The sequence below is a fragment of the Rhinatrema bivittatum genome, chromosome 4 (genome assembly GCF_901001135.1).
Source record: "Rhinatrema bivittatum chromosome 4, aRhiBiv1.1, whole genome shotgun sequence".
NCBI classification, from domain to species: domain Eukaryota; kingdom Metazoa; phylum Chordata; class Amphibia; order Gymnophiona; family Rhinatrematidae; genus Rhinatrema; species Rhinatrema bivittatum.
In genome coordinates, this window is record NC_042618.1 from 47,395,303 (window position 1) to 47,467,391 (window position 72,089).

Genomic DNA, 72,089 nt, shown 5'->3' on the forward strand with positions numbered 1-72,089 from the left:
TCGTCAATCATAGGGAGATACAATACAAGACGTTCAAATGCTTTCAAAAGGGGATCACCAGGACATGGAGGTACCCACCATGATTTCCTATGGATGATTGAAATGTCTGAAGAAGCAGCTTATGTATAAAAACACAGTTTTAAATGTAAAAGGTGAAAGAATTTTTGGAATTGAATTCGTAAAGCGAAAGCATTATATCTGGTGGCTGGAACAAAGGATAACCCCTTTTGAAGCACCTGAATGTCAAAAGGTGAAAGATCCCTAGAGGAAAGGTTGAAAACTATTAGTTAATGGACAGAGGGCAGTGTGTTACTGCCATAGGTTGGGAGCATAAGAACATGCTATACTGGGTCAGACCAAGCCCAGCATCCTGTTTCCAACAGTGGCCAATCCAGGCCATAAGAACCTGGCAAGTACCCAAAAACTAAGTCTATTCTATGTAACCATTGCTAATGGCAGTGGCTATTCTCTAAGTGAACTTAATAGCAGGTAATGGACTTCTCCTCCAAGAACTTATCCAATCCTTTTTTAAACACAGCTATACTAACTGCACTAACCACATCCTCTGGCAACAAATTCCAGAGTTTAATTGTGCGTTGAGTAAAAAAGAACTTTCTCCGATTAGTTTTAAATGTGCCCCATGCTAACTTCATGACATGCCCCCTAGTCTTTCTACTATCCGAAAGAGTAAATAACTGATTCACATCTACCCATTCTAGACCTCTCATGATTTTAAACATCTCTCATATCCCCCCCTCCACCGTCTCTTCTCCAAGCTGAAAAGTCCTAACCTCTTTAGTCTTTCCTCATAGGGGAGCTGTTCCATTCCCTTTATCATTTTGGTCGCCCTTCTCTGTACCTTCTCCATCACAATTATAACTGAGATGTGGTGACCAGAATTGTTATCAGGTGATCCTCTTACCCATTAACCACCTAATTGTGTACATTCCTAATAATCAAATCACCAAATATGACAGCAGACTTAACCCTTCCCTCCTTGGCAGAAGCCCTGGGGGAGATATCCTTAGTGTGAGAGGATGATGCTCCAACTGGAAAGCAGGTCCTTGCTACAGGATCATTTCCTGCTGCACCAGGTTGATGCTCTCCGATCATGAGATCTTCCTCCAAGGAAACACCAGGGATGCCAGACTGGAGTTGGGACTTAGCTACTATGTCTCTGAAGGTCTCATCTATATACCTCTCGGTCTGCCTCAGTTGCTCCAGGTCTGCCACTCTAGCCTCCAGCGATCAGACTGGTTCTCTGAGAGAGAGGAGCTCTTTGCAGCAATTGCACACACACAACTTCTCACCGGTGGGTAAAAAAAATCATACATGTGACACTCAATGCAAATGTCTGGGAGGCCCCCCTCTTGCTGCTGGACTGCTGCCTTCATCTTAAAATTTGTTCAGTTCCTAGTTAAGTTTTAGGTAGCTATGGGTGTAAGACTGCATATGATTAGGGTCTTTTAAATGTATTAGTGACCTACAAGGGAATGATAACTCAGAAATTTCCCACACCTTAAAAAAAAAAAATCGGCCTTTTAACTTAAGTGTGAAAGTGACACCTGCCTATAAATTAAAGGATGAGCTAGGGGTGGGTTGGGAAATAGACACATTAACTTCTGTTTATTGCCTGACTACCTATTTAAAACAAAACACAAGAACACACTAAATAATATACCCCAATACTTTTAAGTTTTAAAACTTTCTCCAAGCAGTACTTATTCTTTCCAGCCACCAGCAAGGTGATCCTCTCCTCTCAGTGCTCCCACTTAGCACCGAGACCAAAAAACCTTCTGCCACAGGCATTCAGTATCCCTCAACTGCTTCATGATTTTTCATCCAGGACTATTCAAATAGCTCAACTACCGTGACTGCATAGCATATAAGTGATCTCTCTAACTTAATGTGGATCTTAACACAATTTTTGAACAGGAGCTAATTTGGGTTTGCTACGAAAAGGTATGAAAACAGAACACAAATGTTTTGCTTGTATAATGTTACTCTAACTTATTTCAAAAATAAAATTATGTCTATAATTCTTTCATGATGAAAATGTAGAATGTGTTATGTAGATTAATAAAACTCCTACTTTTAATGCATTTTGATTTATACTGAGATGGCAGAATGTGAAAAATGTACAAGTGTGTGAAGACTTTTACAAGGCACCATATATGCCTAGGAGGTGAGGGGTGGCATATATTCTATCAAAAATTTGCCAGTGTTCACAATTTAATAATGCATATATACAGTCTGACTGAACTAAATATGCCAATGCCAAAACCTAACCCAAAATCAAATACCAATAAAACACCTCTAGCAAAAATGATCTATGCCAACCGAATCATGATGGCACAAGATATGGTCAATAAATAAAATGCATATTAAAAATTCTATAGTAGTATGAGATGGAGTTGTCTGAAAAAGCTGCTGCGTTGTCTAGTTTCTAAAACATTAAAACCTAAGCAGTGAGTCAAGTACCACACCTTGGTTATACACAGCCCTCCAATCAGGAAGTTTAAGTAGCCCTGAATAATAAAATTAAGATAATTTTTAAATTGTAAGATTAGTAGGATTATATCAGAGTGTGGCTGACAATTAAGCATGATGCTCTTATTTGGAGATAAAACATGAGATTATTTTATATGAATTTATCACTCAACAGATACTCAACTGTAGTCACTCCAACAATACTTTCAGCATATGTGTAAAATACTAAGATTTCAGCTAAAACTGAACAATTATGTTATGTGAAAGATTTTACTATCATGCATGTACTGAACATTAGAGCTTCTAAAGAAAAATTATGATCACTGAAAAAATTTAGGACAATATAAAAGTAAACAGGTATAATTTTATTTTTATGTAACAGAACGGTTACATAGAGCTTGCATAGGAAGAAAAGTGAAGATGAATACAAAGAAAATAGAAGAACATACATACCAGGGTTTTCCAACCATGTCTTAGTGACCCCAAAACCAGTTGGGTTCTTCAGAATATTTATAATGAATATGCATGAGAAATTTGAATATATTGCAGACCCAATATATCCAAATCTGTCAGCAAATCTCTCATGCATATTCATTATGGATATTCTGACAAACCTAATTGGCTATGAGGTCACCAGGACAGGTTTGGGAAGTCCTGATGTACATAGGTGCCACAAAAGAAAAACTAAAATGTAAACTTATGCCATGCATCTGCAGCTATAAAATACTGAAGTTTCTTTTAATGTAAGAAGTGCAACATGTATTTGTAATACAACATACTGACAGACCAATGTGGCAGTTTAAATGTTTATTTTTACAGATGCATAAATTATCACCTGCTAATTTATTGCACTAAAACAACCTGTATAAAAAAAGCAGGCAGATCTTGAGTACTAAATACACCATATTGCCACATTAGCCAATGGCAATGAATGCAATACTTTCTCTTCATGTTTCCCAACAAATAACTTAATAAAAACATTTGTGCTTATTAAAACAAAACATTCAATGGTTAGCATGGCTCTACACATTTTAAAAGCACAAACAACCTCTATTTTCCTCCTCTGGTATAGAGTAATGAGACCTAGCAAGAAATTACTAAAAAGCACTTTAGACCTTTAAAAAAAAACAAAAAAAAAAAACAGAGTTGAGGTTATACTGACATCTTAGTACGATTCAAATCAAACAGTACCATTTCCAACACAAAAAAAAGCAAAGGAAAAAGCCTTAAGTGTTAACAAGGAAGCTGTTCTTAAGGGAAAAAGTAAATGAGTGCAGACCATTTCTATGGTCAAGCTGAGAATATGACAATGCTTTATTAAAAAAACAAAAAAAAAACCAAACAAAAAACGCAAAAACCAAACAATACTAGATTAATGCTTATGCAATAAAGCAGGGACAATGCTTTGTCAATTTTAGACACCATTTTCAAAAGAATTTTGCCCTAAGGTACAGATTGGGAAAAAGTCTTTGAAACTAGGGCCTTTTTTCAGAAATTGGATAAATCATTTAGAGGTATCCAAAATCAAAGTGCAATAGTAATAGTAGGATGTACTGAAGGCTCTATTCAGGTTGAAGTGTCAGATCCCCTCTGACTTCAGATGACTACATTTGCGTTAATGAAATATAAATTGTGAGGCTTGTTTTACCACAAGCTGGCTTGGTTTTCAGGATATCCATGATGAATATTCATTCATTAGATATATGTGCATGTAATGGAGGTGGTACAGGTAAATACATCTTATGAATATTCAGTATGAATAGCTTGAAACTCCAACCAGCACATGGCACTTGAGGATCAGAGTTGTCTACCCTTGATGTAGCTGTTTGAATGTCTGCACAATGGATTAACCTGATGCTCATCTCTTTCACAATGCATGGGTGCTTCTATTTTGTGTTTAAGACTGCAGGCAATTTCTGCTGAATAGGCCATCAAGAGATATGATTATCCAGCATTAACTTACTAGATTTCAGAAAAGATATAATATTTACAAGTGTTAAACTGACTACATGTATGGTAAAAGTCAACATTTCATCTAGGTGATAAATGTTCTTTAGTGCAGATGAACTTTTATCCATGACTTGCTCCCCCATTTTTCTCTCCATCAAAAATATAAAATTTGGACTAATGTTCATATTTAGCAAAATTTTTGCTTTTGAAATTCTCTGCATAAGTGTTCAAGAAAATACTCATGCTATGAAAACAATGAACCATACATTTTTTTTCCCTAAATCTTTATTACAAATCTGAATGTTAAGAAATATAATGTGCTAGTAAAGGCAGACTGATTCTCTGAAATTTTTCCTCTGGTACTTTGGAATTTAAACCATCATTCTGTTTTGAATGTATACTGCTGTCCTCATCCTATCTGAAAGCACCTCTGAGCAATGTGTAATCTCACAACATATAACTACCTGCCCTACCTACATAGTGAGATTATGGTGGAATGATTGCAGTACGTCTCATATCCATCATTTTGGAAAGGTTTAATCTGGAAACATTTTAATGTTGACATTGCCTGTCTAAGAGGGCTGTTCAATCTGCAGTATGGATAAAGCAGAATTTGCCTTCTCTGCTATCTAGTTGTACAGCTAAGCATTACTATTACAATGCAGTATAGTCCCCATAAAATCAATAGTGCATGCATCTCAGGCTACAACAGCTCTTTCTATTGTAATATGTATCAGTTTTACCATGATTGTGACATCCTTTTATCCTGTTTTATCAAACAAGCAAATAAAGCTTCTTGTACTCTGTATATTAAAAGTGAATGTGGAAAAGAAATTAATCTGCTTATAAAAAGTAACCTGGTGTTTTAATACAGAACCATTTTATTGCATACAATTTTGTTGTGCAAAAATCTTTTGTAACTACAGTATCTCTCAGTAAGGAACAGTAAAATTCATCTACTGCCACTGTTTTACATTTTATTTTTAATACTAAAAGGCATCTTATCTGGGCACCCAAGAATATTTTAACGGACTGTTCGATCAGAACATTTCTGAATACCGTTAAGATTTACAGCTGATCTGCAGCCATGCAAATATTAGCTTCATAGTTTAAGAGATTGTGTAGTTTTAAGCAGTGTTCTGAATACAAAAAACAGAAGAATTTAAAATAAAATACATAAGTTGGGAAAGTGCATAAAAATTAGGCATGTTTTTCTTTCCCAGGTCCCCTCACCAGACTGAGCCTGTCCATGCACACAACTGATACAGGTGTAAGGACAGATAAGGTAAAGTCGAGGCATGTTCTCATTTCTGAAACAGCCAAAAGTTACCCTTGTCCTCCCCCCACCCCCACATAAGAGTAAACCAAAGTATTGTATGCAAAACTTTACACACTGTGAAAAACGGTGATAGTTACCCAATGGGAGAATAGCCAAAGTAATACTGTGCCAAGCTTGAGGTTTTATTTAAATTCTATGTTTACAAAATGGATCTCATTAAGTAGCGAACTGCAAGATTTTACATTTTAATCTTGCCAGTGGCTGAAAGGTCAGCTACAATTCTGTAATTCAGCAATACAACCCATGCATATGCCCATATTAAGGCCTCCCATTCAGTAGAACTGAATTAAACTGGTATTTTGCCAAGAGAAAACTACAATGAATCACATCACCAATGAAGCCCTCAAGTAGAATGGATGTGCCTAATTCTTTGTAAGGGTAGATTTTAGGTGGAAAACAAATCTAAATTGTTTGATCTCTTGCTATAAGGCTGAAATTTCAGTATTCTACAAAATGACCAAAATTTTTCATACATACAGAAATATTTCATAGAACAAACTACAAACTGTGGTCTAGCACAGTGGTTCCCAGCCCAGTCAGTCCTTGAGATATACCTAGCTAATCTGGTTTTCAGAATATCCACAATGAATATGCAAGAGATAGATTTGCGTACAATGAAGAAAGTGTATGCAAGTATCTCATGCATATTCACCGTGGATATTTTGAAAACCTGACTAGCTAGGTGTGCCCTAAGGACTGGGTTGAAAACCTCCAGTCTAGCACAATGATGCTGAAACCAGTTCTCATTCTCCCAAAAACCAGTCTGGTTTTCAGGATATCCATAGTGAATAATATAAGTTATACTTGGATACATCCCGTTTAAGCATTGGACTGATATGTGCAAATATAAAATGCATAGTCATTTGGAATAGCCTGAAAAGCAGACAGGTCATGAAGGATTCCAAGACCTGCTAGAATATCACTGATGTATCAGAAAAATATTAGTCCTTCAGACAATACTTATCTGCACAGAACATCCTGCTTCCCACTTTGGACAAAAGTATGCTCTTTTTCTAATGCTAGATTCAGTTTCAGCCAATTATTTGGATCTACGTTTTTACATCACTATCCCCATAATACTTAAAGTCACCAATAGCAGCAATATAGCGAGTGCATGGAGTACAATCCTCTGTACATCAGTGATCTTTAATCAGATGAAATACCCTCACTTTGTCTTACTAACCTGTAAATAAATAGCTGTTTGAGTCTGTTTTCTTAAGAGTATAATTCTATCCCAAAGTGTATTGATGTGAACAATTTGATCTGTAAGAAATGAGAAAATGGAAGTACTATATTTTAAAATGTGCAAGTTCAGTTTTGGCAACAATATTTACTTGGGTTTTCTTATAATCCACAACTTCCACAGTGTGTTTGCTGCAGAGGAAATACTCAGGAGTTACTCTGTTCTGCACTTTTAATGTATGTAGTACCTTTCATCCAAATAAGATCCCAATATCCTTTATTTACTGCTGAATTATCAGAAACACAAGCAGTTATCTGTAGGTTGGATGGTCTGGAAGCAAATTTCTGATTACTAAGAACTGAAAAGATGTCCTAAATCAATACAGGGAGCAATGGCCAACATAGCTGTTACCTCCCAATTATTTTTGGCTATACTGAGGTACAGACAAAGTGGCTTGCCCAAGACAGAAAGTGGCAGTGAAAGAATTTAAAAACTTAGGTCTCAAGAGCTCTCCTGACTAGTAGGAACTTGATGTTCAATGTTCCAATTACTAGGTCAAATCTCCTTCCCTTATATTAAACTCATTGAAAGTTTTATACATATATGCATACACATACCTGAAACAGATGAAAGCAACATGTTAATGAAAACTGTTTTAAACATTACAAGTAGTCAATTTATCAATTACTATGAATTGCTAAAAATAAACTAAGTCAAATTGTTGATAAACTTGTATCTCATCATTTCTTATATGATAAAGTATTTCTATTTAAGCAATTTTAGTTTTAAAGGGGGACTACGCACACATTTAAAAAATGTAAATACATTCCTCAAAGAACAAAGACAACATATAATGGAGCATTCTCAAATTAAGATTTAGGAATAAATTAAACTAAGCTTAAAGATGTGCAAATAATTCAAAGTTAAAATGAAACCAGTACAATTTCAGCCTGGTTCAAATTTGACAGGAAAGGCAGATTTTCCCCCAAGTCTACTGGGAAAACTGGAATTTTCCCAGCAATTCTGCAGAAAATCTAAAGTGAATTAAAAAAAAAATCTATGATTAATTTCACTGGGATTAATCAAATTAATGGATGTTCACTTTGGATTTTTGTTTTTGAAGATCACAAAACAGGTTTTCAGTTCAGCCTTGCATTTTATAAATTTTTCTTTAACAATGGTTTGCCCGAACTCAATGAGATATGCTACTTCAAGTAGTTTTCGAAGAACTCAAAGTCTGATTTCTCTAGCCAAGATGTTTCTAAATCTAAGGGTCCCATGTACCAAAAGCTCTCTTGATTTTTGTGCCACAGGCAAAGATTTTTAGCAAGCAGGGCCTCAGATTTTATGGGGGGTTTTTTTGGTTTTTTTTTTTAAAGTTAAATAATTTAAAAGTCTTAGAATTTAATACTGATATCAATATAAATCTAAATAAAAGATATATCTGTAAATAAACTTATACACTGAACAATCTAATACCTTTAAGGTTCACAGATCAGCTATCCTTCCATCACAAATAATCTGCATAATGAAAAACAAACCATATTTAGTATAAAGATCACTCAAGAACAAAGAAAACCTGAAGCATCAAACATACAGCACTGGAAAGAGTTAAAGCATTTCAGCTTGACGAGGTAGTGTCAACCACATCCAACATGAAATATGCCAGACTTAAAGAGACTGCAGATTTTGGTCTACACCAGTGTCAAATAGAAAAATATCAGACATTCTTGAAATTATATTTAGAAAAATAAGTGAACATGAACTGCATGACCACATGATCACCACTGCTGAGGAGCACAAGGAGAGGATGTATCTTTTGCATTTGACATCACACATTTACTCTCTAGGTCTCCATCACCTGAGTCAGCAGAGGAAGTGACATGCTGTTTGATGCTGACTAGCTTGTTTCTTTTCCACTACTCTTATGGGACATAACCGATTTACAATACCATATAGTATGTGTAGACAAAAAAAAAATGCTGCTTTGGATTTATCATGAGTAAATAAAAAACAGTGTACAAATAAAACTGTTGAATTGGAGGTTAAAAAAAAAACACACCTGAAATGGTTAAATCTAAAACCAAACCAAACGCCATATCATGTCCAAGCTATGACAAGTTGATGCATCACAATAAAATGTAGAAATACTATAAAATTTATAAAAATAGTCTGATACTGTAGAAAATGTAAGATAACTTGACAAGTATTAATTTTGCTCCCCCTACCCCAACTGCCAAATATACTACATGTATATTTGGAGATATATTTGCATGTTAGGGTGGCTAAGCCACAATGTTCAGCTCTGATGTAGCTCAGACTCCCCTGTATTACTTCATATTCCATATTGTCAAAAATGTATATGGAGAGTTTATAACTAAGACATTTCTTATGTGCAGGTTCTTCTGTAGCATTTAGAATTGCACAAAGTGGAGACTGTTTACCAGTATGCGGGCATATCAATACAGCTACACAAACAATATCATAGCCATCCTCTACAGTTTGAAAGAGAAGTTGATGCATTCATACAATAAATATTTGACCATTATGCTAGATTTATAATTTTAGACACAGATCTGGTTAATTCATATACTGTACAACTGTACATATTTTTTAAATCTATGTTTAAAAACATTCATTTAAAACAGGTAATTAAGTATGTTTGAAGAGTTATTACCAGCTTGGTGTTATACTCAAGCATCTGAACTTGACCAGTTGTAACTGTACTATAATAGCAGCCCACATATAATTTAAAAAAAAAAAAAAAAAGTTACTGACAATCTTTCAGTGGTTTCAGTCATAAGTCCACAGCGGATAAAGTTAAAAAAAAAAAAAAAAAAAAAAAATGTATCATGACCCGACAAGAATTTCCATGATATGGTCCAAATCACTCAAATCTGTTCTACAGATACTGTTTGCTGATGAAGAATTGCATGAGGGGAAGGCTTTCAACGTATCTTCAGAAGTGGCAGATGGCCTAGGTGGCATAAGAGGTGGGAAACATAAATCTGAATCATACATGGATGTGTCAATATCTTCAAAGATGTCATCAATAGCCAAATCTTTCAAGTAACTAGTTGAATTTGTAATTTCAAAGGAACCAAACATACATTCTGCCCCTTTTGGTTCAGGTTTGTCATCTTCTAGTTTTAACCCTGTGCTTTCCAGAGGCTTTGGTTGATCGTCCCCAGCAGGGACCAAACATGGAGATGGGCTAATGTCCTCCATGAAGTCCAAATCTTTAAGAATAGATGAAATGGCAGATGACATGTCATCATCTGAAACCACCAATAGACTATTTTCAATTGGGCTTTCTGCAGGCCAAGAACCATAACCATGGGACTCTGAGTGGTTATTTAACCCTGAAGACAAATGTAAAGTAATTCCAGTTAAATCGATTCCTGTGTGATTGAGGGTACTGGAGGTAACGTTATTGCACACGTTCACTGGCTGCTGACTGGTCTCTTGCCTCATTTCCTCCTGAATTTGTCTAACTGTATTGGCTATGAGAACAGAGTGGTGCAGATTAGGTTCTACCAGCATTTTATAGCTCTGTAACTTATTGAGGCACATATTCAGCACCAATTGCCTCTGAAGTACATATGGCAGATTACGACTTGGATCCAAGGCACTAAAGAGATCAGCCATGCTCTCCTCACAATCACTCAGCTTGCGTTTGAGCCCTCTACCCACCATGAACCTGGAGAAAAAGAAAAAAAAAATTCTTTAGGCATTTGCTAAAATTAATTCTTTACAGGAATATTGGAAAATACAAGTTATATGTTTTATGCTGGTTTTTAAACATATTAATTGCTACAAAAATATAAATCTTAAACTAGAACAAAAAGTTCTTTACTAATATTTTCTGGGTCAGATACAAGGAAGAGTAAACTGATATACAATATGAAGTTTCAGCTCAAGTAAACTTACTCCAGAAAATACATGGCATCCAGAATCCCCCACCCCTTTTGGCTGCACTCAGTCTTTTCTCTAGAATATTGATGAAACTGGAATTTCAATCTATATGTTTCAATATAAATCAGAAAACCTAGAGTCCCAATTATCCGTTCACATGATTGGAAAATTTGTCATACTAAGAAAACCTAATAAAAAAAAATTGGAATTATACAAAATAAAAAACTTGTAGTTAATGCTACCAATTTTACTGTCAACATTATGCCAATAGGTTTATGCATAATCAATGCTTGCTGTACTATTCTTTCACAATAGAGATCAAGGTCCCAGGTCATTCAGATTTTAGAGAAGGCTTTTCTGCTATTCTACTGCATTTTTCAAGAAGCTTACATGAGTTTAATTTAAGATATCTAAATTTACAATTTCTATCTGAGGTGTATGGAGTTACCATTAAGTGTGAAAAGCAATAACATATGTGCATACCACCCACGACAACTAATTATTGAAGTATTTATTATAAGAATTGTGTTACTATTCTGGCAGCAGCTTTTTTATAAACATGTTCCAACTTTATACAGTCACCAAGTTCACACTACAGATTTAATCACATCTTCTTAGAGACTGCCCTCAATATTTCTGCCGCTATTCTAGTTGTCACTATTTACCACTATTAAAAAAAAAAAAAAAAATCAAATTCAGAATCTATTCAGCTCAGTTCAATATTTTGCCTATTTGAGATCAAAGAAAAAATAAAAATCACAACATGAATTTGCTATGCAGCTGTCTCCTTGTTCAACTAGTGAGTCCAAGCAACTGCACCAGGCCTCTGACGGAACTGAGAGCAGCAACTCTGCTTCCATTCAGTGAAGGGTGTAAAGAGGTGGAGCTTTAAGGAGAAATGTATCTCAAACATACTTCCAAGAGCTTGCCTTGCACACAAGAATTCTTGAAAATGTTGACATTATGTTTCTTGTAAATATACAATTGGACATAGAATAAAACTGAAACTTATGCATGTTTTCAAGCTATTAACGAAAACTGATGCACCCATTTTTTAAGCCTAAGGGAAACCACAAAATGTCTATACTGTGCATTAAGGAAAAGTACTAGGAAAAAAATAGAATTTAGATAATTGATTTGGTAGCTAGAATTAGCAAAGATATGAATATCCTTTGTTTTATTTACAGTATTATCTAAGCTTTGGCAGAGCCTCCTGCTTCATGCCACCCCTATAAGTCTAACTAAAGTACTATTGTGCTGATACTAGAATCTTTTGCCTGCATCACATGGAAATGAGCAAGAGATACAGTACAAATAGGTGAGCTACAAATTCAGAGAGGGAAGGAGGCAAGGTTATTAAAAAAAAAATCCTCTCATTCAAATAAAATCTAAAATAAGACTTTTATTAGGAAAAACAGGAAGGAAAGCTAAAAACTGAAAGGAACAAGAGACAAGAAAACAATTTGATATTTTAAAATTTAAATCAGTACTGATTTACACACACAGTGTGGCTATTACTAAACTATCCAACCTCAAATTATGGACAACCTTTTCAGAAAAAAATCCGAGACAAGGAATAATAGAAAAACAGTCTTTGCAAGTTTTATCCACTGTTATAATCACTGGTCTTCAAATAAATGTCATTTTTTAAAATATGTTTTAAATACAATAAAAACATCTGCCAATCCGTACTTATTTTGTCCTTAAGAGTGAATACTGTAGAAAACAACCCAAAAAGAGATCTGCTTCAGGGGTTTGTTTCATACACTGCTGGCATTGAATACTCCATTAGCAGCTAAGCCAAGCAGACATAAGAAATACCATTTTGGGGCACAAGTACATGGAATGGATCTTTGTGTTAGAAAATGTTGGGTATTTCCAAGTGACCCAGATTGCCCATGGTGGGCTCAATGCATCATGGTTCAGATCAAGGCTGTAGTAAACACTTCAACATACCCAGCCAGCCTTGTTGAATACTCCTTTAAATAGCAATACCACTATATTTTAATGGCAAAAAACCTATGAAAAGCAAGGTACCTCTGTTTTCAGATGAGGCGCATACCAGGAACTGCAGATGTTCTCGCCTTATGGCTGTCTTAACTCCTCCTGGGCCCTATTAGAGATCTATCTGCTATATGACTTGCTCCCAGCAAGTGTCAGATGCTAAACAGAATCAATGACTCAGAAGTTGGTTTCTTTCCAAATGATGTAAAGTTCTATATAGTAGTATTACATATACCAGTTTAACCTAGATATATCCAGTGTCTTTCATAAAAGAAAATTTTGCTTAAGAGGGCTCTGGGCACCCAGACAGACAATGAGGCTACTTGATTGAAAGGATTTTGATAATGCTCACTATACTATAGAAAACAAAATTTTTAACTTCACCTGTTAAAAATGATCTAACATGCATAAGCAAGTTTGCTTATCATAAAACGGTGTTTTCTGTTGACAGCAGGATGAATTAGCCATGCGGTTTGGGTGATGTCATTGACTGTGCTCTCACTGACTTTCCTCGAAGCAGAGCTTCGAAAGCTGCTGCATCTGCGCGGTTCTTCCCACGTTCAGCGTCAGTCTCCTCAGTGCAATGAGAAATCTAAAAACGGCAGTGCTGTGATCTAGAAGGGCAGAACAAACATGTCCAAGGAGGAGGGAGGGCATGCATGACTAATTCATTCTGCTATCTACGGAAAACACCGTTTACGGTAAGCAAACTTGCTTCCCCCCCCCATCAATAAGCAGGCTGAATTAGCCATGCTGTTTGGGAATCCCAAGCTCTGGTAAAAGAAAAAAAAATCTATTCTGGTGGGCAAGAAGGGGAAGCCTTCAGGTAAGTTACCCCTCCTTATCCACCTGGACTTTATCTTGCCTGTTTGTTAGTAATAATTTTCTTACTTTTTTTTTTTTATACCCTGGATTCTCTGTGGACATGTCTCTTCTACCTACTACTGTGGATAAAATTGCATGTCCCAATCTGCTATCCGAAGCTATCAGCTGGTCCTGACAGTAATGAGAGGTGAAAGTATGGACAGATGACCAGGTAGCTGCTCTGCAGATGTCTATTGGTACTTTTCGAAGGTGAGCAAGAGGCCGCAGCTTGTACTTTATGTGCATTGATGGGTCCTTGTGGCAAAACTTGGGTGGACTCATGGCAGAAGCGAATGCAATCTGTGATCCAGTTGGAGACTGTTCTCTTGGATACTGCCAAACCCAGTGAGTTAGGATTAAATGAAACAAACAGTTGTGAGGCACACTGGTGAGGCTGTGTCCTTTGTTTATAATAAGCCAGAGCTCTTTTACAATCCAAAGAGTGGAGCAGTCTTTCCCTTTTATTACAGTGTAGCTTAGGAAAGAAGATAGCTAGGGAGATAGTGTCTGCTTTCCACATCAGTCAGGCTACCTTTGGGAGGAATTTGGGGTAAGTTCCAAGTACAAACTTGATATGATAGAACTGCAAGTAAGGTGAAAAGTGTATTAAGGCTTGGAGTTCACTGACTCATCGAGCAGAGGTAATAGCCACGAAGAACACTACTCTTCCAAGTAAGAAATTTTAGGTGGACAGATTGTAAGGGTTCAAATGGATTCTTCATGAAAGCAGAGAAGATGACATTTAAATCCCAAGGTACCGGCAGTGACAGGAGGATGAAGGTTAAGACCTCTCATGAATCGAGTCACTAACAGATGGGATGCCATGCAAGAGTCTCGTGGTAAGCAGCTATGGCATTCAAATGGACCCAACAAAGTGGCCAGATCAGAGTTTGAGAGATGGAGATGTGACAATCTTCTAGTTGAAAGTTTTCCTGCTGCTACAATTATCTGCTGAATGTCTGGCGAGACAGCTAACTTTTGCAAGATCTTCCGTTCAACTTCCAGGTTGTGAGAAGCATGGAGCAGGTGAAGGGAGCCCCCTTCCTGTGTTAGGAGATCTGATTCTTGACCCAAGGATATGGGCCGATCCTCTGAATAATGTATTAGATACACAAATTCTGTCTCAGCTATGCTGGAGTTATGAGAATCATTCGTGCTTTGTCCCAAAAGGAAGTTTTGAACTGTCCTGGAGATCAGAGGAATCTGAGGAAAAGCGCAGAGTAGGCCGATTGACCAAGCTAGAAGAAAGGTATCTTGTGTCCTTCTGAAGGCGCTGGAGCAGATCAAACAAAAGTCCTTCACCTTTATTGTGCTCAGTGGCAAACAGATCCAAGCATGGTAGACCCCACTGATGGAATATTTTGTCGGCTGTTGATTGATTGAAGGACCACTCATGAGGGTGAAACACTGCTTAGATGATCCGCCAAGGTGTTTGCAAGCCCTGGCAAATACATCATTCGAAGTGTCAATGAGTTTTCCACAGCCCATTCCCAGATCCATACTGCTTCTCAGCAAAGGAACAAGGAACCCAATCCTCTGTTCATATATAACATGGTCACTTGATTGTCTATGTGAATTATAAGGGTGTGGTTCCTCACCAGATAAGCAAAGGTCCTGAGAGCATCTCTCAAAGCTCTTAGTTCCAGGAGATTGATTTGGTAGGTCTGCTCAGTCAAAGACCATAGACCTTGCATTCTGAATTGTAAAAGATGAGCCGCCCCCACCCCTAAGTGGAGGCATCTGTGGTGAGAATGAGAGCGTGGGTCAGTTCCTGAAAGGGGGGGGGGGGATCTCACTGTCAGCATTCCAGATTGCAGCTACCAACAAATGTCCCTGCTCATGGAGTCCGAGAGAATTATCCTCTGTCATAGGTTGGAAGTATTGGGACCATTGAGATTTCAGGTGGGTATGAGACCCCACATGAATGGTCGATGCTAGATGTCCCAAGAGTACTAGCAGCTGGCGCAGTGTAATCATTGAGTTGCGAAGCAGCTCTGTACAATGAGTCTGAATTTTCTCGATTCTTTCTGGTGGAAGGCTCGAGAATGGATGGAGTCTATTTGCGCTCCTATGAATTGCAGAATTTGAGTCAGTTTGAGTCCAGATTTCTAATAGTTGATGAGGAACCCCAGAGACTCAAGGCAGGTGATTGTCTGGGGAGACTATCAACCAATCATCTAGATAGGGAATTTGGATTTTTCCCTGTCTTTGCAAATGAGCAACTGCCACAGCCAAACACTTGGTGAAAACCCTCAGAGACGAAGAAAGGACCCTGCACTGGTAGTGAGTCGAGGCCACCCGGAAAGGTGTATTGGAATTTGCATGTAGCATCCTTTAGACCCAGAGAGCACATACAAATGTTCTGTTGACTGAACAGCAAAACCAGTTTTAGTGAAGTCATCTTGAACTTCTTTCTGAATGTGTTTAGGGAGCATAGATCCAGAATTTATTTGTTTAAAACTTTTCTATACCGACATTCACAGGAATATTATATCGGTTTACACTGAACAGGGGAAACAATTAACTTTTTGGAGAAGGAATTAGAAATTACATGGAATAAGGGAGACTGGAACTTGGGTGTAAAGGAATAGAAAAGAAGAATAGAGTAACAGCAATGAGTATTTACACTTAGAGGTATGTGCTTAAAAGGAAAATATGCTAGGGGTTAAGAAAAAGGGGAAGGACCTTAGAAGTACAGAACGAAGCCCTCCTGATTGTTTTAGAATAAGTAAATGGCTCTTTAAACAGGCATACCCCAATTCCTCTCAAACCTAGTCCTTTCCCTCCTCGAACCTCCTCAGCTCCCGCTCAGCCTACCTACCTTCTCCCTGACCTCCCCTATACCTTCCCTGTACCCCCTCCTCCCTCCCCTAGCCCCCCTCATCCTCCGCCTACCCCACCCTCTTCACCCCTTAGCAAGCTCTCCCTGAAAATACCCTTGCTCAGTTGTACCACTGTTTTCCCTCCACACCCCCCTGCTCCTTTTCCCTTTCTCCTCTCCCTTCCCGCTCCCTCCCTCTTTTCCTCCCCCCTGCACCAGCATTTATCTGTACATACGTGCACTTGCCTCCTTCATACTGTAAATAAGTTCTATATGCTAAGTTCTTAAGTGCACATGCCCCCTTAGCATTGTTTATAGTTCACTTGCATATCTAACCCTAGCATGAATGCAAAAGTTGTAACTCTGCTCGTTGACTCTCTTCACCTGTACTTTTATATATTATCCAGTTAGCCCCCTTCCCCGTTCATTGTAATTTCCTTTCTTAGTTACTTGTAAACCGACATGATGTGTCCTACGAATGCCGGTATAGAAAAATGTTAAATAAATAAATAAATAAATAAATACTGGGAGTAATAACCGGTGTTGAGTTGGTGATTTGGTACTGGCTGGATGGCCTTCTGGCAGAGTAACGCTTGAACCTCTTGTTGTAACAAACAGCTGAGAAACATCCTTCAGCTGCTGGCAAGGTGGGGAAGTGAGGGTGGAGTAGTAAATTTTAGGCAATATCCCTTGCTCACTATCTTCAGGACCCACTGATCTGAAGTAATCTGCTTCCATTCTGAGGCAAAATGAGATATTCTGGCTCCCACTGGCAAGTGAGGCTGCTCTATCCTCAAAAAGACTGAGGGAGCTTTTGGGGTGTTGCTTGTGAAGGCTTTTGTTTCCTATCTTTGACATAGCCTGTGTTGAGACGATTGAGTGTATATACAAGGTTGCTGGAACTGTTGATAAGCCTATGGTCTGAAGCGCTGAAATTGTTTGAATGGCCTTCTCTGATAAGAGGATTTACAATAAGGATGCCTTTTAGACGTGGAATGAGAGTCTAGCAGCGATGACAGGGACTGAACAGCAACATATTGCTCCTCAATTTGGGAAAACTGTGTCCTTCAACCAGTCACCAAAGAGGTTTTCATCTGAACAGGGTAGGTTTGCTATCTTATTATGGATGTCGTCTCTGATAGAGCTAAAACAGAGCCATGCTAACCACCAGGTGGCAATCGCCATAGCAGAAGTTCAGGAAGAGGTCTCAAAAGATTTGAAAACTGTTCTCAGCAGGTGTCTCAGTCCCTCTTCCATGTTGAAAAAAGATTGAGTAAATAGTTGACCAGTCTCAGAACGCAGGAACGGTTTCAGAGATTGAAGGCATTTGTATAAATATTTAACTATATAAAATTGATCCTGTGTATTCTTGATGTTAACATTGCACTCTGAAGAGTCTTTCGTCACATCATCCAGGAGTTTATGCTCCCTTGATGGAAGTATCAATACATGTAACTTGGATTTCTTAGCATGCTTCATTGCAGATCCCACTACAACAGAAGCATGTGGTAGTTGGACTACCCCACAGGTGGCAGACTTCTGCGACCAGACTTTTAAGTCTAATTTCCTGGAAACAGAAGGACGGAATGCAGTGATTCCCACATCTTCAACAGCGCTTTGTCAAGGACTTTGTGAGAAAGTAGCACTGAAGGTTGAGTGGGCACTTCCAAGAAACTGAGGATCCCCAAACACCACCTCTCTAGGGTGCAACAGCTTTCTGATGTCCACCCTTAGCACAGATCCAAGCTTTTCAAAGAACCTGGAATAGGTTAGATCTTCTGGAGATGAGGAATGCTAAACGTCCTAACGCTCAGACTGTGCCATAAGCCACCTCCAATGGCGTGTGCATGCCAAAAAAACAAACAAAAAAAAAACCCAAAACTCGACTTCCTCTCCATAAGTCATGAGCCTCGAGAGGGCAGGAGCCCTCACCCCCAAAAGAAAGAGTCAAGACCCAATGTAGTCTCCTGCAAGTTAACAGGTGGACCCGATTTTGGATATTTTATCACAGCCCACCTGGATGTCACCAACTAAGCCTGTATCACTTAGTTCCAGATCTTCTTCTTCCCAAGAAGGTCACTCAGGCTTATCAAATCATTCCCACCTCAAACATTTTATTCTTCAGGAGGAACTAATTCCAAGGAATAAGTCAACTCAACCAGGAAAGGGTTCCTAAAACCCAGATCAGAGTTCTTCAGCCATTGTGTTCACAACGATTCTTACAACATAAGAACATGCCATACTGGGTCAGACCAAGGGTCCATCAAGCCCAGCATCCTGTTTCCAACAATGGCCAATCCAGGCCATAAGAACCTGGCAAGTATCCAAAAACTAAGTCTATTTCATGTTACCGTTGCTATTAATAGCAGTGGCTATTTTCTAAGTCAACTTAATTAATAGCAGGTAAGGGACTTCTCCTCCAAGAACCTATCCAATCCTTTTTTAAAACACAGCTATACTACCTGCACTAACCACATCCTCTGGCAACAAATTCCAGAGTTTAATTGTGCGTTGAGTGACAAAGAACTTTCTCCGATTAGTTTTAAATGTGCCACTTGCTAACTTCATGGAATGCCTCCTAGTCTATTATCTGAAAGACTAAATAACAGATTCACATCTACCTGTTCTAGACTTCATGATTTTAAACACCTCATCATATCTCCCCTCAGCCATCTCTTCTCCAAGCTGAAAAGTCCTAACCTCTTTAGTCTTTCCTCATAGGGGAGCTGTTCCATTCGCCTTATCATTTTGGTCACCCTTCTCTGTACCTTCTCCATCGCAGTTATATGTTTTATGAGATGCGGCGACCAGAATTGTACACAACATTCAAGGTGGGGTCTTCACCATGGAGCGATACAGAGGCATTATGACATTTTCTGTTTTATTCACCATTCCCTTCCTAATAATTCAACATTCTGTTTGCTTTTTTGACTGCCGCAGCACACTGAACCAACGATTTCAATGTGTTATCCTCTATAAAGCCTAGATCTCTTTCTTGGGTGGTAACACCTAATATGGAACCTAACTGTTTAATTATAGCATGGGTTATTTTTCCCTATATGCATCACCTTGCACTTATCCACATTAAATTTCGTCTGCCATTTCGATGCCCAATTTTCCAGTCTCACAAGGTCTTCCTGCAATTTTCACAATCTGCTTGTGATTTAACTACTCTGAACAATTTTGTATCCTGCGACACTTGCTGGCTCTTGTTTCCTCCCTGGCGATTGACATAGGCCACCGTCGTCACAATGTCCGACATCATGTGAACCACTTGATCCTGCAGCTTGTGGTTGAACTGCAAGCATGCCAGCTGTACCACCCAGGCCTCCAGGCAGGTGATGTTCCAGCAAGACTTCAGCATTCCAGCACTCCTGGGCTGTTAACTTCTCAACCATAGACACTCGCATCTGTCATGAGTATCAACCAGGCCGGAGAGAACAAGGGAACTCCCTTTCTCAGATGATCCTCCTGCAACCACCACTTGAGGCAGGAGCAGATTTCCATAGGCAAGTGGAACCAAACTGCATAATCCTGAGATTGCAGTTTCCAACGAGATAGAGCACGCTGAAGATGGCAGCTACCCACAGCACTACTTCCGGGGTAGCTGCCATCAAGCCAAGTACCTATTGATAGGACCACAGTCAGGCATATGGTGTTCATCCACTTTCGCACTTGAGACATCACTCTGGATCCAAACTTCCAGTAGGAAAACTATCCTGTCCTCTGACGAACTGGACCCCCAGATGACAACTGGGATGGTTGAAGATTGCTCTTGGTAAGGTTTACCACCCAACCAAACTCCTGCAATAAATGAGATCACCTTGAGTGTCTCCAGGCGGCTCTCTTCCTGAGACTTGGCTCGAATCAGCCAGTCGTCCAAATATGGATGCACCAGGATTCTTTTTCGCAAGGCCACCACTACCCACCACCATAATCTTGGAAAGTGTTCTGGGAGCTGTGGCTAGACCAAAAGGTAGCACCCAAAACTCATAATGGTGCCCACACCACCTAACACAGAACCGCATAACCACATATTGTGATCAACCCCAAAAACCCAAACTTTCTTACACTTGATGCTAATATAATTTATAATGACTCCTCAGACCAATCGATACGCATGCTACAAAGTTTCAATGCAAAATGTTATAAAGTTCAATGCAATATTATGTGAAATTCAATGCAAGTTTTTATAAAGTCCAATGCAAAATGTTACAAAAATGTAAAACAAGAAGCCTACATTAATAGACTCCTCTGTTACACTGTAAACTGGTGTGATATGTCCGATGAACATCGGTATAGAAAAAACACAAATAAAGTGCAGAAAGCGGTGTTCCAATCAGATGGGAATATGAAGGTAAGCCTCTGACAGATCCAAGGAGGTCAGAAATGTCCCCGACTGCACTGCCATTATTACAGTGTGAGGTTTCCATTTGAAAACGAGTCACCTTCAAATGATGGCTGACCCTCCTGAGATCCAAGATGGGACGAAAGGATCCCTTCCTTGGGCACAACAAAATAAATGGAATAATCACCCATACTTGAGACGTGGGCACAGGAATCACAGCCCTCAAATCAGAGAAGCCTTTGAAGCATGAACTCCACTGCCTGCTTCTTCTGTGGGGAATGGCAAGGGGACACCATGAACACATCCTGAGGAATACTGTGAAATTCCAGTGCATACTCTTTGCGTATCACCTCCAGTACCCATTGGTCCAATATGATCTCGACCCACCTCTGAGAAGAAAGATAGAGACATCCCCCATTTCCTGTACTGGAAGGTGGGTCTGAAAACCTTCATTGGGCAGCTCAGGAAGGTCCATCACTTGAGCCCGCTCCTCTCTTGGGCTGCCAGGGACAAAAGGACTGAGACCTACCAAAAGGCAGAGTGTGCTGAAAGATTCTCTCTGTAGGGACGAAAAACTGCTGGAACCTCGGAAACCACCCCACATACCAAAGGGGCACTGTAACTGCTTCTTATCCTCTGGCAACCGAGGTGGAGACTCACCTAACTTACTGGCCAGTTTCTCCAACTCGCTCCCAAAACAAGAGCGAGCCTTTAAAGGGCATCTTGGAAAGAATGGCTTTAGAAGCTGTGTCAGCTGTCCAATTTCGCAACCAGAATTGATGCCTGGCCGCTATCATCGAAGCCATTTCAAATCACAGCCTGCGTCTGCTAAAAAGGTGGCAGCAGATTCCGTAACTGCTCTGGAATTCCCTCCAGACTCAACCTTCTGAGAGAGAAGACGAAGAGATCTTGCCACTAGGGTGCAACAGAAGGCAATCTGTAAATTCATCACCACTGCCTCAAAGTCTTGCTTAAGAATAGCCTCAATCCTATCATGTACATCCTTCAAGGCTGCTCCTCCCTCTATAGGGATAGTTGTCTCCTTAGATACAGCACATACCAGAGCATCAACTTTGGGAAAATGCAACACTAACAGCTGGATCCAGAGGGTAAAGGCCTTCCAACATCAGACCCCCTTTAAAATTTACCTCTGGGGCATCCCTTTCCAGATCAATCAATTCCTGGATGGCATCAACCACTGGGAAGAAACAAGAGGCTTTACATAAGGAAACCAAAATGGGATTCTTCCTCTGCCCTGACATAGCATCCGAACCAGAAACACCCAGCCATTTCAAGGTCTGAAAAATCAGGGCCAGCAGTTCATCTCTATGAAAGAACCACATGGTTCAATATTGTTCCAGCCCTGGAGGAATTTCCTCATCCTCCAGGGAATCAGGATCAACCTCATCATCAGTGCCATCCGGATTCCTATCAGAAACACCCACAAGGAGCAGAGGTGAGCTTCATCGCTTAAGCATAGGACTGGAAGAGGGAGGAGCCAATGGCTGAGGGTTCAACCAGATGGAAATGGGGGAAGCGGAGGACTGCACCTGAAGAAAGGCTTGTAAGCCTTGAAAAAATTCAACCCAAGAAAAAGTAGTCAGGTCAAGACCAAGCACAGGAGGAACTGGAGCTGGTCCCACAGAACTGCCCTCACCAGCAGAGAAGCCAGTCAAGGGAGAACCAAGATCTGGCATCCTCCCAGTCAAGACCGTGACCAACCAAATCATCAGAATGGGAAGAGCCAGGCTTAGGAAAATCTGAGGAAGACAACTCTCCCTGAGCATCTGAGCAGCGCTGACACAGGTTAGAAGACAGGTCAGGCTGAGAAGCCCTAATATAACAAGCAACATAAATAGGAAGCCTCTTAGATTTCTTGCTTACTGGCACCATCGCTGTGGTAAACATTTGTCGGCATGGCTAATGCTCAAAAATGAAATGCGCCCAAAAATAAGTGCCTAGAAGAAAGCACGGCAAGGCGCATGCACAACCTGTGCGCCCAAGTTAAGCACGTAAAAAAGTTTATGCGCGTAAAATGCGCCCAAAACAGAGCGCATGTGTGTGCAGAGCGAACAAACTGCACACACTGACTGCCTATAGAGGGCAGCAGAACATGCTCGAGTGTGCAAAAATGGCCGAAGCGGCCTACCACACGGCCTGCAAGAAAAAAGCCTAAGTGTGGGGCCTAGCCCACCAGGGGCTGCTCAACTTGCCAGGCTGCCCAGTTCCCCCAACCCCAATGGGAGTGGGAATGAATGTCAGCATAGCACGCCGAGAATGGAGACCAGAGGAAGTCTTGAAATCCCTACCTCCAATTCAGGTAAAAAAAATTTTTGGTTAAATTTTACCTGAGCTCAACGCTTACGGGCCAAGTGCAGAGGGGAAGAGGGCATCTGCCGTCACCACAGAGCTCAGCCTCCTGCACCCACTGGCCTTTCAGTTGAACCAGCAGTAAGTCCATGCCAGGAAACCCAGCTACCAGACCAAGGCACACCTCTGAGAGACCATGGAAATCGTCTCAGGAATTCTTAACTGGGGGAGGGACCTTTAGGTATCACCGCAGGAGAGCGGGATTTTCTTTTCCTGAATTTAGAATTTCAAAATTTCTTCTTTCAAAAAGCTCAAAGCAATCCCCAAAGGGAGATGTATATCCACCATCTGCTGGAGACTGAGAATACTGGCAGGCTGAGGTCACTGCAGGGTTATATATGCTGTGATGTCAGATTGCTCCGTCTCCATCTGCTGGCAGGGGAGCATAAACCTACTGGCTCCGAGAATCTGTCTACACGCTAGGAAGTTTCCTTTTCTTTATTCCTTCCAGACCAGTCCAAACAAGTGGGTTGTCCTCCTGCCAGCAGACTAAGACAGGGGGAAAAAAAAAAAGTTCAAAGCTGACTTCAAGCCCCCTAATATAGAAACATAGAAATGACGGCAGAAGACCAAATGGTCCATCTAGTCTGCCCAGCAAGCTACGCACTTTATCCATTTTTTTCCCCTTTTTTTCTCTCCCACCTGTTACTATTGGCTTCCAGTACCCTCCAGCCCTAATTCCCCTCCACCCCACCACCAATTTAGAGAGCAGCGCCGTATCTACATCCAAGTGAACGTCCAGCTCAATTAGGGGTAGCAACTGCTGTAACAAGTAGGCCACACCCTTACCCCATACTCTTACCCACCCCTGTTTTTATTTTTTTTTTTTGGTTTTTTTTTTTGGAGATAGCAGCCCTCCATCCTTCCGCTCCGTGAAGGTGGAACACCAACTACTGGCCACTGGCATCCTGCTCTGTGAATGCCTCTGTGGCTACTGCCGCTCCGTGCAGTGTTTGAATGCCTCTGTGGCAACTGCCACTCCGTGCAGTGTTTGAATGCCTCCTCTTTATTCACGCCCTCTAGACTTTATGGATCCACAGTGTTTATCCCACGCCCCTTTGAAGTCGTTCACAGTTTTAGACTTTACCACTTCCTCCGGAAGGGCATTCCAGGCATCCACCACCCTTTCCGTGAAGAAATACTTCCTGACATTGGTTCTTAGTCTTCCTCCCTGGAGCCTCAGCTCGTGACCTCTGGTTCTGCTAATTTTTTTCCGACGGAAAAGGTTTGTCGTTGTCTTTGGATCATTAAAGTTTTTCAAGTATCTGAAAGTCTGAATCATATCACCCCTGCTCCTCCTTTCCTCCAGGGAGTACATATTTAGATTGTTCAATCTCTATGTCATCCGATGAAGACCCTCCACCTTCCTGGTCGCCCTTCTCTGTACCGCCTCCATCTTGTCCTTGTCTCTTTGTAGATACGGTCTCCAAAACTGAACACAGTACTCCAGGTGAGGCCTCACCGAGGACCTGTACAAGGGGATAATCACTTCCCTTTTCTTACTCGATATTCCTCTCTTTATGCAGCTCAGCATTCTTCTGGCTTTTGCTATCGCCTTGTCGCATTGTTTCGCAGACTTCATATCGTTAGACACTATCACCCCAAGGTCTCTCTCCTGCTCCGTGCACATCAGCCCTTCTCCTCCCATCGAATACAGTTCATTCGGATTTCCACTCCCCATATGCATGACTCTGCACTTCTTGGCATTGAATCTCAGCTGCCATATCTTCGACCACTCTTCCAGCTTCCTTAAATCCCATCTCATTCTCTCCACTCCTTCCAGCGTGTCCACTCTGTTGCAGATCTTAGTGTCATCCACAAAAAGACAAACCTTACCTTCTATCCCGTCCGCAATGTCGCTCACAAATATATTGAACAGGACCGGTCCCAACACCGATCCTTGTGGTACACCACTTAAAACCTCTCTCTCTTCAGAGAGAGCTCCATTTACCATCACACATTGTCTTCTGTCCGTCAACCAGTTTGCAATCCAGGTCACCACCTCGGCACTCACTCCTAAGCTTCTCATTTTATTCACCAGTCTCCTGTGCGGGACCGTATCAAAAGCTTTGCTGAAATCCAAGTACATGACAGAGTGCTCTTCCTCGATCCAATTCCTTGGTTACCCAGTCAAAAAAGTCAATCAGATTTGTCTGACAGGATTTTCCCCTGGTGAATCCATGCTGCCTCTGGTCCAGCAATTCTCCCGACTGTAGATAGTTCACTATTCTCTCTTTCAACAGTGACTCCATTACTTTTCCCACCACCGAAGTGAGGCTAACCGGTCTGTAGTTACCAGCCTCCTCTCTGTTCCCACTCTTGTGAAGCGGAACCACCACAGCTCTTCTCCAATCACTCGGCACCACTCCCGTTTCTATGGATCTATTGAACAGGTCGCACAGCGGACCCGCCAGCTGGTGCGGTCTTCAGCATCCTATGTCAAAGCTAAGGTAACAGATGGCAATTGTTTTTTGGTTTCCAAATATTCATCACCCAAAGCCTAATGCAGCCAAGAAACTTCACTTCATGGTCATTAACCCAGGAATTAGATAATCTGTATACCAAGGTCAAGATTAGGTCAACTACCTTCAGAGTGGGCAACATACTTGCTGTAAGTTTTCTGAACTTGTCAGACAGAGCCCTTGATCATTGTGGCTTTTGGACTGGACTGGCAGGACTAGAGGGAAGAAGTTTGACAAGTTTAAAATTTCACCTTCCTTATTGTCCATGCCAGACCAGTCCTAACAAATGGGACATACCAAAGTTCCACTCAGAATGGGTGGGCAGAAACCACAATTGCCTCCAGGACTCCTGCATCCAACACGTAGCCTCTCGGCCTGCACACCCACACTGAGAACAGGGATTGCAACAGAAACAAGAACACTACCCTGCCATTATCTTCTCAAAGTCAGGTTCCGATTCTGCTTACAAAGAGACCTGCACCCTCATCTATTGGGTTTGTCAGCCCTCTGGGACCTGCAGACTTATCTCCTTGAAATCTACGTCTTAGAAACCACTATGCTTTAATAGGACATATCAAAGTCCTATCCAAGAAAAAACTAATCACCTACAAACATCTCAAAGGTAACCTATAACAAACTTGAGAGACTGGTGGTCCCTGTCCTGGCCTACATTGCTCTATTTTCTCACCATAAGTGAGAAAAGTCAGATTCTGACAGTAGTGAAACACTATCCTTAGAATGTGGACAGCATTGGGCTCAAATATATCTTTTCTGTTAAACTTACCAAAGGCCACCAAGGAGACTGACTTCAACAAAACTCAAAAAGGATGCTCTATGAGGCTTTAGATGAAGGGAGGCCAGATCCCTTCAAAACTAAACTCAGGTGCAAAGTCTACAAGTCAAGCTTTCATCCCAGTCTCTGCTGGCAGAAGAACAAGATTGATGGAATGGATCTCTCAGAGAAATATTGCCTCCTCCATAAACTGGACTCAGAAGCTCCAAATTATTTCTGGTCTACTATTAGTTTTCTTTCATGTCAATGAAGGCTGTAACTTCCATCACTAAGTATTCTCATTATGTAGCCTGATTTTCTCAACAGCCAAGGCTGTAGATCTTAAAAGTTCCCTTCCATTTTCTTTTACAACTTAGAAGAATCCTCTGACCAAGGGACAGGCTGAAGGAGAACCTCTGTTTGACATTCAGAACTCTAGGGAATGTCCATGTTGCTGACAGGAACAGATGCAAAAGACTGGATAGCGGTCATGGTTCTACAAGAATATTCAAAGTCTTGGATTCCTGCTTTCCTTTTCTCCCTGATGAACGTGCTTGCCTTGGAGTTTCACCAAGCTAATCTGAAATCCATGCGTGCTAATGCCCCATCTGACTGCTAGTAAGGTAGAGGCTGGTTCTGCAATTCCTTACACTTTGGGTTTCTCAAGACTGTCAGTTCAAAACATTTCTCTATGTTAATGGTGTTGGCCATGTGAGCTTTTTCTAGGTACTGCGGGATAATTCCATCCCAGACCAAATATGAGTCACTTACCAGGTATCTAAGGCAACTAGATTCCCTCAGCTTGTTCACATTAGATAACAGCATTACACTGACTGCTGCAATCCAGGCTCTCTTCTCCTCTAACTAGGAACCAGGATTTCTGAAATGCTAGGATAGGTAGCTCTGGTCCTTGCAGTAGACCTGGACCTATTGGTTCTCTATTGGGATACCTGCCTCATTTCAGCTGACCTGGATCATAATTCCCCTCCTAACCATACGGCTGATGAACCAATCTAATACCATCACCCACAAAGTTTACACTGAAGGTGATAAGGAAGTACCCCCAGGTCACATCAGCCCACCCAGAGCAGAAGACTCCAAGAGTCACTGAGGAAGCATGCCAAGTTCACAGCAGCTAAACCCATTGTCCTGGAATACTACCTTGATGAAGGGAGAGTTGTCTAAGCAGATTGCTTGTAGCCTGTGAAACAGCCCTGACCAGGATTGGTATGTAGGGGTTGGAGCAGCTTCTGATAAGCACCCTACGCTGGCCTCTGAACTTTGGTCCCTAAACTTCCAGGACCACTCCAAAAGGACAGTTAATCTCAGAGGGTAAAACTGCAGAAAAGATTGAGATTGCAATGACCACTCTGTGGAGGAACTCTAGAGAAGTGCAGCTGTAAACACTGTAGCTCCACCTTGAACTAGCCTTGACAAGCCCACATGCAGAAGTCCAACCAAAGGAGCACCTAGCATCACCTACTTCCTCTGTGCACAACTCAGACAGGAATCCATCCAGGAGCTGCATCCCCTCTCAGCACATTGAAAATTACCCAGGAATAAGGGATCCCCTACAAATGACTGCCTCTTATTGCTCACCCAAGAGCTGTAGGAGGTCATACCCCACAATTAAGGATCACCAGCTTCAGTCTCCTGAACAGCTGCCTCACTAAGGCTGTATCCTCTGAGGGGACAACTTCCCCCTGTCCACTGGATCGGCTTTTGTCTCCTCCTCTTATCCAATTACCTACAGCTGTCTAAGCCAGTGGAGTTCTCAAGCACCCCAAATGTTGCCAAGGACATGCTAAAATTCTTCCATGTGTGGGGACATGGACAAGAGTTAGTAAGGGCTAGAGGAGAAATCAAGACAATACTGCCTATGCACAATCACCTTGGAATCTTAAGAACAGGCTACAGCTGACTACAGCTTTGCAAGCCTAATTTAGCTTTAAGACACTCTGGGAACCTTATTTCGCATAGAGGGGAAGAGAGCAGTTTCTGCAGGTTGTTCCTTCACTCAGCTATCAGAGAAGGCAGGAAAGAGAAGCAGCAATATGGATGCGAGGTCACCTGCTGAAATATCTCAGCAGAGAAATGGAGCTGCATGTTTTCTGCTGTGACTGAGGGAAAATATACCCCCCCCCCCCCCCCCCCAATTCCCTGTTCAACTACTGGAGGAAGAGGGAAGTAAAGAGTCTGGCTGTTTGATGTACACTACAGCACTGCCTTCCACCATAGTGGACAATCAATCTTGGAAATCCACCCAATTTTGCTTTTGGCAGAATACTAACCTGCTGCAGTTTGCACCTGCTGACACTGAGCCACCATGACTTACCTGTGTGGCACCGTGCCTCCCTCTTTTACAGTCATACCAGAAGAGACTGATCATCTCAGAATGCTTGAGTCCACATCCAGCACAGCACCATAAGAGACTGGTAGGCAGTCCTGAGAAAAGACTGTGCTGGAAGCTCTCCCCCCCCCCCCCCCCACCCACCCTCAACTGCTGCCTACCTATTGCTGTCTCAGGATAGAGGGGGAGTGTGTTGTCACCAGCTCCTGGACTCATTAAGCAAACAAAGACACCCTCATCCCATCAATGTTGGGAACTCAGACCCCAAATGAGTCTGTTCAAGAGGGAAGGGAGAACCAGTCCATCAGGTCCATCACCCAGAGCACCCCTAAGACTTGGCCTATGCTACACCACAAACCTAGGCCTAAAATCTTCCTGGGAGCAGCCTATGCTCTGCCAAGAACCTGGTTCTAAAAAAGTTGAGTGACCTACTTGTAGCTACAGCACCAGTTCACATCTGTACCATCTGCTGGAAATAGAGAAAATACTGAAGAGCTGAAGGTGGCAACAGATTCCGAAAGGGGAAGTGAAGTCATATCCGAGTTTGTTTTCTTTGTCTCCTTCTACTGGTAGAAGAACAAATCACTTGTTTGGACTGGTCTGGCATGGATGATAAAGGAAGTAGATAGTGGATGCCCTTCAAAGGGCTCTGCTCAGACAAATGATGATGAAGCCCATGAGTGGAGAAGAGATACTGGATCTGGTGCTCATAAATGGAGATAGAATTGCTTAAGCCTTGGTAGCTACCTACCTGGGCACCAATGACCAGACAGTATGGTTTGATATAACAGAGGGAGAGAAGTCATACGAAGATCAAAGTCATGGATTTCATGGTCTTTGGTAAATGGCAATGTACTTTGAAGAAGAGATTAGTGAAGTGGAACAGTGGACCAAATTCAAAGGAGCTATATAAAAGGCAACAAAGCTTTATGTAAAAAAAAAAAAAAAAAAAGCAAGGCAGAAAAGGAAACTGACATGATTCTCCAAGGAGGTAGCTGAGAAAAAAAAAACGTAACCAGAACAGCATTAAAAAAAAAAAAAAGGAACCAGGAAGATTATCTGGTGAAGCTGAAGGAACAAATCAGGATAGCAAAAGCTTGAGTGGAAGAAAAAATGGCCAGAGTTAAAGCATGGTGACAATGCATTTTTCAAACATATCAGAGGAAGAAGAAAGGTCAAAAGGTGGCATTGTAAGATTGAAAAGAATCAAGCATCAAGGTGAGGAAAAGGATAAGGAAATAGCAGAAATATTTCAGTTCAGTGTTCAAAGATAAGACACTGGAAAAGGACTGTTGCTGGTTGGCAACAGTATGGGATAGATACATCCCCATTTACAGAAGAGTGTTTAGGTGGAACTAGCAAAACTGAAAGTGAGCAAGGCTATGGAGTTCAGAGAAGTGCTGGTGAGTCCACTGAGGGACTTGTTCAATAGATTCTTAGAGACTGAAGTGCAGCAGGACTGGAGAAGAGAGGTTGTGGCCCCACTTCAAAAGTAGTAGGAGAAAAGAAGCTGGAAACTATAAGCTGGTTACCATTACCTCAGTGGCGGGAAAATTGTAAATAGTTATCCTTTCCTTTAATGGGTTAGAGGATCCGAAGAAACATGGTTTTACCAGAGAAAGGTTTTGTTAAACAAATCTGATTTGATTTTTTTTTTTTTATTGGAAGACTAAAGAATTTGATTGAGAGCATTTTGTGTGGTTTGCCTGGATTTCAGCAAGGCTTCTGATATGGGCCCATACAGGAAGCTAGTCTATAGAATGAGAAGCCTAGGAGTGGATCTTAAGATGGTGGAATGGATTACTAATTGGCTGACTAACAGACCTCAGTGGGTAGTGGTAAGTGGAACCTACTCTGAAGAGAGAAGATTGATAAGTGGAGTTCCTCAAATATCTGTTCTGGGATCAGCTCTGTTCATTGATATTGAAGAATTAGAAAGAGAAATTACTACTTAATTACTGAATCCAAAACCAGTGGGTTATGCACCTCTACCAGAAGATGGAGACAGAGCAAAGCTAACATTACAGTATATATACCCTTGAAGTGATTTCAGCCTGCCAGTATTTCTCTGCAAAAGCCAACTGTGAACAAACTAACAAAACTTGAATAATAGATAACCATTCCAGCACTCAGTCAACAGGAAAACATAGAAACAGAAATGACGGTAGAAGACGACCAAATGGCCCATCCAGTCTGCCCAGCAAGCTTTTGCATCTTTTTTCTTCTTCTCTCATACTTCTGTTACTCTTGGCCCTTTATAACCTTTTGGTTCTATTTCCCTTCCACCCCCGCCATTAATGTAGAGAGCAGTGTTGGAACTGCATCTAAGTGAAATATCTAGCTTTCAATAAGCAAGCTACACCCATGCTTGTTTACCCAGACTATGTAATTTGGACCTTGTTGGTAATTGTCTGTATATATAACCACTTTACTTCATTCCTCCCTGCCGTTGAAGCAGAGAGCTATGCTGGATATGCGTTGAAAGTGAAGTATCAGGCTTATTTGGTTTGGGGTAGTAACCGCCGTAACAAGCAAGCTATTCCCCACTTATTTTGTGAATACAAATCTTTTTTTTCCACATTTCCTCTTGCCGTTGTAGCTTAGAGCAATGTTGGAGTCGCATTAACCGTGTGTATGTTTATGAATAAGAGTATTGTCTCCAGGTAGTAGCCGTCATTCCCACGAGCCACCCTCTCTTTCATTCACATCCTCTAGACTTTATGGATCCAGTGTTTATCCCACGCCCTTTTGAAATCCTTCACAGTTCTGGTCTTCACCACTTCCTCCGGAAGGGCATTCCAGGCATCCACCACCCTTTCCGTGAAGAAATACTTCCTGACATTGCTTCTGAGTCTTCCTCCCTGGATTTTTAAATCATGACCTCTGGTTCTGCTGTTTTTTCTCCCCGACAAAAAAGGTTTGTCGTTATCTTTGGATCATTAAAACTTTTTCAAGTATCTGAAAGTCTGTATCATATCACCTCTGCTCCTCCAAGCTCAGACAAAAAGTGTAATGACACTAATCTAGGGACTGTATTGACACTTACCAGTACATTCTGGAACACAGAGCCATGCAGGAGGACCATAGCACAACCAATCAGCAGCCAAGGGTGGGAAGTTGGATTCATCTGTCTATACTACGGAAATCATCAGGTAAGTAGTAATTTCTCCTCTCTTTGCATACAGACAGGTGAATCTAAATCCAATGGGATGTACCAAAGCTACAGGAGGGGGGGGGGGGGGGGGGCTGCCCACAGTCCAGTCAAAATCATACATGGAAAGGCTGCAAACTCCTGGGCCTGCACATCCATTCGATGATGCCTGGAAAAAGTGCGTAAAGAAGACCACATAGCAGCTTGGCAAATATCAATGGGAGACCATCTAACCTCCGCCCATGACACTGCCTGCACCTTAGTGGAATGAGCCCTAACTTGACTAGGCAATGGCTGCTCAGCCTTGACTACCTCCTTAATCCAGCAGGCTACTGTATAATCTGACCCCGGCTCACCCTGCTTACTCCCACCATGGAGTATAAACAGCCAGACCATCTTCCTGAGAAGTTCAGAAACCTCTAAATATCTCAAGATATGCCTCTTGACATCCAAGGGCTGTAACGGGCGATATTCCTCCACATCTCTTTCCCCGTCCAGAGACGGCAGGGAAATACTCGGATTTTCACTTGAATCAGTTTATCGCCCTTGAAGTCACTTGTAGAAATGGCTCCCGGCAAAACAATGCCTGTAGTTCAGATACTCAATGAGCAGAACAAACTGCCACAAGAAACTTAGGTCAATAAACTCAAAGAAAGGTTATGCATCGGTCGAAAAGTAGGGCCTGCTAAAAAAATCCAAAACTAGATTAAGACTCCACAAAGGCAGCAAAGATGCTCCACTCATTTCAAGAAACAAGCCACATATGGATGAGCTAACAAGGGCCTGCCATTCACCTGACCTCAAACAGGCAAGAGCCTGTTCCTTTAAGGAATTAAGAGCCAACCCTTCACTCAATCCATCCTGAAAAATTCCAAAATGAGCGGGATCTTGACTGAATGAGGAGGAACCCCTCGGTCTTCACACCAAGCCTCAAACACTCACCAAACCTACAGCTAGGCTAAGGAAGTGGAGACATTTCTCATTCATAGCAAGGGGGCAATCACCGCAGCACAATACACATGCTTCAGCAACCGAGCCCTCTCAAGGGCAAAATTGAATTGGATCTTCATGAAGAACAGGCCCCTGCCATAGCAGATTCCTGTGCACAGGAAACTGGAGGGGAGATTCCACCAGGAGCCTTCGCAGATCTGCATACCATGGTCTGCTGGGCCAATCTGGTGCCACCAAAAGCACCACGTGACTCTCGAACCTCCGAATCATTCTACCTAACATGGGTCATGGGGAAAAAGCATACAGCAGCTTGCCCTCTGGCCACTCCTGCATGAGTGCATCGATACCCAAGGACTTTGGATCTCTCCTGCAACTGAAGAATCGAGGGGCCTTCGCATTGCGAGAAGTCACCAGCAGGTCCAGAAATGGAAGACCCCAGCGATCCACTAGTAGCTGAAACATCTCGCTTGACAATTCCCATTATCCTGGATCCAGACTGTCTGCTGAGAAAGTCTGCTCTCACATTGTCTTTTCCTGCAATGTGTGAGGCTGAGATCTACCGAAGATGCACTTCCACCCATTCCATAAGTTGGGCTATTTCCTACAACACTTGCTGACTCTTAGTTCCTCCCTGCCGATTGATGTAAGCCACTGTTGCATTGTCCGACTGGTCGACCCGGCAACCTGTCGCTGAACCGCAAGAATGCCAACCAGATTGCACGGGTTTCCAGCCAATTATGTTCCAGGGAGACTTTTGCATGCCAGCGCCCTTCCGCTGTTAGTTCCTGGCAGTGAGCTCACCAACCCTGGATGCTTGCATCTGTCATGAGTCCAGTGGTCTTAGGGAAACCCCCTTTCTTAGATGATCTGCTTTTAACCACCACTGTAGTTGAGAGCAGATCCCCATCGGCAGGTGGAGCCAAATCGAATAATCTTGAGACCGTGGGCTCCAACGAGGCAAAGAATTGTGCTGAAGAGGATGCATATGTGCCCTCGCCCACAGCATCACTTCCAGGGACGCAGCTATCAATGCAAGTACCTGAAGATAGGACCACACTGTCGGGTGAACTGTGTTCATCAATAGACGTGCCTGCACTATCAGCATCTGAATCCGGTCCTCCAGCAGGAACACCCTGTCCTGTTTCATGTCGAACTGAACACAGAGATACTCCAGTGACTATGATGACTGAAGATTGCTCTTGGCCAGGTTCATAACCCTACCTATCTCCTGCAACAAGGTGGAGATCACCTTGTGCTAGACGCGGAGACTCTCTTCCAGACTCTTGGCCCGAATCAGTCAGTTGTCCAATTATGGTTGTACTGGGATGCCATCTTCCCTCAACTCCGCTGCCATCACCACCATAACCCTGGAAAAGGTAGCGTTCAAAATTAATGATGTCCCAAGATTGCGAAATGCAGAAATAGTTGGTGCTCTAGCCGGTTGGGAATATGCAAAAAAAACGAGATACACAAAAGACGGTTGACTCCTTTCAGATCTAGGGTGGCTTGGGTACCACGAAATAAATGAAATATAGGCCCATATTTTCTTAAGACGTGGGCACTGGATTTACAGCCTGCAGGCAGAGTCTTGACAACACAACCTCCCCTGCCTGTCTCTTCTGCGGAGAGCTGCAGGGCGACACCATGAACATGTCCCGAGGTACATTGCGAAACTCCTGCTCATAGCCATCCCTTATCACCTCCAGCACCCATTGGTCTGTCATGATCTGATTTAAAAAAAAGAGAGACACAAATTGCCTATCTCCTGATCCTGGAGGTGGGTCAGCACACCTTCGTTGGGAGGCTCAGGGTGCTCCACTTCCTAAGCCTGCACCCTGTCTGAGCTGCCTGGGACCAAAGGACTGAGATCTACTCAAAGGTAGAGTCCTTTGAAAAGTTGCTCTTCTGTAGGGTCAAAAACATCTGAACCCCTTACCATGACCTCTCATGCTGAAGGATTGCAGCGCCCGTCTTATCTGGTAATCAAGAAACCGGGGACTCACACCCCATTAATTGGCCATTTTCTCCAGCTCACTCCCAAATAACAGGAAGCCTTTAAAAGGCAACTTCGTAAGGTTAGACTGAGGTTGTATTGGCCGACCAATTTTTCAGCCATAGCCGACACTTAGCCGCTATTACTGAAGCCACCTCTCTGGCTGAAGTGTGGACTAAATTGCAGCCCACATCTGCCAAAAATGCGGTTGCTGGTTCCATCACTGCCCTGGAATTTACACCAAATTCATCAATATCCTGAGAGAGCAATAAACAAGAGGCGGCACCAGGGAAAACCACCAAGCTATCCGCAAATTCATTGCCATTGCTTCAAAGGAATGCTTAAGGATAGCTCAATTCTCCTATCCTCTGCATCCTTCAAGACCGCTCCCCCGTTACAGGAATAGTCATACACTTGGTAACAGCACACACAAGCACTCCACCTTCGGAAAACGTAATTGCTCTCTCACAACTGGATCCAAGGGGGGGGTTCAGTCCTTCCAAGACTAGACAACTTTTAAAATTAGCTTCTGGGGCACCACATTCAAGATAAATACATTCTTGAATGTCCTCCATAACAGGGAAGCATGAGGGTTTACGCAAATAAATCAAAATGGGATCTTTACTTGGCTCAGACATGGATTCGGCCCCAGGTACTCCTAGTATCTTCAATGTCTGGGAAATCAGAGCCTGTAACTTATCTCTATGAAAGAACCTCAACATAGTTCTATAGGACTCCAATCCCGGAGGAATTCCCCCATCCTCCAGGAAGTAAGGATCGGTCTCATCTGTACCATCTGGGTCCCTATCGGTAAGACCAGCTACAGGTGTACCCCGACGCTTACCCACAGCACCCAGAGTGTGGGATTTCATTGCCTGCGACCCTGACCTTTATGATTGGCCAGGGCCTGTGCCTGAAGGAAGGAGTGCAGTCCTTGAAAAAAATTTCTACCCAAGAAAAGGCAGAAGAATACATGCCAAAACCAGGGAGCAACTGTCCTTGCCCGCTATCTTTCCCCACTGAGGAACCAGCTAGGGGAGCTCTAAAATCAGGCAACCCTTCTAGACAGTAAATTTTCCATTCCCACACCAGGCTGGGAAGAACCAGTTTTAGTAAAATCAGAAAGGAGGTAGTTCTCCCTGTGCCTCCAAACAGTGCTGACACAAACTCGAGGGAACGCCAGGTTGAGATGCCCAATTATGACAAGCACCACATAGGGTAATGCACTTAGGTTTCTTCACTGTGGGCACCATCATTCTGTCAATATATCCTAAAAGACGCACGCAATAGTTTACCCAAAAAATTAGGCTCTCACAGATAAGGCACACAACACTGTGCCTATATAAGCACCCAAATTGAGCTCCCCCAGGATGCTCAGATATTGCAAGCAAAAAGGCACATGTGCACGCACAAATGGGTGCTCTGGTTGGCACTCTTATACGCCCAATCAGGCACCCAAACGTGCTGCATAGTCAGGCGCAAAAGGACAATCTGACAGAACTGGAGAGGGCGATTTGCAGTACACAAAAAACTTGCGAAAAACGCTGCCATGGCCTACCATGCAGCAAACCAGACAAGCCTTGGAGTGGGGCACAGCTGCAAGGGCTGCTCAACCAACTCCCCTTAAAAAAAAAAAAAAAATGTTAACAGCTAAGTCCATGCCAGTTTGAAAAATGAGCTACGGACCAAGGCACTCATCTGAAAGACCACAGAAATCACCTCAGGAATTCTCAACTGAGGGAGGGACCATAAGGTATCACCACAGGAGAGTGGGGCATATTAATTTCCTTTTCTCCTTCTAAAACTTAAAGCAACCCTCAGATGGGAGATGCACTTGCATCATCTGCTGGAAACTGAGAATACTGGCAGGCTGTCACTGCAGGGGTATATATTCTGTGATGTCAGTTTTGCTCCATCTTCATCTGTTAGTAGAGGTGCATAACCCACTGGTTTTGGATTCACCTGTCTGTACACTAAGAAAGGAAAAGGTTTGGGGTTTTCTTTTTGTGGAAAACATTAAGATCTGCAACAGAGTGGACATACCTGAAGGAGTAGAGAAAATAAGTGATCACAGAAAGCTCAAGGAATGATCAAAGGTTTGGCAGCTGGGATTCAACGCCAAGACTTGCAGTGATGCATCTGAGGTACAAGTAATCCAAAGATTTACACAAAAGGGGCATGGACCATGAGAGAGACCTCTGTGTGATAGTGTCTGCCTCCTTTTTGAGGCCTCACCTGGAGTACGGTGCTCAGTTTTGGAGACCATATCTCAAAAAAGTTAAGGACAGGATGGAAGTAGCCCAGAGAAAGGCAACCAAAATGGTGTGGAATCTGCATTGAAAGACTTACGAGAGGAGACTGGAGGACCTGAATATGTATACACTGAAGGAAAGGAGAAAGATATAAATATAGAGTTTCAAATACCTGAAATGAATTAATGATGCATAAAAAGCAAACCTTTTTCAATGGAAAGGAAGCTTTAAATCTGGGGTGGGGGGAGGTGTTTCATAATATGAAACGCAGAGGAGGAAGACTCAGGAACAATGTCGGGAAATTATTCTTCACAGAAAGGCTGGTGGATGCATAGAATACCTTCCCAGAAGAGGAAGTAAAGGCAAGAATGTTAATGGAATTCCAAAGAGTATGGGACAAACACAGAGGATCCCTTAGTGGAGTAGCAGCCTACTGGTTAGAGCAGGCACACTAGGGAAATCAGGATTCAAATCCTGCTGCCACTGCTTGTGATCTTGGCCAAGTCACCTCATCCTCTATCACCTCACATACAAGCTTAGGGGCATATTTACTAAACCATGATTTAACATGCTAAAAACAGTATTTATTGCATGTAAAATGCTGTTTAATTGCATGATAATTGTATTTCGTTGTGGCATCGCACAATATTTAGTCCAGAAAACACCCAATCCATGCAAAGCAGCTAATACATGGGTAATTCTATAAATAAAACAGCTGGCTGAAGACACATTAATTGCCAGAAAGACAATTACATCTCAGGAATTGTACCTAGCTTTCCGCAGGAGCATCAGGATGTTAATGCATATCCCAATGCTAATGGCCTGAAAATTAAATGGCCAGCAGTAGCCCTAACTCACCCCTCCCAAAAGAAAAAAAAATTAAAATCCCCCTCCCAGGGGTCTGGGTAGAACCCTGCTACCTGTCAAAGCAACTGAAATGCTTGCCCCCAAACTTCCTCTTAAGTGGAGGAATCAGATGCAAGAGGCAATTAAGAGCTGGATAAGCTGTAGAGGGGTGTGAGAGCGGGAATGAAAAGAAGATTGACTAGAGGATATAAAAAAGGAGCTGGGAGCTGAAATAAGGATCGGGGGGGGGGGGGGGGGGGCAGAATGCCCTCTAGGCTCTGGGCCAGTCAGCAGCACAATTGGAAAAATATTGACTGACCCAGAGTCTAGGGAGGTGATCCAGGCCACCCCCCAGATGAGCCTTCTTTCAGCTCCTAGCTTCTTTTTACATCCCTAGTCAATCTTCTTTCATTCTCACACCCTCCACAGTTGATCCCTCTCCAGCTGATCCAACCCTAAATGCCTCCTGCATCTGATTCCTCCATTCAAAACATCCCCTTCTCTAAACATCTCACTAATTAGGGTCAGCATCAACATTTTTCTTTGGTCCTCAGGCCAAAGTTGGAGGACAATCAGCGAGGCCAGGGGCAACATTTTTCTTCTGAATAAGTTCAGTGATGGTTGAAGAGAAAGGAGCCGTGGCAATCTCCACCAGCCAGTGCACAATCTGCCTTCTCTCCCACTCATTACTGATTCTAAACCCAATGGTGATCTGCAAGTGGCAGCAGAGTTAGTAATGAAAGTAAACATGGAACCTGTTTGCCAGTGCAGTGTCACAGGCCCCGATCCCTCCTCATGCAAGGCTTCCTGTTACCACAGAAACTTATGCAAGGGCAGGACCTCTGTAGGGCCTGTGAATGCATGCTGACTCCCAGGCCCCATGCTTGCCTCCATTATTAATGCTGCTGGTGCCACAGACCACCACCATGTGAGGCACTTGGGGTCAGAAAACCTTCAGGTAAGGTCACATCTGGGGTTCTGACACTTCTACACCATGCCTGTCTTTTGTTCTCCATCTTCCCCATGCCCCATATATTTTACCCACCTCTTTACTACACTTCATGCATCTGACGAAGTGGCCTCTGTCCTCGATAGGTCATGCCTCAATAGACTGGTTAGTCTATAAGGTGCTACCCGCCTCGTGTCATTTTTGCTACACCAGACTAACGTGGCTATCCCTCTGATGATCTAGTAGTATGAGACGATCGTTCAACTCTGTGGGAAAGTAAACTGGTGTATAGAAAAATATTTTTATACAAAAAAATCTTATACCATTAGTATTACCCATTTTAACAGTTTATTTGCACAAATAGGATTAACAGCAATTTTTAAATACACTTCATCTATAGTCTTCATAATACATAAATCTGTTATTCACCTCCACCATTATATCACATTTCTACATGTACACCTGAAGAGACTCACTTACTTGGTTAAAGTACCATAAAAGGTTACACAGACTCCAATATTCCAGTACACTGTTCATTCAGTTCCTCCCTTCTTTTACTCAGCACTGGAAAGAAGGGAAAAAAAAAAAGAGCTAGAAATGGGATAAGCCTGCGGGTTTTCTTCCAACAGTGACTAGTCACTACTACTGCGAGATAGTGGAAAATACAACACTGTCAGCATTTTTTATTCAGGTACATCCCCTTTAAAGAAAAATGGTAAATTTGAGAAAACTATGCCAATAAAATCAAAGCTATGAAGTTTTTCAGCTAAGTCTTAAATGTTAATACAAATAGGCCCACAACAAATGCTCATCCATATCACTATTACCAAATCATGCTCCACTGTTATCTTACCCTGTACCAGATGGTGGAACAACACTTGGCATCAAGTGATTTTGTAAAAACCACTATATTGTAAAAACGTATGCCCTTTATGTTCTTCTTGTCAGGTTTGCATCATTTATTAGTCAATTAGCTCTTATAGAACTACCACCAGCTCAGACTTTAAAAAAAAAAAAAAGTTTCCCTATTTCAAGATGACATGCAAGCACCAATTTGTTTTTTAGCACTATCTCCAATTACATCAAATAAGCTCACAGAAACCAACATTTTACTCTAAATCTTTGTTCTTATTGTTCCTTTTAACTGCAAAGCACATTTATAGGAGTAAAAGAACCCCACCACCTCAATGTTCTAATGAAATTTTACTGAAGTGAGAAGATATGCCACATGTTAATTATCTATTAAAATCTTTATATAAACTTGAAAGTTTCCTCTTTCTCCAGCTTCTGTTCTGAGGGAAGGCTCATGTTCCCCCCAACTCAGTCCAGCCATCACAACAAGAGTCCTTACCCAGGGGCCTTCCCCCCCCCCCCAAAATCCAGTAAACATGGACCCTAAGTCTGGCTACTAAAAATAAGTGGAACTTTTTCAGCAATGAGGCAGCCCATCTTAAACAAAGTGTTAAAAATGTTTTCAGTTTGATTGTTGTTCCACAACACATTTAGAGTCTGAGTTTGTGACAGTTTTCCTTTAAACTTTGTAAACAAAGAAACAAGACTAGTTCAATAATATTTACTGTTACTGTTGATAGAAATAGAAGAAAAAGCTTGGATTTTACCTGGCTTGATCCTGCAACAAACGAAATTAGCAGCAACTTTGTTTATATGATAAAGAATTAAGGATGCAGGGAGAACAATTATATAACACTACAGTTTGTTACAAAGCTTTAACAGTATCAGACACGAAAGGTTATCTGCTGTACTACAACACTAACTCTGGCAAAACAGTCTCCATCTTGACAGATACTAATGTGGTGACAGGGACGGCCTGGATTCTGCATAAGGTTAAGTGTGTTTTATCGTATTACTCTCCCCGAGACTGGGACTACAGAAAAAAAAAATTCACCAATATTGAGCCTCTTACTGTGCTAGGTTTGTGTTTTTAATTTTTAAAGTGTTGGCGACTGTAAATTAACAATTAATGTTTACAGGTAGGGTGTTTCCACCTCCACCACCAGAACTTCCAACTCGTTTTAAACCGAGAGAGCTCTCTCTCTACCCCTCTTCCTTAACCGACTTCAATGAACTTAAGAGGTGACAGCCAACGACGATGCACCATGAAGGGGCATCAGTCTGTCTGGCAAACTGTGATCACCGTTTACTGGGGCGAAGGTGCTGGGTGCAGGTGCTGCAGTGCGCTTAGTACGAGGGGTGCTGGATAAGGATGAGGGCGCTTAGCACTGGCCTTGCACTCTATAAGAGGTACCGTCGCAGCCGGGAAACCGAAGAGGGCATTCTTAGCTCAGCGACGGTGCTCGCGCGCAGAGGAAGTAACCGGAAATAACCCCGGGCTCCCTGGCCCCAGCAGAAAACGCGCCATTCCCGGCTGACTCCCAACAAGCAGCCCATGAGGCTCTGACCGCTACAGCTAATTATAGCGCGGGCAAAAAAAAAAAAAAAACTTTCATTGCAACGCCACACACAAGACAACCTTGCAACGCCAGAAACCGCCTCGGAGCCTCCCACCCCGCACCAGCACCAGCCCTCACCTCGCGGTGGAGCAGGCTTTCAGCGGCTGTTTCTCCGCCGAGAGCGGAGCGAGAAGGCTCCCCCCCTCCGCTGGCCTTCATTTTCCACAAGCCCTCTCGCCGGCGCCAGTGTCGAGGGGCATTTACATTTTCCCTTCCTTCTGCGCTCCAGTTTCTTGCTAGCGGCTGGAATTCCTCCGCCGTGCCCGAGCATCTGACGACGTCCACGACTCAGAGCGTCGTCCCCTCCCCGCCGGCCTCCAGCACGGGCGACTTGGAACGCACCAGCAATAGAAACTGGGCGAAACGGGCTCAGCTGATTGACGCCCCCGTCAGGTGTACACCAACTCATTGGACACTTCAGCAGCGGACTGCCCAGCAACCATTTTCTTATTGGTCCCCAGATTGAAATGCTCGGCCTCCTGCTCGGCGGGAGCCAATCGTATGACAGAGACGTTACTGTTTGGGAGGGGGTGGGGGGGGGGGCGCGTCTGGTTTTAATCCGTACGTAGCGCTTGCAGTTTTATAAGTTTGAATGCTTGTAGTAGCGTCTGTGCTTGGCTAAGTGGGTTACGGAAGGAACGGGCTTTTTGATGGGTGGGGGAAAAAAGCGAATTGTACTACTGCAGCTTTAATTCAGAAGCTACGGGTCCCCAACCCGCATAGACTGTTATATAGTCTATAAATAATAGTCCACCTCTGGGTGGGGGAACCCAGAGGGCAGAGGCATTGCTAGGTACCTAAAAGAGCCGGGGTACTAGCCGATAAGCTATCCCCCTTCCCGCCACCTCTAGATGTTGATAATTAATTAGCTCAAATCATTTTATTTATTTAGTTTACAGCCGTCGCCTGCTGAGTGGGGTAGAATATAACAACAACAGATACACCTTCAACTGTTTTCAAAATAGCTTTGCCCCCGCACAACTCTGTAAAAACAATTGGACATCGCACTTTAAAATATTACATTTTAAATTATCTCTACTCTATATTCGGATGCAGCTGTCATCAGGGAGTCATCCTATGACTTGTAACAAAGCCTACGGGGGGTCCAGTGGCTCTCTCCACTATCACCTTTTACCCCATTGTCCATGCAGAGACAGAAACCCCCCACTCCTAAAGCAGGAGGCACCACTACAAACAAGAACATAAGAAATTGCATAGTGGGTCAGACCAAGGGTTTTACAGTTCAAAAACACAGACTTTGAGGAAATGGGAAAGTACCTGGAGGAAGAACTTAAAGGATGGGAGAACGAGAGAGATGTGGATCAGCAGTGGACCAATCTAAAAGGAGCAATCACCAAGGCAACTGCTCTATATGTTAGAAACATAAAGAAAAGCAAAAGAAAATTGAAACCTATCTGGTTCTCAAAGGAGGTGGCTGACAAAATTAAAGCTAAAAGAACAGCATTCAAGAAATATAAAGGATCCCAAAGGGAGGAGCACAAAGAAGAATATTTGTATCAACTGAGGGAGACGAAGAAAACAATCAAGTTGGCAAAAAATCAAGCAGAAGAGAGGATTGCCAAGGAGATAAAAAATGGTGACAAAACATTTTTCAGATACATCAGCGAAAAGAGAAAGGTCCAAAGTGGTATAGTGAAATTGAAAGGTGGTAATGATCAATGTGTGGAGACAGACGAAGAAATGGCAGAAATATTAAACGAATACTTCAGCTCTGTGTTCACTAAAGAAGACCCTGGAGAAGGACCATCTCTACACAACAAGAAACTGGAGGGAAGTGGAATAGATGAAAATCCTTTTACAGTAGAAAATGTGTGGGAAGAGCTAAAGAACCTGAAAGTGGACAAAGCCATGGGGCCTGATGGGATTCATCCAAGGATATTGAGGGAGCTCAGAGATGTTCTGGCGGGTCCGCTGTGTGACCTGTTCAATAGATCCCTAGAAACGGGAGTGGTGCCGAGAGACTGGAGAAGAGCGGTGGTGGTCCCGCTTCACAAGAGTGGGAACAGGGAGGAGGCTGGCAACTACAGGCCGGTTAGCCTCACTTCGGTGGTGGGAAAAGTAATGGAGTCTCTGCTGAAAGAGAGAATAGTGAACTATCTACAGTCCGGAGAATTGATGGACCAGAGGCAACATGGATTCACCAGGGGAAGATCCTGTCAGACAAATCTGATTGACTTTTTTGACTGGGTAACCAAGGAATTGGACCAAGGAAGAGCGCTCGATGTCATATACTTGGATTTCAGCAAAGCTTTTGATACGGTTCCGCACAGGAGACTGGTGAATAAAACGAGAAGCTTGGGAGTGAGTGACAAGGTGGTGACCTGGATTGCAAATTGGTTGACGGACAGAAGACAATGTGTGATGGTAAACGGAACCTTCTCTGAAGAGAGAGCGGTTTTAAGCGGTGTACCGCAAGGATCGGTGTTGGGACCGGTCCTGTTCAATATCTTTGTGAGCGACATTGCGGACGGGATAGAAGGTAAGGTTTGTCTTTTTGCGGATGACACTAAGATCTGCAACAGAGTGGACACGCCGGAAGGAGTGGAGAGAATGAGACGGGATCTAAGGAAACTGGAAGAGTGGTCGAAGATATGGCAGCTGAGATTCAATGCCAAGAAGTGCAAAGTCATGCATATGGGGAGCGGAAATCCGAATGAACTGTATTCGATGGGGGGGGAAAGGCTGACGTGCACGGAGCAGGAGAGGGACCCTTGGGGTGATAGTGTCTAATGATATGAAGTCTGCGAAACAATGCGACAAGGCGATAGCAAAAGCCAGAAGAATGCTGGGCTGCATAGAGAGAGGAATATCGAGTAAGAAAAGGGAAGTGATTATTCCCTTGTACAGGTCCTTGGTGAGGCCTCACCTGGAGTACTGTGTTCAGTTCTGGAGACCGTATCTACAAAAAGACAAAGACAAGATGGAAACGGTACAGAGAAGGGCGACCAGGAAGGTGGAGGATCTTCATCGCATGACGTACGAGGAGAGATTGAAGAATCTAAATATGTACACCCTGGAGGAAAGGAGGAGCAGAGGGTGATATGATACAGACTTTCAGATACTTGAAAGGTTTTAATGATCCAAAGGCAACGACAAACCTTTACCATAAGAAAAAAATCAGCAGAACCAGGGGTCACGATTTGAAGCTCCAGGGAGGAAGATTCAGAACCAATGTCAGGAAGTATTTCTTCACGGAGAGGGTGGTGGATGCCTGGAATGCCCTTCCGGAGGAAGTGGTGAAGACCAGAACTGTGAAGGACTTCAAAGGGGCGTGGGATAAACACTGTGGATCCATAAAGTCAAGAGGCCGCCAATGAAGAGTGGGTGACTCGCCAGAATGATGGCTACTGCCTGGAGACAATACCCTTAGTCAATAAACATACACATGGTTACTGTGACTCCAACATCACTCTAAGATTCAACAGCATGAGGAAATGTGGAAAAAAGGATTTGCACTCACAATGACGGGAGTAGCTGGCTTGTTACGGCGGTTACTACCCCAAACCAAATATCCAGATTACTACCTCCACCTTCCTCTATTCCTGATGCCTTTCAACTAGCTTGATCACTCCATTCTTATACTTCACTTTCAATGCATATCCAGCATAGTTCTCTGCTTCAACAGCAGGGGAAAAGAAAAACTGTTACTTCACACATCCAGCAGAGCTCTCTGCTTAAACGGCAGGGGAGAAGAAAAAAGGGTTCGCACTCACAAAGCGGGGAGTAGCTGGCTTGTTACGGCGGTTACTACCCCAAACCAAATGTACCTGATACTTCACTCTCGACGCATATCCAGCATGGCTCTCTACTTCAACGGCATCGGAGAAAGACTGATACATCACGAATTTCCAGCATAGCTCTCTGCTTCAACGGCAGGGGAAAAGAAAAACTGATACTTCACGCATATCCAGCATAACTTCAACGGCAGGGGAGAAGAAAAAAGGATTCACACTCACAAAGCGGGGAGTAGCTGGCTTGTCACGGCGGTTACTACCCCAAACCAAATGTGCCTGATACTTCACTTTCGATGCATATCCAGCATAGCTCTCTGCTTCAACAGCAGGGGAGAAGATAAACAACCAATAAGGGCTGTATAACATAATCTGGGTAAAAACAAATAAGCATGGGTGTAGCTTGCTTATTGCGGCGGTTACTACTCCTACTACCTCTAACTAATCAAGCTAGATATTTCACTTGGATGCAGCTCCTCCACCGCTCTCTACATTAATGGCGGGGGTGGAAGGGAATTAGAACCAAGAGCTAAGAGAAACAGATAAGTATGGGAGAAGAAATGAGGGAAGCTTGCTGGGCAGACTGGATGGGCCATTTGGTCTTCTTCTGCCGTCATTTCTATGTTTCTATGTTTCTATATAAGCCCAGCACCCTGTTTCCAACAGTGGACAATCCAGGCTATGAGCACCTGGCAAGTACCCAAACACTAAGTAGATCCCATACTACTGCTGCCAGGAATAGCAGTGGCTATTCTCTAAGACAACTTTATTATTATTATTTATTATTTTTATATACTGACATTCAATCTGAGATATCACATCAGTTTACATTCAGATTAATAGCAGTTAATGGACTTCACCTCCATGACCTTATCCAAACCTTTTTTAAACCCAGCTACACTATCTGCACTAACCACATCCTCTGGCAACAAATTCCAGAGCTTAATTTGGGTGAAAACAAATTTTCTCCGATTAGTTTAAAATGTGCTACTTGCTAACTTCATGGAGTGCCCCATAGTCCTTCTATTATCTGAAAGAGTAAATAACCAATTTACATTTACCTGTGCTAGACCTCTCATGATTTTAAAGACCTCTATCATATCCCCCCCTCAGCCATATCTTCTGCAAGCTGAACAGCCTTAACCTCTTTAGCCTTTCCTCATAGGGGAGCTGTTCCATTCCTTTTATTATTTTGGTCGCCCTTCTCTGTACCTTCTCCATTGCAACTATATCTTTTTTAGATGCGGTGACCAGAAATGTACACAATATTCAAGGTGCAGTCTCACCTTGGAGCGATACAGAGGCATTATGACATTTTCCGTTTTATTAACCATTCCCTTCCTAATAATTCCTAACATTCTCTTTACTTTTTTGACTGCTGCAGCATGCTGAGACGATGATTTCAATGTGTTATCCTCTATGATGCCTAGATCTTTTTCCTAGGGGGGGGGGGGGGGGTAGCTCCTAATATGGAACCTAACATTGTGTAACTACAGCATGGATTATTTTTCCCTATATGCATTACCTTGCACTTGTCCACATTAAATTTCATCTGCAATTTTTGGATGCCCAATCTTCCAGTCTTGCAAGGTCCTCCTGTAATGTATCACAGTCCGCTTGTGATTTAACTACTCTGAATAATTTGTATCATCCGCAAATTTGATTACCTCACTTGTCGTATTCCTTTCCAGATCATTTATAAATATATTGAAAAGCACTAGTCCAAGTACAGATCCCTAAGGCACTCCACTGTTTACCTTTTTCCACTGAGAAAACTGACCATTTAATCCTAATCTCTGTTTCCTATCTTTCAATCAGTTTGTAATCCACAAACTGCCTTCTATCCCATGACTTTTTAGTTTCCTTAGAAGCCTCTCATGAACGACTTTGTGACAAGAGTGCATTACAAAGTGCTGGGCATGTGTATCATTGAACCTTCTATGTAGTAAATAAATTCTTGGCCAGTTTCAACCATTTAGTAAAACTAAAATTATTCAATACCATCAATCAATAAAGTTCTTCTCAGTGGGAGTGCTGTCTGAGTTAAGCTAGGACAGAATCCATATATAAATCCTGCACCTCAAATTCTTCAATATGCTGTGATCACAGAAGCTCCTTCAACAAAGGGTGCAGAACAGAACTAGAACACTTACCTTCTTACCACACACCATAGAAAAATATTAAAATTCTGGTGTTACCTCACTGTACCAGCAACACAGTACACCTCAGTAACTCTATGTAATAATTCAAAATCCTGAATAAAAATGTACTCACAACCTACAGCAAACCTGTCATATTATCACATACTAACTGCCACACTCAAACAGTAATAACCCTACCCATGAAAAGACAACTCTGCAACTATTACACCAGACCCTAATATATCAAAACATCTCCTATTAGGGAAATAGGCTGCTCTAGATCCCTACACAGAAACTACATGCTAGCAGAATACCTCACCTCAGTCACACATGCAGAACGCAGACAGACACTCGCCAAATACAGAATAAAGAGACCATAAAATATAAATAGAAATGTGCAGACAAAAACTAAACTGGAAACTGCAATAAGCCAGACTCTGTATGTGATGCAACAATGGAAAAAAAATGAAATATCACTATTCCTTATTAGACATCACATACAATCAAGAAATAAGAAACATCAACCATACCAATAAAAAGAATAAATATTTCAAATCAGCTGACAAATAGAATAACATTCAATAATTAATAAATGGACACGGGGCGGATTGAGGGAAAATAGTGGCCCGGGGGATTTTTCTCCATACTGGCCCATGGGTACCCAATTACATATACAATATAATTTACATATATATGTACACACCCTTATATTTCGGCATGGTCCTCCCGTATCAACCCAGTACTATTTGCCAAAACTCAAAGAATAACAACCCCACCTATGAAAAAGAATACCACAAATATTACACCAGAATCTAAAATATCAATACACCTCCTATCAGGAAAACAGAACAGGCCAAGCTACTACAGATCCCTACAGAGAAACCACATGCTAAAAGAATACTTCATCTCAGTCTTTGCATGCAGAACACAAACTCTCACCAAATACAAAATAAAGCCACAAAGTATAAATAGAAACGTGCAGACAAAAACTAAACTGTAAAACGTATCACGCCAGAATCTATACAGTGCAACAATGGAAAAACAAAAATGTCACCATTCCTCATGAAACAATCAATAAAATCAAGATATATAGGGGCGGATTTTCAGAGCCCTGCTCGCGTAAATCCGCCCAAAACCGGGCGGATTTACGCGAGCAGGGCCCTGCGCGCCGGGAAGCCTATTTTACATAGGCCTCCCGGCGCGCGCAGAGCCCCGGGACTCGCGTAAGTCCCGGGGTTCTCGGAGGGGGGCGTGTCAGGGGCGTGTCGGGGGGCGGGCCCGGTCGTCGTGGCGTTCCGGGGGCGTGTCGGCAGCGTTTTGGGGGCGGGTACGGGGGCGTGGCTACGGCCCGGGGGCGTGGCCGCGCCCTCTGTACCCGCCCCCAGGTCGCGGCCCGGCGCGCAGCAGGCCCGCTGGCGCGCGGGGATTTACGTCTCCCTCCGGGAGGCGTAAATCCCCCGACAAAGGTAAGGGGGGGGTGTAGACAGGGCCGGGTGGGTGGGTTAGGTAGGGGAAGGGAGGGTAAGGTGAGGGGAGGGCAAAGGAAAGTTCCCTCCGAGGCCGCTCCGATTTCGGAGCGGCCTTGGAGGGAACGGGGGGAGGCAGCGCGGCTCGGCGCGCGCAGGCTATACAAAATCGATAGCCTTGCGCGCGCCGATCCAGGATTTTAGTGGATACGCGCGGCTCCGCGCGTATCTACTAAAATCCAGCGTACTTTTGCTTGAGTCTGATGCGCAAGCAAAAGTAGGCTGATCGCGCTTCTTTTAAAATCTACCCCATAAAGCATGAATCATAATTATAAAATCATATTAATAAAATAATTTCAAAACAGCTGATGAATAGAATATCCAATAATTAAAGACTCAAGCAAATTTTGAAACCTTTACCAAACACCAATAAAATATTTCAAACAGCAGACACATCACATACTACCCAATAATTAAAATGGTAGTCAATCAAGAAAAATTAACTTAAAAAGCCACCTTTACTTACCCTCTCCAGCAGTTCTCCTACTCCTTTCCCTTGCAGGCCACACCAGAAGCAGCAGTAGCAGCTGAAGCTGTCCTCACGGTCCTCTTCCTTAGGGACCACAACCAGTGGTCTCTCTCTCTCACACACAAGTCATACCCTCAAGACCAGTTTCTGTCTCTCACACACCAATCATCTCCCCAACCAGTCTCTCTCTCTCTCACACACACACACACACGCACACACATACCAGTCATCTCCCTGATCAGTCTCACACATACACACGTCACCTCTCTGGCCAGTCTCTCTCAATCACACAATGCTCTCGCTCCCTCTTACAGACAGGATTTCAATCACACACATGCTCTCTATTTCACTTACACACAGGCTCTCAATCACACACATGTTCTATCACTTACAAACAGGCTCAATCGCACACATCCCCTCTCTCACAGCCACAAGCCAGCCCAAAACATGCTCCGTCTCTCTCGCACACACACAAGCACCCTCCCTGACTCACATATACACCACACACATACAGACGCACCCTCCCTGTCTCACATATACACCACACACATACAGAAGCACCCTCTCTGTCTCACATACACATTACACTCTCACAGAAGCACCTTTCTTTCAGACTTGCAGCATTTTTCACTTTTACTAAAAGTGAAAGTGATGATCCCAACCATTAAATAAGAAAACTACATTCCTATCAGAAGGCAAAATGACACCCTTCCTTCAGGTTCTGTCCTCCCAAGGGACAGCCACCCACACCGTACAGATTCTCTTGTTTTACGCTTTCAGGCAATAAAGCAAGTGTCTTTCTTCAAACTATCAGTCATATGATTATTCACGTGGGAGATATAGAACCGAAAGACATCCTTAGTCAACTTCCCTTTTAAATGGGAAGATTCCAGTCTTAATCATTTAAAAATATACATTTTCTAAAGGCTTAAAAAAAAATAGGAAAACTGTTTCAGATTGGAACTATTCTAGTCTTCATGCTTAAATTATGCTTTAAAAAAAACCCAAACCGTACCTGGCATCAGTATCTTAAATTTGTGATTTTGCTGAGATGAACATTTTAAATATTTTAATTTTTTTTTGCTTTAGTATTTGTCTCTACCCACTTTGCTAAATTTTATTTTCTAGAAGAGGGATGCTTAAAATTCAGTAATTTCATCTTTCATCCAACTTTTCAAAAGTTGTGCTACCAGCACAAAAGTTGAGGTATATGTGTTATCACATTTCATTTTTTTTTAAACTGGCAGATTCCTTTCTCACATACACACACACACCCACCATTCCCTTTCTCTCACACACACACACCCACCATTCCCTTTCTCACATACACCCACCCACCATTCCCTTTCTCTCACATACACACACCCACCATTCCCTTTCTCTCACATACACACACCCACCATTCCCTTTCTCTCACATACACACACCCACCATTCCCTTTCTCTCACATACACACACCCACCATTCCCTTTCTCACACACAAGCACCATTCTTTTCTCACAAACACACAAGCACCATTCTTTTCTCACAAACACACAAGCACCATTCTTTCTCACACACAGAAGCACCCTTCCGATCTAAGCCTCCAGCTGAACAGCTGGTGTCCGGCAGCGGTTAGCAGCACCGGTGTTCACTTCTTCGGCCCCCACCGGCCTCAATTTTAATTTCTTCGGCCCCCCGGCTTGGTCTCTGGCAGGGGCCGAAGAAATTAAAATCGAGGCCAGTGGCGGCAGCCGAAGAAAAGAAGATGGGCGCCTCCCAGCCATCCTCAAGTGGGGGCTGGCTGGGCGGCGCCCATCTTCTTTTCTTCGGCCTCGATTTTAAATTTCTTCAGCCCCCGCCAGCCTCGATTTTAATTTCTTCGGCCCCCCGATCTTCACTTGAGGCTGGCTGGGAGGCGCCCATCTTCTTTTTTTTGGCCGCCGCCGATCTCGATTTTAATTTATTCGGCCCCCACCGGCTTGGTCTCCTGTGGGGCTGGCTGATCTTCTTTTCTTCAGCCTCCGCCGGCCTCGATTTTTATTTCTTTGGCCCCTGCTGGCTTGGTCTCAGGCGGGGGCTGGCTGGGAGGCGCTGAGGCTGGGCTGAGAAAGAGCCACGCGGTCGAGACCACGTGACCAGCTAGTCCGGCCCACCGGGGGAAGCCCGATCCCCCGATAGGCCAATCCGCCCCTGAATGGACATAAGACTATTTAAAACTTTACCAAACACCAATAAAATATTTCAAAACAGCAGACAAATCAAATAATACCCAATAATTAAAACAAGGATAAAAAAATTCCTCATGCTCCATACCTGGGAACTTTAGATTTCCAGTCATCCTGAGATTGTCATGGATTGAAGGGGATACACAAACTTTAACTTCCCTCTAATATTCCCACATTCTCTGACACACATGTTCATTTTCTCATACACACACACACATGAATAGGCTCTGACACCCTGACAGGCACTTTCTGACACACACACAAACAGGCTTCCTGACACACAGGCTCTCTCACACTCACAGGTAATTTTCCACAACATGCTCTCACACACTTGCAGGCACTCTCATACACACACTTACAAGCACTCTCACACATTCGCAGGCCCTCACACACTTGAATGTGCTCTCTCACACACATGCTGTCTCACACACTCTCACATAGATACTCTTACACACTCACGGGCAATCTCACAATGCTCTCACACTTTTTCTCACACACTCACAGGTCCTGTCACACAAATAGACTCTCACTCACTCACGCACACACACAAACAGGCCCTTTTACCCTCTCTTACAGAAAGAGGCTCTCATACTCAGATTCTCTCACATACTCTCAGACACGTTCTCTTTCCCTTATACAAAAAGCTCTCTCTCACATAAAACACAGAGTCTGTCACACAGGCTTGCTACCAGTCTCTCTTCTTCAGCCTGCTGCAGGGGAAATGCCAGTGGCTTTGCAGGGCCTCTTCGGCCACCAGCTGTAGGAGAAATGCCAGGAGCTTGCCACCAGTTCCAGGGAAAATGTGAGTGTTTCAGTGGGGCCTCTCCAGCAGTAGGAGAAACACCAGCAGTCCTGTAGGGACTCTTCCTCCAGCAGTTTCAGGGGTAATGTGGGTGTTTCAGCAATGTGGGTGTTTCAGTCAGCGCCATTTTGTGCAAAATGGCGCCGGCCGTACGGCAACACGATTCGACTGCAGGAGGTCGTTCCGGACTCCCGCTGGACTTTTGGCAAGTCTTGTGGGGGTCAGGAGGCCCCCCCAAGCTGGCCAAAAGTCCCTGGGGGTCCAGCGGGGGTCCGGGAGCGATCTCCTACGCTCCTGACGTCGGGGGACAAAAAACAAAATGGCGCCGGCGCTACCTTTGACCTGTCATATGACAGGGCAAAGGTAGCGCCGGCGCCATTTCTACAACGCACCGCAGGCCCGAGAGTAAAAGATCACACTGGGACCCCCGCTCTGGACCCTAGGTAATTTAAGGCATTTTGGGGGGGTTCGGGAGGGTGGGGGATTTATTTTAAAGGGTCGGGGTGGGTTTTAGGGATGTTTTAGTGTGTTGGTTTTCCCACCCTCCCCCGATTTACGATTTACATGATATTTACAAAAACAAAACCGCGACGATCTGATTCCCTCCCCCCCCCAGCCGAAATCGATCGTTAAGACGATCGATCACATGATTCACATCTCTAGAGAGGTGGGGGGAAACTACAAGCCGGTTAGCCTCATCTCAGTGGTGGGAAAATTAATGAAGACTCTGCTGAAGGAGAAAATAGTGAACTATCTTCAATCAAGTGAGTTTCTGAACCCTGGACCCAAAGCAACTTGGATTCACCAGGATAAGATCTTATCAGCCAAATCTGATTTTTTTTTTTTTTATATCGGGTAACTAGAGAATTGGATCAAGGAAGAGCACTCAATGTGATTTACTGGGATTTCAGCAAAGCTTTTGATAGGATCCCACATAGGAGGTTCATAAATAAAATGAGAAGCTTGGGTATGGGCACCAAAGTCCTGGAGTGGATTACAAACTGGTTGACTGACAGGAGACAATGTGTAATAGTGTTAGGATCCTGCCCGCAACAGGCGCGGGCAATCCCTTACCTTCAATCCATCTCTTACGCCGCCAGCCAGGCCACTGCCGACACCATTCCTCGGCAGGCTGAGCCACGACACTTCTGGCTCCCTCGCGGTCCTAGTGCCGCCGCGAGTCTCCTCTTTGCAGCGCAGCCTGCTTCATTTCTTCGTGGCAGGGCTGCCAATGCCGCTGTCCTCCGGGCCTCCCACGTGGCAGGGACGTCGCCGATGCAACCTCTGCTTCCTGCTTTTGCATATGCGCGTGTCTCCATCCTGTATTTAAAGAGCCAGTGGCGGGAAAAGCCCACGGCCCCAACGAATGATGTCATCAATCTGTTCCTGGATCAACCCTATAAAAGGGCCTTGCTGCTGTTCCTCAGAGCCTTTGGATCCAGTCTTCACAGTGTCTGTGGTCTTCTGTGGATCCAGGTCTTCTTGTGCCTTGATGGATCTTCATTTTGTGTTCTTCATGTTCCTGAACTTCGTCTCCTTGATGTCCCTGGTCTTGTCCCTTATCGGAGCTCCCTCGTTGCCTGTCTTCTGTTCCTGATGTTCCAGATGTCCCATGTCCAGATGTCCCTTGTCCTGAGGTGCCATGTTCCATGTTCCTGATGTCTGATGTTCTTGTCTTGACTTCGTCCGTCTCATCTTCAGCTCTTTGTCCAGTTCCCAGGTCCCTCGTCTGTCCACCTCTCCTGGCGTGCCACCGTCGTGGTCTGTGACCAACCCATGGGGGGCTGTGTAGGGCGCTTTGTGGTACAAGGCCTTCTTCTCGTCTGCAGCACAAGCCTCCAAGAGACTTCTGTTTTTAATGCCTTGCTTCTGAGAATCCTGAGTCTTGAATCCTGTCCCGGTCTTTGGAGTCCCTTGTGCCTGCTTCTGTCCATGTCTAAGACTCTGCCAGAACCTGCTCCACTTCAGCATGGTCCATGACCAGCCACAGGCAGCTGTGTAGGGTGTACCCTGGTGCAGGCCTGTACTGAATCTTTGTCATGTTCTAGTCTCAAGTTCCACTTCTTCGCCTGGAGTCTGCTTCGCAGTCAGCGTGGTCCACGACCAGCCATGGGCAGCTGTGTAGGGCGCGCTGCGAATCAGTTCTCACCCAGTACTTTCGCCTGACTCCTGAATCCTTGCCTGAAACTACCGAGCAACCTGAATCCTTGTCTGAGTCTACTGAGTATCCAGAGTCCTTGTCCGAGTATCCAAGTCTTCATCTGAGTCTCTTGAGTATCCAAGTCTTCGTCTGAATCCTCAAAGTATCCTGAACCATTGTCTGAGTCTTCATTTTCCTGCCCTTAGCCTCCGTCTGGCCTCATGCACTCATCGTTCCCAAGTGGAGGGTCCGGAAGGGCTTTCGAGTGGCTAGAGGGCTACTCCCGAGACCAGCATTGCGTTGCTGGGTCTCTTTGGTGCATGTAGGTCCAGTGGAGGGCTGAGCCTGCCTAGTTCCTGTTCCGGATAATCTTTGCCTTGTCTTCAGTCCGGCCTTGCTCCTGCTTCCACCCGTGCTCATACCTGCTCACCTCTCGTGGTATGTCTTGGGGCTCCTCCCTGAGCCGCGCCGTGACCCAAGGGCTTACATCCTACCTTAGATGGGACCGCACTTCCGAGCTCCTAACAGAGCCTGAGGATCTGAACCATGTGCTGCTGAGCAACTGTCTGTTTTCTTCCTTGTTTTAGGTTAAAATTTGCTCTACCACCTAGTTCCACCATGGTTAAGGTGGAGCCTGTCCTTTTGAAAGACTCAACGTTCCCCAAAAGGATGGCCAGTTCCTTATAAAACTGAATCCCTCTTCCCTGCACCAAAGTCTCATCCACTCATTGAGACTCCGGTGCTCTGCTTGCCTCTGGTGCTCTGCTTCTGAAAGCGGGAGCATTTGAGAGAATGTTATCCTGGAGGTTCTGGATTCCAGTTTTCGACTAAAAGCCTAAATTTGACTTGCAGAACCTCCCTCCCACATTTTCCTATATCATTGGTGCCCACATGTACTACAACAGATGGCTCCTCCTTGGCACTGTCTAAAATCGTATCTAGGTGAAACATGAGGTCCATCACCTTCACACCAGGCAGGCAAGTTACCAGACGATCTTCACATCCACCAGCCATCTACATTCCTAATAACTGCATCATCCACAGTGAGCTGACCTAACCCTTCCCTCCTGGGCAGTAGCTTTGGGAGACTCATCCTCTGTGCGAGAGGACAATATATCAACTGGAGAGCAGGGCCTTGCTACAGGATCACTTCCTGCTACAGCAGAGTGATACTGTCCGATCAGGTGACCTTCCTTCTTCATGGCAGCAGCAGGGCCTCCAGAATGGCATTGGGACCTGGGTACTATATGCCTGAAGGTCTCCTCTATATATGTCTGTCTGCCTCAACTGCTTGAGGTCTGCCGCTTTAGCCTCTAGGGACCAGACTCCTTTTCTTGAGAGCCAGGAGCCCTTTGCACTGTGTACACACATACTTCTCACCCTGTAAAAAAAAATAAATAAATACACGTAGCAGTCTATGCAAAAGAAAGGAAGGCCCCCCTCTTGCTTATTTGTAACTTACTCAGTGGATAGCAGAACAATACAGTTGTAGGGTGATGGTACCTGATAGTGCTAAGGACAGAAGCTCTTAAGTAAAATTTGTGCTCTACTGAGCATATGGTGATGTGAGGTTTCCTCACTTATAGATGAGAAATGAGGGTCTGTAAAGAAATTCTGACAAGTTCAAGTAGAGCTGGGAGGCTATATGTGATTGGACAGGAGGACAAGGCCTGGAGAATATTTATTTATTTATTTAGGACAATTTATATACTGAACAAATTGTATACACTTCAAGTCGGTTTACAAACTTTACCAGGCAGTCTTTAACGACATAACCATAAAATTCATTCAAAAATAAAAATAACACTGCGTCCATTAAAAACCTAAAATAGTAAAGATAAAACAAATAGACCTACAAAACATAGAAAACCTTAACGTAATTATTTTTACAAAATAATAAAATACATAAAATTTAATCAAATCAATCAACTAAAATAGGGTAGAATACTCTACATTGTATATAGTGCAAAAATCCATCAGAGAATCACACTATGTTGCTAAAAGCCTGTTCGAACAGCCATGTTTTTATCTGCTTTTTGAAGTGCTGGATATTATCCTCTAGTCTTAACTCAAGCGGAAGAGTATTCCAAAGTTTCGGCCCGGCTATAGAAAGGGCCCTCTCTCTAACAGTATTAAGATGTGCTGACTTAGGCGATGGAACAGAAAGAAGTGCCTTACCCATGGACCTAAGATTCCGTACGGGGGTATGAATATGAAGTGTGGCATTCAACCATTCATTTCTATCCCCATAAATAGTTTTGTGAATCAATGTCAAGCATTTGTATTTAATTCGAAACTGAATGGGAAGCCAGTGCAAACTCTTCAGAATCGGGGTAATATGATCAAATTTTTTTGTATTAGTTAATAGACGAGCCGCTGAATTTTGAAGTAGTTGCAACGGACGAATGGTATTTAACGGTAAACCCAAGAATACCAGTTACATATAAGCAACTTAATTTTCTCCACAGCCAAACAGGAAAGAAACAAGTGGGGACTCCCAAGTCTGCAGCTTGTCTTGCAGTCTTTCGTATTCCACTCATGGTGCCATGCCAGACCAGATGGTTGCAGAAAGGAGTTATCACAAATTAATTTACTTTTTAAATTTTGAACAGATTTTGGAGTAGTGACTGGCCAAAGGTGCTATCCCTCTGGGAATAAGCATTGAGACACTAATAGTATGGAGAGAAGGCAAAATGGCCAATCTACAACTGTATTCAATGGAGACTAGCCCTAACTGAACCAATGCTCCCTCCAAGGATTGACTAGGTGTGTTCAAATTTTTTTTTTATATGAGCAACAGTTTTTTTAAACCCAACAATTTCTGACTGCCAGTATTAGCATTGCCTTTCTGTATGTAGCACAGGGAAAATAAGCATGTAAGGGCCCATGTAAAACCTGTGAGCAACAATGAAATATATGAGCGATTGCTCATGCATTCAGCTTAGAGGGAACTATGATGTGAACCAGCAAGTGTCCAGGGTTATGAACCTTGACATGGCCCCATAATACTGCACCTGCTTTATCATAGGAAATTGAAGATCAAATTAGCAATAGTACATCTGGCAACAGGCAATGCGACACAGAGTTATAAACACTTTCACTCACAGCTTTAATGCTCCTTACAAAGGATAAAGCAAGTTTCATTATCAAAAACAGGATTCGCTGTAGCCAGCAGGATGAATTAGCCATGATATATAGGGGACATCTGACAGCACTAAACAGACCCCTCACTCTAGCACAATGGAATTTTCACTACTGAACATGCATAAGAGTTCCTGCACCCACTCTATTTCATAAACGTTTCATTCGATTACAGAGCTTAGCTTGAACTAGCTTGTCAACTCTCCCAGGAGGCGGGTGTATATTAAGCATGGCTAATTCGTCCTGCTGTCTACAGAGATTCTCATTTACAGTAAGCAAACTTGCTTTTTCCATGACAGATGAGGCCCAAACTGAGGGTTCTAGTAAAGCACTTACTGAAAAGGCAACGCAAATGCCTCTATTGAGAGTAGACTACAGTGACCCAAGCTACACAAAACTACTTGCCCAAAGTTACTGTCACTTCTTGATAAATTACTGTCTAGACCATAATGGGTCATGCAGATGTGATCTGATGACCAAATCACAGCTTTGCCAAGGTCATCAATGGAGATGGCTCTTAGGTGAGCGACTGAAGTAGCCATGGTTCTTATGTGATAAGCCTTGACAGATTTTGATATCGAAGCTAGCCAAAGCATAGCAATGTACAATACAGCCTGCTAGGCAATTCAACAACATGGTTGGTTAGGATCATAAGTGAAGAGAAGCCCGAGAGTATGGTTGAGTTCTCTTCAAATAGTCCAAAGCCTTTTTGCAGTCTAGTGAATAGAAGGCCTCCCTTTTCTGTGCTTGTCGTTTTGGAAAGAACATGGACAAAACAGCTTGATTCAAACAAAATACCATACCCACTTTTGGGAGAAAGTTGGGGTGAGTACAGAGTAGCAGACTGTTGTAGAAAAATACAGGTATGGAGACTGAGGGTGACCCTTCTAGCTGAAATGATGGCAACTAGATAAAACCAAATTTCCAACTTAGAAACTTTATACTGACTGCAAGTTTTTAGTGAGGCTTTATCAGTTGTGCTAAGACACCATAGAGATCCCATGACTTGGGTGGCTTAGAAAGCAGATGTCTCATATACCACAAACCTTTCCTGAACTTTGAAAGGAGAAGATGGAAAAAAAATCAATTTTCCATCCACTTGGGAACGCCGCCGGGCATCCATCTTCGCCGGCGGGGGCCGCTTTCGCCGCCGGGCATCCACTTCCTGGTACCTGTCATTTCAAATGTCATTTGAAATGACAGGTACCAGCGCACCCAGGATACTGTATAGGCGCTGTATAGCGCCTATACAGTAAAATGGATTGCGCTTCATGGACGTGCGTTGGACGCGGCTTGCATTTGAATGCAATTTAAATACAGTATCGAGCGGTAGGTGATGCAGACTGTGCGTGCGGCAAACGCGGGTGCGCCCGGCCCTAACGCACCTCTTTCTACCGCTCCTTACTGTATTGGCCTGATATAGATGTGTTGCCTTTGTAATAGCTCCTTTTAACTTGGCCCACTGTTGTTCTACCTTATCCATTTTCTCCCACTCTTCCAGTTTGTCCTCCAGGTATTTCCCCATTATGACAAAATCTGCATTTTTGAAATTCATAACTCAGGTCTTTGTCTGACTTCTCTGTTTCCTATTCACAAAATCAAACCATACCATCTGATGATCACCAGTGCTCAGGTGAACCCCTACCCGAATATTAGACACATTATCACCATTAGTGAGTACCAGATCGAGTATCGCAACCTTCCTTGTGGATTCCATTACCATATGTTTAAGCAGAGACTCTTGAAGAGCATCCACTCTCTCTCTACTTCTCAGTTTCCACAGAAGGGATAGCAAATGTTGCTTACCTGTACAGGTGTTCTCACAGGACAGCAGGATGTTAGTCCTCACATATGGATGACATCACAGGATGGAGCCCAATCACGAAACACTTTTGTCAAAGTTTCTAGAACTTTGACTGGCACCTACTGGGCATGCCCAGCATGGCACTAACCCTGCAGCCAGCAGGAGTCCCCCTTCATTCTTGTTTAAAAGCTACAGGACGTGCCAAAAAATAAAATAAGAAACGTAACGAACCCAACACCGTGGGATGGCGGGCAGGTTTCGTGAGGATTAACATCCTGCTGTCCTGTGAGCACACCTGTTACAGGTAAGCAACATTTGCTTTCTCATAGGACAAGCAGGATGGTAGTCCTCACATATGGGTGAGTACCGAGCTGAGGATGTCCGAGTATGCACCAAATATACCCAAGTGTGCAAGGCACTAGGACTGGGGTGAAGTTTGGCAGAGGACATCCTGAACCCTACCGGGCAAGCGGAAGGGTGTTGCTACATCAAGTTGTGAATAGGTTACGCAGGACAGATTGGCCGAAGATGGAATCTTGTCTTCCGGCCTTGTCCAAGCAATAGTGGGCTGTAAAGGTATGGAGAGAACTCCAGGTGGCAGCCCTGCAAATGTCAGGAAGCGGCATCAAGCGTAGGTGTGCTACTGAAGTCGCCATGGCCCTCACAGAGTGTGCTTTAACACGGTCTTGAAGTGGAATGCCTGCTTGCTGATAGCAAAAGGATATGCAGTCCGCTAACCAGGAGGAGAGAGTCTGCTTACCCACAGGCTGCCCCAATTTAATGTAATGGAAAGAGACAAACAATTGAGTGCTTTTCCTGTGGGCAGCTGTACGGTCTAGGTAGAACACTAGAGCCCATTTACAGTCAAGGGTATGCAGAGCCTGTTCTCCTGGATTGGAATGTGGCTTGGGAAAAAAGGTAGGTAGTATAATGGATTGATTGAGATGAAACTCTGATACTACCTTAGGCAAAAACTTGGAGTGAGTGCGTAGTACTGCCCGGTCCTGCAGAAGTTTAGTATAAGGCGGATATGTAACTAGGGCCTGTAACTCACTAACTCTGCAAGCTGAAGTGATTGCCAAAAGGAAGATCACTTTCCATGTGAGATAGCGAAGTTCACAGGATTGGAGAGGCTCGAATAGTGGTTTCATGAGCCAACCCAAAACCAGGTTGAGGTCCCAACAAGGGGCCGGAGGATGCAATGGAGGCTTGAGGTGAAGCAAGCCCTTCAGAAAATGTGTTACAAGGGGTTGTACTGATATGGGAACATCCCCGACACCTTTATGGAAAGTGGCCACTGCACTAACATGCATTCTGATGGAGGACTTTTTAGACCTGACTCAGACAATTGCCAGAGATAGTCCAGAAACTTCGTGATTGGACAGGTAAAGGGGTCAAGGGATTGAGAAGAGCACCATGACTGAAACCTGTTCCATTTGTAAAGGTAGGATTTTCTCGTGGAAGGCTTCCGTGAAGCAATCAGGACACAGGAAACTGATTCAGAAAGGTTAAGTGGCTGAAGGATTAACTTTTCAACATCCAGTCCGTCAAGGACAAGGCTTGAAGATTGGGGTGGCATAGGCACCCGTCGTTTTGAGTGATCAGAACCGGGTCCTTTCCCAAGGGAATGTGCCTGCGCATGGAGAGATCCTGAAGTATTGGAAACCACACTTGGCGTGGCCAGTGAGGTGCTATCAGGATCATGGTTCCCTTGTCCTGACGTAACTTCACGAGAGTCTTTGAGAGAAGTGGAAGTGGAGGGAATGCATATAGGAGATCGGTTGCCCATGAGAGGGAGAACACATCTCTTGGCTGATAGTGTTGGCTGCGAGTGAGAGAGCAGAAGTTCTCTACTTTGCAGTTTTGAGGTGACACAAAGAGGTCTATTTGAAGGTAACCCCATCGTTGGAAGATCGAGTCCGCTATTGAGGGGTCGCGAGACCACTCGTGTGGTTGAAAGGTGTGACTTAGCTTGTCTACCAACACATTGTCCACTCCCAGAAAGTAGGTGGCCCTGAGGTACATTGAGTGGGAGAGGACCTCCTCCCATATCTGCGCAGCTTCCTGACACAGGAGGGAGGAGCCCGTGCCTCCCTGTTTGTTGATGTACCACATGGCCACTTGGTTGTCCGTCTGAATCAGGATGACTTGGTTGGAGAGGCGATCCTGAAATACTCTGAGAGCATATCTGATTGCTCGAAGCTCCAGGAAATTGATTTGGTGTTTGGCTTCCTCTGGAGACCAAGTTCCTTGTGACTGCAGATTAGCCACGTGGGCTCCCCAGCCGAGGTTGGAAGCATCGGCGGTGAGAGTTATTTGAGGGTCTGGAGCCTGGAAGGGCAAGCCTTGGAGGAGATTGATCTGATTTTTCCACCAGGCGAGAGACTGACGGAGTGAGTCAGTGACATGGACAATGGTCGAGAGGGGTTGAATGCAATGAGTCCATTGTGACCGTAGAATCCACTGCATGACGCTCATGGCTAGGCGGGCCATTGGTGTGTCCAATGGCCCGCCTAGCCATTGGACACACCAATGGATGAGAAAGCGGCGTGCAGTCCTATAGCGCTGAGACTGCAGCTGGTGTGCGAGAGAGACGAGAGTTAGAGCTCGTTGTCGAGGTAGAAAAGCTTTTGCCTGCAAGGTGTCCAAGTCTGCCCCTATGAATGATAAGGTTTGAAATGGGACTAAGTAGGATTTTTCATAGTTGACAAGAAATTCTAGCGAAATCAGAGTGTGTAAGGTAAGATGTAGGGATGACAGAGCAGTTTGCTGAGTGGGAGCCCTGATCAACCAATCGTCTAGATAGGGGTAGACGTGAACACCTTGAGTCCTGAGGAAGGCTGCAACTACCTCGAGACATTTTGTGAAGACTCGTGGTGCAGACGCGAGGCCGAATGGAAGCATTTGGTACTGATAGTGCTTGGGGCCTACCAGAAATCTCAGGTATATGCGATGAGATGGAGTTATCGCAATATGAGTGTATGCGTCTTGGAGGTCTAGAGAGCAGAGCCAGTCTCCTCTTTGTAGAAGAGGAAGAGGAGAACCCAAGGCTACCATTTTGAACTTTTCTTAATGAAGGTACTTGTTGAGGGCACATAGATCCAGAATTGGACGAACGCCTCCCGATTTTTTGTAGTACCGGGAATAGAACCCTAGGCCGTGCTGAGAGTAGGGTACTGGTTCTATTGCCTTGGACTGGAGAAGGAGGGAGACCACCTGTTCCAGAAGGATGGAGTGATCGGATGTTCTCCATGTCGGTAGAGTGGGGAGTCCGGTGGGATGGAAAGGTGAGATGATAACCTTGAGCGATTATCGCTAGGACCCACTGGTCTGAGGTGATTGAGTGCCACCTGTTGTTGAAATAGCACAATTGACCTCCCACTGGTAGGTGAGGCAGTGGAAGTTGACTGCTGCTCTCTATGCAGGAGTCAAAAACCGGAAGCAGGGCCCGGCTGAGGAGCTGCTTGCGGCTTTTGGTTTTGTATCAGACAAGATTGGGTTTTTTGAAATGGTCTCATAGAGCGAGTTCTAGCTGGTGGTGGACGGAAGAAGGACTTCTTAGTGTCTTTTCGGAAAGGCTGTTTTGAGGAGAACACAGAAGGCATCAGAGAGAGCTGTCTCAGGGTCTCATGATGGTCCTTGAGTTCCGCCACCATTTGTTGAATCGGCTCGCCGAACAAATTGTCTCCTACACAGGGCAGGTCGGATAATCTGTCCTGCACTTCAGGGCGAAGGGCCAAAGACTTGAGCCAGGCCCATCTTTTTGCCGAGATAGCAGCTGCAGATACCCTGGTAGCAGTGTCAAAGATATCGTAAGATGATCTTCTCATGCTTGCCCGCCTCAAAACCCTTGTTTACTAGGATTTGGAGCTGATCTTGAAATTGCTCAGGCAGGGAGTCTGTCAAGTCTTGTATCTGCTTAAATAAGACCCTGTTGTATTGGGTCATATAGAGCTGATAAGAGGCGATTCGGGAGATGAGCATTGAGCCCTTGAAGACCCAGCAACCAATGGCATCTAGAAATGTTTGCTCCTTGCCTGGGGGAAAAAGAAGTGTGTGGTTTTGATCTCTTTGCCCTCTTTTGGGCCGATTCTACAACCACAGATTGGTGATCCAATTGAGGTTTTTGAAAACCTGGGGCTGACTGTACCAGATAAGTGGTGTCAGCCTTCCTGTTGACTGGAGCAACAGAGCCAGGGTGTTCCCACTTCTTTTTGAGGAGATCTAGAAGAACTTGGTGAATAGGGATGGAGGTTATTTCCTTGGGAGCATCCAGTAATTGTAATAGCACCATCATTTGATGCCTGTCATCTTGTTCAGTCTGTAATTGGAAGGGAACCAATTCAGACATCTCCTTCAAAAAATTTATGAAGGAAAGGTCCTCTGGAGGAGAACGCTTTCTGCTTTCAGTAGGAGAAGGAGGTGAAGGCAAGTCATCGGTGTCTGGTGAAGAATCATCAGTCCAGGTATCGTAGGGATCAGCACCTGCGCCTCTAGGAGCCCAAGGGGGATGGGACGGTGGAATCCCTGAAGGTCCCGGTCTAGGTTCCGAAGGAATAGAGGGAATAATTGGAGGCACCGATGAAGGCATCGAGGGCATCGATGAATGGATCAGTGGCGCCGGACGTATCGGCATCGATGGCTGAGGCATTGGTAGGACTCCCGATGGAGGGATGCGGAACTGTGTTTCTCCTCCCGATGACAAGGTAAGCGGAGAGGGCACCGGAGCCATCGGTGACCCGGGATCCACCTGTGGAAAAGCGGCAATGAGTGCTTCCATCCTCGAGAACAGTGGTGCCAACGCTGCCGGAATCGGGCCAGTGGCCCGTTCCACGGCCGGTACCGGTGTCTGTGCCGGAGGAACTTGGGGGTCGATGCCTCGCCTTGTCGATGGCCTCCTGAACCAGCCAGGCCCGTTCTTCTCGGAGTCCTGGAGCAAGCAGCCCCGGCTCCAGAAAAGAAGAAGGAGGCAGAAGCATAGCTGGAGGGACCACCGTTAATGGCGGAGTTGCGGCTCCCAATCCCCTTTCGGGTGAGGGATGCTTCAGTGACCCGGTCGCCGAAAAGGTCGGTGCCTTTTCTGGACGGGGTTTCTTCGATGGTGGCTCGGACGATGGCGAGGTCAATGATTTTGCTCCCTCGATGGTCCGAGACTTCCGATGTCTGTGGCGATGCTTCTCTCTACGATCCCCTCGGTCCTGAGGGGGAGTAGAGGTGGTTGAAGGCCGAGAAGTCGTTGATGCCAGTCGCCGGTCAGTGGTCGATACTGGCGCGAAGTTGACGGTGCCGGATCTGACGACATCGATGCAATTGACGGCGTCGGGGTTTGAGCATGGAAGAGAAGTTCCATCTTCTCCATTCTGGCCTTGCGACCTTTTGGTGTCATTAAGGCTTATTTGGTTCAGATCAGGACATCGTGCTCACATCCAAGACACATTACACAGACCTTATGAGGGTCTGCTATGGATATGGTACGATTGCAGTCCGGGCACCGATGGAACCCCGACACCATGGCCATGAAAATTTTGAGGGCCAAACTCGATGGGAATCGACTGTTGTGTCCATCGCTGTCCGTCTTTGCTCCGCCCATCTTACCTCGTTGGCGACTCCCTCCAGGGTTGATGGAAGGCTAACTGCTGCGGCATTTCCAGGCCATCCTCCTCTGGCGTTCCTGGACCAGCTCGACGCTGCAAGCCTCTATGTTGACCAGATGCCTAAGGGCGCACTCAGCCCGATTGATGTACCGGCATTGGCGCGAACCTCAGGGGCGCCCCCTGAGATGACGTCATCAGCTCCAGCTAAAGGTCTCAGTTTTCGCTAACAAGACAAGTTAGAAAGGGTTCACTTCCTCCAGGTCACTGCGGATGGGATTCGCTCTCCTCAAACCTAGCTACTCTGCCTCCTCGGACTTCACTAGAGGTACCCGCTCCTCGGGGGCCTCGCTCTTTTTCTTTTCAGGTCACAGTCCGGAACCGGTACTCACTCCTCGAGGGCCCACGTCCCAGACCAGCTCCTGAATACCATTTCTGCTAAGAAGTTATCGCTGCTTACAACATTAGTGAGCTTCCATATCTCTCTCAGAGCCTTCCCTGGGACAAGGTACTCGCTCCTTGGGGGCCTACTGCATTCCAACTCCTGGGCTGTCTCAAGAGACTATGGTGTGAGTTCTGGAACAAGAACAAGGACTTGTTCCAGAACTCTGCATATCCTATCTTCTCACTTTCTTAGTTTCTCTACAGCTCAGCCATCTTGGGATCGCTGTTCCAATACCTGAGGGACTACAGCCCACCCGGGCGCTTCCATCTCACTACTGCCACCTCTGGTGGTTTAATATATTGTCTAATAAAAGAACTAGTGTGAGATCATGTGACGCTGTGAGAGAGGACGGATGTAGGTTTCTCTCTCTGGCTCCTATCCCTCTCATCCAGCCCCATCCAACGTCCCTGAGCAAAAAAAACAGCCTTCTAATAACTAAAATCAACTCTGCAGAGGGACCTGGTGCTGTTTGTTGCCGCTATGGCCACCAGAACAGCAAGGAAAGATAAGGAAAAAGAAAAAGACAAGCTGCGGCCTGCGGACCTGGTTATGGAGGACGAACAGGGCCCGCCTGACTTGCCAGCTCCGAATACCTGGGCTGAAATCAAAGCTGCAGTAGTAGAAGCCCTGGAGCCCGAATTTAAAAAGCTTTCGCAGCAGATGGGTGAAGTGTCGGCTTCCATTGCGGGCTATGAGACCCGATTTGGGGAACTAGAACACAGAATTTCTGGCACAGAAGATGGTCTACAGCAAACACAGGCGACACTGGACCTGCTAAAGAAGACAGTGGCTCTCCACACTGACCGACTAGAGGACCTGGAAAACAGGTCACGCAGATCCAATTTGAGATTTGTGGGCATCCCGGAGTCCCTGTCCGACCGAGAATTGCCGGGCTGGCTGGAATCCTGGCTTACCAGGGAACTGGCGCTGGATCTGTCTCGTGGCCCCCTGCGAGTGGAGAGGGCCCACCGTCTGGGTAATACTAAAACCTTGCAGGATAGGCCGAGAGTTGTCATCGCAAAAATTTTAAATTTCAGACATAAAGAGGAGATTCTGCGTGCTGTTCGAGGGGGTAAAGCTCTGCAACATGAAGGCCATAAAATTCTGGTCTTTCAGGATTTTTCAGCGGCATTGTCAGCTCAGAGGCGGGCACTGTCACCGTTATGTGCTCAACTGCATAATTTAGGGCACCGTGCGTTCATGGTCTACCCAGCCAGGGTTCGGGTCGATGGCCCTTCTGGACCCCGATGGTTTACAAGCCCGGGAGACCTGCAGGAATATATAAAGCAGCTTACCTCTTTGTCCGGGGGGAGCCGAACTGTCTCTGCTGTTTCCTAACAGGAAAGCCATGTGGACAAGATGGCCGCCGAAGCGTGGGTACTGGAGACATTCTGATTTATTCTGCCTCCGGGACTTGAAGGCGTTATGGCGTGCCACGGAGAGATGTTTCCCCTATTTAACAGGCGACAGGAAAGTATCGAAGCGCGGCTTTTGGGGACCCGGCTAAGCTGCAGCAAGGTTTGTTGTTTCTCCCCAGTTTTGACTCAGTCTTGATTGTTTCCCGCGGTACCTGCCTAGCGGGATGGTTCCCCTGCGGGAGGCGAAGAGGCGCGATGAGGGGAGTTAGCTTGCCCCCCTTCCCCTTTGACATTGGCCGGCGCATGGTTTGACCAGTGGAGGACTCATCAACTCAGCCCGGGACCTAACACGTGACCTGCGAGGACCAGCGGCGGAAAGCGGTGGTGATCATTGGCAGCCTTTCAATCCTTGTAGGGCCGAATCTGGAAGCCATCGCTGGACTGAGGCTGCTCTCTGGCTGAGGGGGCGGGTGGGTGGCGGGAGTACGATCGCGCATTGGGGAGCCCGGCAGGCAGGTTCCTCGGTGCCCCTGATGTGCGATTGTCTGCCGCTGCTGTTTGCCTGCCTCCCTTATTAGTTTCCCCGATATGGGGTTCGTTAGGGTAAAGCTCGCAGCGGGGGGGACTTGGTTGGGGGGCAGGTTGGCTCGGGTCCCTGGCAGCTCGGGACTGACAGCAGGGGAGAATACATTTTATATTTCTGTAACAAGTTTTGGTAAAAGTTGTGCGTTTTACGCTATTGTTTATTGTTATTCTGCTGGGCTGTTTGCCAGAGAAACGTTATACCGTTCACAAAATCTGCAGACAGTGAAAGAGAGAGGGTTCTGCGTTGTGAGGTGGGCTGGGTGGGGGGGGGGGGGGGAGCTAATAGCGTTATACGTGGTCTCCATACTGGGGTTAGTTTGGAGTGGGCAGGGAGGAAAGGGATGTGGGCGACAGGGGGGGGTGAGAAGGGGGGTGGTGCTGGATTGGGGGGGGGGGGGAGGGGAGGGGGGGACCCAGGGGTTTTGGGGATCAGACTGTATGTTAGGTGGGGGGGAGGTTCACATTAGTTTGCTTGTGATGACCTGTGCTGGTGACTCTTTAAAGTTCAGGGGAGGGTTTTTGCTGGGACAGCCCTCCCTTGTTTTCTGGTTGACAAAATTATTTCCACTAACGCTCTTGCTCTCAGAGTATGGCTAAAATGGGATCTAGGCTTTTTTCCTGGAATGTTTGTGGCATATAGACACCTGTTAAGAGATATAAAATTCTTCAGGCCCTCAAACGGCAATCAGCGGATGTGGCCCTTTTACAAGAAACACACCTTATTGACGCTGAACATCCCAAACTGCGTCAAAATTGGGTGGGGACAGTCCACTTTGCCTCAGGTACTTCAAAGTCGGCAGGGGTAGCCATCTTAGTACGGAAAAATATCCCTTGGCAGGTTAAGAAGGAGATTAAAGACCCAAATGGCAGATACATCATTGTAGAGGCGGAACTTTTCCATACCCCCGTAGTGCTTTGTAATGTATATGCTCCCAACACGCAATCGGCGAGCTTCTACAGAGGCCTGCAGCGGGCACTTCTCCCATACCTGGGCATGCATCTGGTGGTAGGGGGGGATTTCAACGCCCTCAGGGACTCAGATTGGGATAGAATTGCGTCAGGTCCCTCAGCTGTGCAGCCTAGTAAGCAGTTGAAAGCCCTAGAAGACACCATGCACCTGGTGGATTCTTGGAGAACATTGCACCAGCTTGAAAGAGGTTTCACCCACATAGCCAGAGCACACGCGACCCAAACTCGTATTGATTACATCTATGTGAGCGCAAACTATTTTTCAAAAGTGACAAGGGCAGACATAGGTGACGTGCTAATCTCTGATCACGCGCCTATCTGGATTGAACTTGCAGTAAACGTAACCCACCGGAAAAGTTTTATCTGGAGGTATCCTTATTATTTAGCGCAGGACCCAGCTTTCCAGGCTTATGTCAGGGAGCGTTGGGAGGACTTTGCAACCCTTAATCAGGAGCACGTAGGGGACCCGATTTTGTTCTGGAACACTGCGAAGGCGGTTTTGCGTGGAGACCTCATTTCTTATGTAACACACTGGCGGAGGTCGTTAGACAAGCGGCTCTTTCGATTGCATACTCAGCTACAAAACGCCAGACGGGAGTGGCTAGCACATCCCTCTGTCCACGCGAGGGCCACTTTTGTATCCTTGCAAACAGCTATCAATGCGGTACTACATCAGAGGGCGATGAAAAGTATTTTTTATTATAGGCACCAATTTTATCACTTTAGTAACAAATCCGGGAAATTGTTGGCCAATTTAGTTCGCTCGGCCCGGGGCTCCAGACATGTGCCAGCAATGCGCACAAAGGGTGGGAAGATAGTCAACACTACTACAGCAATTCTAGATACCTTCCAGGATTATTATGCCCAATTGTATCGTTCGGGTGGTTGGTCCTCGGACCAATGGGAAGCATTTTCTGATAAAATTAACATTCCCTCCATCACGATAGCTCAACAGAGATGGCTTAATGAACCTATTCAGGAAGCAGAGATCAGGAGGGTCATTCAGCGGGCTAAACCGTTCAAAACGCCGGGTCCGGATGGGTATAATTCAGAATTTTATCAATGTTTGGTGGAACCCCTGTCGGGTCTTCTTCCTTTAGTGTTTATGGCTTTAATACAACAGGGATCTTTTCCGCCATCGGGAAACATGGCACATGTGACTCTTATCCCAAAGCCCGGTAAGGACCTGATGGAACCGTCGGGTTACCGACCGATATCCCTGCTGAATGTTGACCAAAAATTTCTCGCAAAAATTCTAGCAGACCGCCTTGGTACCATAATACCCTCCTTGATTCAACCGGGCCAGGTAGGGTTCGTTAGGAGACGCTACGGGCTCACAAATATTAGGAAAGTAGCAGTGGCGATGGCTTTATGCAAACGCTCGAACTTCCCTTTTTTGGTGGTCAGCCTAGATGCCGAGAAGGCATTTGACAAAGTTGAATGGGGTTTCCTGTTCCAGCTGCTAGAAGAAATGGGCATTCAGGGTTTTTTCTTCCAAGCCATACAATTGTTATACGCAAATCCTCAAGCTCGCTTGTTGGTAAATGGGGAATTATCACCTCCAATATCAGTAGGACGGGGCACCCGACAGGGTTGTCCACTGTCTCCTTTGCTATTTTTACTTACGGTGGAGCCTCTGCTACTGGCGTTGCAGGCAGCTCCTAACATTAGGGGCCTGAAATTCTACTCCCATACGCATCGAGAAATTTTCAAGTACGCTGCGTTCGCAGACGATATTTTGATTTTTCTTACCTCACCAGGGTGCTCTCTTCCACCGCTCCTGACACTATTTCAGGAGTTTGGGGAGTTCTCGGGGCTTAGTATTAATTGGGATAAGTCGGAGGCATTGGGTTACCCGCCCACTTTGCGGGAGCAATGGACGGGGCGCTTCCCTCTTCGGTGGACGGAGACAGCTTTGAAATACTTGGGGATTTTCTTATCCACGGATCTGGCTTCCATATATTCCCTCAACATTCCTAGATTGCTCCAATTAACCCAGGATAGGTTAGAGAGATGGCGGGAACTGCCCCTGACCGTGGGAGGGCGTGTTAATCTATTTAAACTCATCATATTGCCCAAATGGTTATATGTCTTGCAGAATTTTCCCTTCCATATCACAAGGAAGGACCAGGAGAAATTGGATAAATTGGTGCGCACATTTTTGTGGCATGGCAAAAAGGCCCGCATACCGCTACGTTGGTTACAACTAAAGTGGGGCAAGGGGGGTATGGGGGTGCCTGATTTGCAACGATATGCGGTTGCGACCAATCTCAGGGTGGTCAGGGACTGGATTTCAGATGGCTCCGATTATGTTGGGATCTTAGCGGAACACACGCTGTTGGCACCCCTGGACTTAACCTTTGCTCTAATGTGTCCTGCCACGGATTTAGCAGAGTCCGTCCGTAGAGACCCACTCATCGCACCTCTCCGATACGCTTGGCGGTACTTAACTCAGAAGTTGGGTCTATCGGTCTATAGTGCTTTTTTATTACCCATTAGGGGGAATCCCCATTTCACCCCAGGCTCGCAGTCTCGGGTTTTTCGGGATTGGCAGAAGACTGGTATTACCAGGTTGGGTCATTTGATTCACCACTCGGGGACCCTCTTTTCTTTCGCCGAAATTCAGGCGGAACATGGCTTGCCAGACACTCACATATTTGGTTACCTGCAGTTCCGACACTACTTCAATGCAATACCGGCCATTCATAAGGATCTAGCCCACTTGCATGTGTTGGAACGGTTTTTTCTTTTGGGCAAGGATAGAGGACCTTCCTTGTCAGTTTACTATCATTCGCTCAATCCCACAACCTCGGTTGAGATGTTTCGCAAAGTATCGGAGAGGTGGTGTAGAGATGGTGGGTTTCAAGTTCCCGTTGGGGTACTTCAGGCCAGTATGAGACGGTTAATGGAGACTACCCCTAACATGTATTATCGAGAAATGCAATTGAAATTGATATATCGGGCGTATGTGACCCCGCAAATCGCATATTATGCGAAATTGACGCAATCAGCGTCCTGTCCTCGTTGTTCCTGCTCTCGAGGCTCTCTGCTTCATGTATTCTGGGAGTGCCCAGAAATTCAACTTTATTGGGGGAAACTTGTGCGTTATTTGAATGGACTGTTAGCAGTGAACCTTTCTCTTTCACCGTACATGATTATATTTGACTGTATTCCCAATACGGTTATTCGGAACCCGGGACTCCGCAAGTTTGTCCGGAAAGCCTTTGCAGTGGGGAAAAAGGTCATATTGATAAATTGGAAGGAGACAACCGGTCCCTCATACTGGACATGGAGAAACCATCTACATCGAATGATGCAACTGGATAATATGACCTCCCAATCCAGTCCCCAACAACGACTATGCTTTCTTCAGGTCTGGTCGGTATACATCCAGGCGCTGCCTCATCGGGCCCGGAGTCTCATTCTGAACTGCTGATGGCTCTGATTGTTGTTGCTGATTAGGAGAATTTCACCAGTACGGAACTCACTGTAATTAACTGTACTAATTAGTAGGGTGGGTGGGGTTTAGGTGGGAGATTGAGATGTTACTAGAAGGGGCATCCTCATTGGGACAACTTGACAGGTGAAGTTGCTGTTCTTGCTGTTATGTTTGTCTATGCTCTCAATGATGATAATAATAAAAATTGTTTAACACAAAGAACTAGTGTGTGTCTGTCT

The 72,089-nt window shown here is 44.4% G+C and overlaps 1 protein-coding gene across 6 annotated transcripts; it reads right to left on the bottom strand.

Moving 5' to 3' along the window:
- Positions 1 to 2,834: 2,834 nt before the first annotated feature.
- LOC115089787 (SERTA domain-containing protein 2-like) lies at positions 2,835 to 41,839 on the bottom strand. 6 transcript variants are annotated; one of them, XR_003856233.1, is made up of 6 exons: positions 41,560 to 41,839; positions 39,491 to 39,574; positions 39,107 to 39,276; positions 9,640 to 10,662; positions 8,442 to 8,483; positions 2,835 to 7,042 (listed from the first exon to the last, which is right to left on the bottom strand). XR_003856233.1 is itself a non-coding variant. In XM_029598085.1 (4 exons), the coding sequence occupies exon 4, from the start codon at positions 10,656 to 10,658 to the stop codon at positions 9,813 to 9,815; it is 846 nt and encodes a 281-aa protein (XP_029453945.1). In that variant the 5' UTR covers positions 10,659 to 10,662; positions 39,107 to 39,276; positions 39,491 to 39,574; positions 41,560 to 41,839; the 3' UTR covers positions 2,835 to 9,812. The 6 variants fall into 6 exon arrangements, 3 of the variants coding, with proteins under 3 accessions (XP_029453945.1, XP_029453946.1, XP_029453947.1); XR_003856231.1 differs by having other exon boundaries at positions 2,835 to 8,483; XR_003856232.1 differs by having other exon boundaries at positions 8,442 to 10,662.
- Between the last annotated feature and the right edge of the window lie 30,250 nt (positions 41,840 to 72,089).

What these genes read in the sequence shown, in the direction of transcription:
- LOC115089787 (XM_029598087.1), bottom strand. Translation starts at nt 10,658, where the DNA reads ATGGTGGGTAGAGGGCTCAAACGCAAGCTGAGTGATTGTGAGGAGAGC.